Raw genomic sequence first — 72,089 nt, forward strand, 5'->3', positions numbered from 1 at the left:
AATATATACGACAAATGGGATGGCCTTAACAAACAAGAGTTTATTCTCTCACAGTTTGAAGGATTTAAGTCCAGGTTCAAAGGCTCTAGGGGCTGGGTGAAAGCCCCTCAAGCTTGGGGTCCAGCTCGGCCTCCTGCTCCTGGCCCACTGAAGCTAGAGGCATTTCTTCACTCAAACAGCTGCTGGCTGCTGAGGCCGACAAACCCAAGGTTGACAAGCAAAAAGGCACAGTCCCAATGTTACCAAACCACATGGCAGACCATTAATTTAAGTCCATTTAAGTCCCAAGATCAGCAGAGCATGGCAGGCTGCTGAACAATGACATGGCTACATGCAAGGTTCAAGCATGCCATAAGCTAGAGACTATCCCCAAGTCTTCTCCTTCTATACAGGAAGCAGACCACATCCCAAAAACAGATACTCAACTGTTTGTGGTCATCCCACCATGGAGTTGATTGCCTGTCTCATCATGGGGAATAACTACCACCAGCTGCCCAGCCACTCAACCAGGCTCAGCCAAGCTGACATACAAATTTAACTACCACCACAAGTAAAAAGGCACAGTCCCGATGTTACCAAACCACACACTCACTCACTCACTGCTATCGAGTCGGATCTGACTCATAGCAACCCCTCCTTGGTTTTCTGAGGTGGTATCACTATGGAAGTAGATTCTCCAACTTTCCTTCAGAGGAGTGGCTGGTGGGTTTGAATGCCTTAGGCACTATGCCACCAGAGCTTCCACCAGCAGGCCATTAATTCAAGTCCATTGAAAGTCCCAAGGTAGGCAGAGCATGGCAGGCTGCTGAACAATGACTTGGCTACATGCAGGGTTCAAGTGTGCCATAAGCTAGAGACCATTACCAAAGTGTTTTCTTATATATGGGAAGAAGACCACATACCCAAAGCAGCTACTCAGCTGCTCCAGTAGGTTCCACCATAGAGTTAATTACCAGTCTCACCATGGGGAATAACTACCTTCAGCTGCCCAGCCACTCAACCAGGCATAGCCAAGTTGACACATAAACTTAACTACCACAGTAGCCAAGCATGATAACATTTGCACCACTCAGAGACTCCAATGTCAATGTAACTCCATGGATTTCATTCCTGTAGGAATAATTAGGAAGTAAAATTATCAGCACTCTTTGGTATAACTTTGCTAATATCTTGTATAGCCTTAGATTAATAATTTTCTCTCTCTGAAACTCAATTTCCTTATCTCAAAAACTGCCTTGTTTGAAGCTGAATGATCAGGTATGTCTATGCAGGTGGTAATGTGCCCATTGCCATGTATATGGTTAGCAGACAATGTTTCTGCATGCATATTTATATGTGCTGTAAAAATGTCCAGGTCAGTAGAGCTGACAAGGGGCAAGATTGTGGTGGCTACTTGGCCACACCAGCTACCTGGAGTGGGTGAATAGTTGGACCTTTGGGCTCAGGACCATGGTCACAGGGAACATCAAGCTCAACTGGCATAACATACTTCTCAAAAATATTTTTCTACATCCTACTTCAGTGAGTAGTGGCTGGGATCTTAACAGCTTGCAAGCAGCCATCTAGATGCAATGATGGGTCTCTCTTCATCCAGAGCAAAGAGGAATGAAGGAAACCAAAGGTGCATGGAAAAAATTAGTCCCAGGGACTGGTAGACCATGTGGTCCTCAGCCTATATGACCATGACACCAGAAGTAGTAGATGGTGCCCAGCTACCACTGTTAACCACTCAGAAGGGGATCAGTGCAGGAGATCCTGGATACAGTGGGAGAATTATGTGGAACAAAACTCAAAATCATTAAAAAAAAAAAAAGACCAAATTTACTGGTCTGATAGAGCCTGGTGAGACCCCTGAGACTATGGCCCCTAATTACCCTTCAAGTCTGGAATTGAACGTACTCCTGTGGCTTCCAGCCAAACAATAGACAGGCATGTGGGGTGAACATTTACATCAGGTTGACATACTTCTTGGAGTGATTAATCATGGGAGAACAGAAGGACAATGTTTGCACAGGGAGACAGCTGGGGAGGGTGGCGGGAGTGTATGGAAGGGAAGGACACAGGGAAGAGGTTACCATGAGGAGGACGTGGGAAGAGAGCTGTTACATTGTGGGGAATTGCAGTCAATGTCATGAAACAAAATGTCTATGAACTACTACAGGAAAAATGAATTTCCTCTATTAACTTTCACCTATATGACAACTAAAAAGTCTTGTTCGGTGATGTAGGGGTAAGGAGAATTTTTTTAAAAAGATCATTATTAATATTTATCCTAGCTCTAAAAACTTTTTATTCTATCACTCATTTTCTCCTTTCTCCATTCCCATTCAATGTTCTAAGACATAGGTTGATAATTAGTGAAAATTGAAGGTAACAAAATCTCCTAGTTGTCAGCATGATTGACAACGGAGGATTCTCCAGCAAAATAACCAGATTTCACATTAAAGGCTACAAGAATTCAAAATAGAAAAACCTTTGATTAATTCATGATAAGAATGACTGATTCAGAAGAAGCCTGACAAAACTGCTAGAGAAATTAGAAATAGAAAATGTATTTTATAATTCCTATTCACTGTAAAGAAGTCATTAAGATGAAGGATATTTATCCCAATAAAGTTATGTTAAATATCATTGAGTTTCTGTTCAAAATAGTGATATATCTGATCAAATTATGCATGTTTCAGGTCATTAAATTGTTCCTTGTCAGTGCAGAAAAATTAGGTCACTATGTATTATACTGTCAATGAAGTTGATTAGACCATCTCATGACCTTGTGATTAGGCCAAATGATATTATTTTTCAACATCAGTATCCCAAATGAAGATATTGCAAATAATTACTTTGTAAGAGTAAAGAAGATTTGACAAGTGAGTGAAATAATAATGCTTATGAAAGGAAAAATAATAAATTTGCCTCTCAATAGTTCTTGTCTATAATGAAGATAGAGCAACTTTTTTCTGTATAATTTTTTTCCCTAGGGGATTTTGAAAACCTACTCTGTTTTGGAATTTCCCATGCAGTTGCTACATTCTTTTGTATAATTTTAGCCATGCTGGGAGATAAAAAGTGACAGTGATAAAGAATCACATGGAAAAGTAAAAAAGAGACTTCCTGAACTTATCTTTTCTAGTCAATTATCTTCTATTTAGGAGTACCTTCTTAGCAAGTTCAAATGGGTGGCTATCTATGATATTTTTAGTGATCCCAGAAAAGAAAAATGTATGACTTCTCTAAAGACCACTGTCAGAGTTGAATGACCCTCGCAGACCCAATGTTCTCCCTAAATGAGATAATGGATGTGAAAGAACATTGTAAAGTATAACCAATGTTGGGAATTATTATTGAGATGACCATTCCAAGGCTGACCCGGTCATTTATTCTGTTATTCAAATTGCTTCTAAGTGGCACGCTTCATTTTGTAGTTGTGAAGGGATTGATAGCACAGGGCAGGGACTCATGATCTTGAATATCCAAATCTTCTTGTTTGCCTTGGTCATCTTTCCCTTTAAGTTTCAGGGAACTGTATTACACAGGCCAAGATCAAACACATGCACACTCTTCATTGTTGTGGAATCTCAACCTTTCCCTCAAGTAAGCTACAGTTGGTTGCCTATGGACAGTTCTTTTTTGTAGCTTAAAAGCAGGAAAGGAGCACTGGTGGTACAGTGGTTAAAGCATTCAGCTGCTAACCAAAAGGTTGGTGATTTGAATCCACCAGCCACTCCGTGGGAGAAATATGAGGCAGTCTGCTTCTGTCTACTCTGTCCTGTAGGGTTGCTGTGAGTCACAATTGACTTCATGGCTGTAGGTAGGGTTTTGGTTTAGAAGCAGGAAGAGGACATGCAACCAAAGCATGCCAATTAGCCTCCTTCCCCATTTTATTAGGCCCTCAAGTGATGAGGAAAGAGAAGCCAAGGGAAATCACATAGCAAAGCAAGAGGAGATAAGGGATTTTCTCTAAGGTCTGGGGGTGGTCTAATCTAGTGGGCCTGTCCAAGACCTTGATACAGTAATGCGTCGTACTGTTGTAGCCACACAGGAGAGAGAGTGTCCCCAACACTGAACTTAGATATAGAAAGACCATAATATGAGTCCTATGGGTCCCCAATATCTTCATCTTGACTTCTTGTTGCTGGATGCCATCAAGTCAATTCCAATGCAGTGACCCCATGTGACGGAGTGGACTGGGTTTCTCAGGCTGTGTCTTTATGGAGGCAGATCGCCAGGGCTTTCTCCCTTGGAGCTGCTAATTGAGTTCAAACCATCAATCTTCTGATTAGTAGCCGAGCACTTAATAATTGCGTTACCAGAGCTCCTTCATCTTGATTTAGTCATACCTAAAAAACCCCAAACCTGTTGCCGTCAAGCTGATTCCAACTCTTTGTGATTCCATGTGTTACAGAGTAAAGCTGCTTCATAGGATTTTCCTGGCTGGAATCTTTATGGAAGCGGATTGGCAGGTTTTTCTTCTGTGATACCTCTGGGTGGGTTTGGACCTCCAACCTTTAGGTTCAGAGCAAAACTTTTGCACCACCCAGGAATCTCTGACTTAGTCATACCACTGCAGCATTTCCTTCTCCTCTTTGAAGGCATGAAGGTGGTGGTGGTGATGGGATGAGGGTGGGGTGGGGTAGGGGGAGATGGCTACATTCTTTTTTCTTTAAATCTATTCTCTGGGAAGAACACGCTCGGCATTTTTCAAACTGAAAGAACTGAAGAAAAAATTGAAGCCTCGAGTTGCAATATTGAGAGATTCTATGGCCAAAAAACATCAAGAGAAGATGGCAGGTATACACAGAGTCACTGTACCAAAAAGAACTGATCGATCTTCATCCATTTCAGGAAGTGGCATGTGATCTAGAACCAATGGTAATGAAGGAAGAAGTCAAAGCTGCAATGAAAGAACTGGCGAAGAACAAGGCTCCAGGAATTGATGGCATACCGATTGAGATATTTCAACCAACAGATGCCCCATTGGAGGCACTCACTCAGTTATGCCAAGAGATTTGGAAGACAGCTAGCTGGCCAACTGACTGGAAGAGATCCATATTTGTGCCCATTCCAAAGAAAGGTGATCCCACAGAATGTGGAAATTACAGAACAATATCATTAATACCACACGCAAGTAAGATCTTACTGAAGATAATTCAGAAACGTTTGCAGCAGTATATTGACAGAGAACTTCCAGAGGTTCAAGCCGGATTCGGAAGAGGACGTGGAACAAGGGATATCATAGCTGTTGTCAGATGGATCTTGGCTCAAGGCAAAGAATACCAGAAAGATGTTGATTTGTGTTTTATTGACTATGCAAAGGCATTTGATTGTGTGGATCATGACAAATTATGGATAACATTGAGAAGAATGGGAATTCCCGAGCACTTGATTGTACTCATGAGGAATCTGTACCTTGACCAGGAGGCTGTCCTTCAAACAGAACAAGGGGACACTACATGGTTTAAAATCAAGAAGGGAGTGCGTCAGGGTTGTATCCTTTCTCCACACTTATTCAATCTATATGCTGAGCAAATAATCCGAGAAGCTGGACTATATGAAGAAAAACGTGGTATCAGGATTGGAGGAAGAATCATTAACAACCTGAGATATGCAGACGATACAACTTTGCTTGCTGAAAGTGGGATGACTTAAGGCACCTACTGATGAAGGTTGAAGAATACAGTCTGCAGTATGGATTATGTCTCAATATAAAGAAAACAAAAATCCTCACAACTGGACCAATGAGCAGCATCACAATAAATGGAGAGAAGATTGAGGTTGTCAAAGAATTCACATTGCTTGGTTCTACAATTGATGCCAACGGAAGCAGCAGTCAGGACATTAGACGACGTGTAGCATTGGGAAAGTCAACTGCGAAGGAACTGTTTCAAGTGCTGAGGAGCAAGGATATCTCATTGAGGACTAAGGTGCACCTGACACAAGCCATGGTATTTCCAATCGCCTGGTATGCATGTGAGAGCTGGACAATGAATAAGGAAGACCGAAGAAGAGTTGATGCTTTTGAGTTGTGGTGCTGGTGGAGAATGCTGAAAGTACCATGGACTGCGAAAAGAACTAACAGATCTGTCCTGGAGGAAGTGCAGCCAGAATGCTCCTTGGAAGCAAGAATGGCCAGACTTCGTCTCACCTATTTTGGTCATGTTGTAAGAAGGGACCATTCCCTGGAGAAGGATGTCATGCTTGGTAGGGTGGAGGGTCAATGAAAGAGGGGGAGGCCTTCAACGAGATGGATTGACATGGTGGCTGCAATGATGGGTTCAAGTATATCAGGGATTGTGGGGCTGGCGCGGGATCGGGCAGTGTTTTGTTCTGCTGTGCATGGGGTCTCTATGAGTTGGAAATGACTCGACGGCACTTAACAACAACAACAACAACATTCTCTGGGAAATATCAATTATTGTTATTTTTCTTTAGTATAAAAAAATAGCTTTGTATCTGTAGGGTAATATAGGTGTTACCACTTTTGTAAAAAATATTTCTTATCTGTTCAAATTGTCCTAGAGTTAAATAAATAAATAGATAAATGAATAAATAAATAAATAAATGTGTTTGTGTATTCCAGAGAAGCAGTGACTAATTCAGAGATACTTGAGGACAACTTAACCGGTTACAAAGTCATATTAACATACCCTGCTTAGAAACTGTTAAATGATTTTCTCAAAATTGCATGTGATCATTCTTCATGTTTTTATTTGATAAAACTCTTATAAACTTTTGTGAACATACAGGAGAGGCAATGTGCATCATATTTATCAAAAACATGTTTCTCTTCTTTAGATTTGAAAGTAAGAAGGCCTAGGCTTCTTAATTAACTGTTGATGAAAAGTGTGACCCATACGTCTGTTTTCTTCCATTTGTAAACTGGGGCTAAGATTCATTGGACTGTTCATTTCCATATTACAGACTGGCATGGAGGACAAAAATGAAAGAGCAAATGTGGAAGTATTTATGAGCATTACTTGGCCATTTCACAAGGCCCTTTGAGATAAAAAAAAAAAAAAAAAATCTAAATTCACTGCCATCAAGTCAATTGTGGCTCATAGTGACCCCTCCTTGGGTTTTCAAGGTAGTATGTCTATAGAAATAGATTGCCCAGTCTTCCTTCCAAGGAGTGGCTGGTGGGTTTGAACCCCCGGCCTTCTGGTTAGCAGTCAGATACCTTAGGGACTATACCACCAGAGCTCCCTTGAGAAAGAAAATTCAATGGTGAAAAAGGCTGTCCATTCCACTTTGGACAGCTTTAATGTTTTCTTACATTCATCACCTATGCCTTTCTCTCTTAGTTCCTATCCCCTGTGTTATGGTACAAGATTCTTTCACATGACAGTTCTTTAAATATGTGCAGATAGCTATGCTTCGTGAGATCTTTAAAGTTCAAGTGTTTTAAGAAAGCCATAACCCACAAATCCTGGCATCAAAGTTGGGTCTTTACTTTGCAGTGAAGCAACTGGTCTCTTGTTTAATTTAAATACGTATATTGATTAACATTAACAAAAATACTTTAAACATGTAAAATCAATTAAATTAATAGTATAGGCTCTAAGAACATTAACTAATAAATTTTACAGTAAGCAATTAAATCTGATTAACAGAATGAGAAGACAAGTGCATTGGAATCAGAAAGATATAGATTTAATTCAAGGCTGTGTGGCCTTGGCGAGTTATTTACCTTCATAAGTCTTATTCTTTCACCCCAGAAATAGAAACAATAGAATCTAACTCTCAGGGACCGATAAGGATGTAAGAAAAGGACTTAACACAAATACGGTGAAACTGCTGTGGATAAAAGAATAAACATCAATATATATCAACATGGAGAAATGATCAAAAGCATAAATTGGAAGGAAAACAGTGGGAAACAGAATGAGAGGGATTACACAATAACATTTAGGTAAATACACTCATGTGGTATTCACATGAAACAATATCATCATTGTTCATGGCAGGTGGCTCAAAAGACTTGCACTAACAGTGTAAGTGCCCTTGGATGGTGGAAACTGGGAATTTTAGATGGGAAATGAAAAGGATTAAAAGAAAGAAGGTTGGACATGGATCAGCTATAGTGACTGCTCTCATTTTATGTACCTGAAATCCAAGACCAAGAGGAAAGAGTAAGGGAAAAAAAATAAAATAAAATAAACTTAGCAGAGCCTGACACACAGCAGAGACTTAATACAGGTGGCTATTTTTATTGCTAGGATTAAGTACTGCTCAGCAGGACTTTATTTGCCTCAATTTGACTAGTATGACTGAGTTTACCAGTAGATACAGGGATAGGAGTTGTGTCAGTAGAGTCAAAAGACCAGAAAGAAACTATGAGAAGTTGAGAAGGGAAACAATAAATGTTCATGATAGAAAATAATTGATACATAATAATAACAGCTATTATTTATTGACTGCTTACTATGGTGTAGGCAACATTCTGCCAACCTATATTTACTATTGAGTGCCTATTATATGTCGGTAGGAGCTTTGGTACTGTAGTGCCTAAGGCACTTGACTGCTAACCAGAAGGCTGGTGGTTCAAACCCACCAGCCACTCCTCGGAAGGAAGGCTGCACAATCTGCTTCTGTAGTGATACCACCTGGGAAACCCAAGGAGGGGTCGCTATGAGTCAGGTCTGACTCAACGGCACAAAACAACAACAACATTATATGTCAGATACTGTCTAGGCATTGGGAATACAGCAGGAAAGCAACACAAAAACAACAAACCCTACTCTTACAGAGCTTATAGTCTAGTGAGGGGCCACAGGCAATATTAAGTAAAATACACAGTATGTTAGATGATAAGTGCTATGAAGAAAACAACAACAAAGCAGGAAAAGGCGATACAAAGTGGTGGTGATTGCAATTTTAAATAAGGAGGTCGAGGAAGGCTTCACTGTGGGGCATTGACCCAGATCCTTTTTATGCTTTTAATCTTTTCAACATCCATGAAGAAGTTACTTTTATTAACCATGATTGCTGTTTTTCAGATGAACAGCCTGTAGCCTAGGGTCCTTTGGTGTCTAAGATCTGATAACAAAAAAATGAAAGTGGGTGGTATTTTTACTTTAAAGAACAGAAATTTGTTTTCTCACAGTTCTGGAGGGTAAGTCCCAATCAGTCTTGGCCATGTTGATTGGTACTGTGGGCCTCTGTCTGCTGGTTTCTGGCGTCTGTCAGCGATCCTTGGCATTCTTTTGTGAACAGGCAGGTCTTCACATGATGCCTGTCTGTGTGTGGCTGTGTCTATTCTGCTCATTTCATATGACACCACTTAGTAATTAGATTTAGGACCCATCCTACTCTGCTAGACTTCATTAACTTAACAAAAGAAAATCCCTATTTCCAAACAGGGCCATGTTTATAGGTCTAGGAGTTATACTTCTACTTTTCTTTTTGGAGGACAAAATTCTATCCCTTAAGGTAGCTGTCAAGTGACAGACAGGTAGGGTTTGGGCCACCTGGCTCTTGAGCTGTCTTATTACATCTAGATCATGTAGGGAGCTAGAAGGGGTCAGGAAAACAGGGAGAGAACAGGAGTGTAGTCTGAAAAATAATAGAATCAATATAATGATGGTATCCATTTTCGATTTTGAAAAAGTACTATAAACATCTTTTGTTTAGGAAAAAAAAAGAAAAGTTCAGAAGGTAAAACTGGGTAAAATCTAGCCTGGTAGGTGTATCCAGAAGTTACAAAGGATATATGTCAGTTTTTTTTTTTTTTTTTTTTTAGCCCCTCTGCCCCCTTAAAAAATCCGAATTTAGTTCAACCTTTCTAATTTATCGCTACAGGACCAGGAACCTCAAGAGTGTAAGCGACTTGCCTAAAGTTATTAAAGCTTGTTTGTTACAGAACCAGGATGGAAAACTAAGCTTGAAAAAAAACAGCCACTCCAACCATAACAGCTGGGCTGCGCAACCTGAGCTTCTATGCTTTAGGCTGCAGGGAAGGCTCTCACCAAGCTCTTTTGATTGTATGGCTTCTGTTTTAAAATGCAAAGAAGCCATGGTTAAGTCAAGTCTCAGATACGTGAAAATGAATGACTGAATCAGGGGAGACCCATTTGCAGAAGGGAAGAGGGGAATATGATAAAGAGAAGTGGGAGGAGGCACAAACGAAGAAACTGAGAGGAGGCATCTGCTAAGAATAGACAAGGTGAACTTCAATACGGCTATTTCCAACCCAAGAAGGATGAGAGGAGGGGCCATGGTAAGAGACTAAAAGGGTTCCTCCATCTCAAGTTTAATTATAGCCCTATAGGTAGGAGCTCTGGTAGCATAGTGCCTAAGGCACTTGACTACTAACCAGAAGGCTGGAGGTTCAAACCCACCAGCCACTCATCGGAAGGAAGGCTGGGTTATCCTACTTCTGTAGTGATACTGCCTCGGAAACCCAAGGAGGGGGCACATAACAACAACATAGGACAGGTATGAAAAGCGTTGTTTTTATATATGGGGAAACGGAAGCTCAAAAAGGCTAGTTACTCAAGGTCACAAGGCTGGCAGGAGGGTTTTTATTTATTCGTTCATTCCATCATTTCTTCCTTCCAATCTCCTTTTATTTGCACACGGTGAAATACTGAGGGCTTTTTTTTTTTTTTTAAACCTGTTTCTAAAATAGTTTTCAAGTATCCAATGATCCAGTGAGTATGTGGTCACCATGACAACACAGAGTCGAATTTCACAGCTCAGCCAGGCACCCTTCCTTTGTGGAATTTAGCACAATCGTAATTTTACATTTGTTTGTGTGATTATTTGCTTAACATCTGTCCTTCCACTAGACTGTAAGTTTCATAATGGCAAGGGCCAACCTGCTTTTGCTCACAGGTGTGTCCCCAGAGCCAAGCACAATGCCTGGCACTCAGGCTGTCCATAAATATTTGCTAAGTAAATGTTTTGTGACTCCCCTCAGCTCTCTTCTCAAAGTTCCGTGGACAGTAACCTTTAAGTCATAATTATGTTAATAGATACTGTATAACGAGTCGGGCCGGTATTTACAGGTAGCACACAGGTAAATGAATACACACATACACACACGTAAACGACGGCACAAACAGCCCCGGGCAAGCGCTCTTAGGAAGAAACGCACGCCGTCGGAGCAAGCCAACCCAGCGCGAGTAAACACCGCTGAGCTGGTTCGCCCGCCCGCGCAGCGTGGGAGGGAACCGAGGAGAGCTCGCTGCGGGAGTCCCCTGCCCACCCGCACTCCCCGCGGCGTCCCAGGGCCAGGAGGCGGTGACTGGTGGGCGGTGAGCTGAGTCGGTGATTGGCCCACAGCGGCCGGCGCGGGGCGGGGCTGGAGGCAGGAGGCGGGCGCTCCTCTAAGGGGGTGTGATCGGTGGTTGGTGCAGTAGTTTTAGTATAAACAAGGAACCCGGCTAGTTAGGCGAATTTTTTTTTTTTTTGCCTTCTTTCCGCGCGCTTTCGTTCACTGTCCTTTGATCGCATTCGTGGGCGCGCGGCAAACAACCGGGAGGCCGAGGACCCAGGTCCAGTTGCCGGTAGGTTGCTCCTTGGCTGGGCTATTCTTCCCTGAGGGGCCGGAGTCCGGCGGCAGGCGCGGGACATTGATGGGGGCTAGCGGCCGGGGAAGCGCGTTTTACTGCGGCTGAGCTGCGCTGGGAACGACCGGGCTCTCACGCTGTGCCTGGCTGCCGGGTGCGTCCGGAGGCGGCGGGAGAGCCCTGAGTGAGCTAGTGCTCGCGCTCTCGCTCTCGCTGGCGCATAGCGCCCTTCAAAAACTCAGGATCGGAGGAGCCCGACTGCCGCCAGCTCCTGGAGCTGCCACAGGGCTGTCCCGGCCCCAGCAGGTGCGGCGCCGACCCCGGACAGGAGCAGGCTTTGCCTTTGCCTTTGCCTTCCTTCCTTCTCCCAGATCCTGCTGCCAGGCTTCTGTTTGGCAATTTGGGTGCAATTTCTGAGGATTTGCCCGAGTTCTAATTGGGCCCCTCCTTCACTATTTATTTTTTTTTAAATCCCCCTGTGCACTGCTAGGTTATTGCCTTGTACTTCTTAGCTTGTGTGTGTGTGTGTGTGTGTGTGTGTGTTGGGGGATTCTTTATTTTTGGTGTCGGTGCCATATAATCTAAAGAAGAGCCAAAGAAACAGAAGTCATAGATTCACCACTGACGAGGTAATTAATGTTCATTCATCCCTCCGGTTGGTAAACACCGAGTCGCCCTGCTTTTGTCTGAGCTCAGGTGAGCCACCTCTGGTCACCTGGCCAGGAGATAATAACGTGAGCTGGTTGTACCTGGAAGCCCGCCAGCAGCCAACGTGACGGAGGCTGCTGTTTCTAGGGGAGGGTTAGGAGTGAATTCAGTGCTGTTCCAGAGAAAAGGGGAGAAACAGAGGCTCTGGGGCGTGCGCGTGGGGATGTTTGTGCGTGTTGTGTGTGTGTTTGTGTTTATGAGTATGGGCCAGTTGGGCATTGCCTCCCATCTTGGCCCAACCTTTCATGCTTAGTTAGACGAAAGCAATGCAGCTAAGTGCTCTAACAGTGCGGATGGTGGCACTTGTGTAGTAAATATTAGCACGAGGAGATGGTCTGGGGAGCGACTTACTCTTCTGAATATACATGTGAACAGCTTCACAGATGAATTCGGTGGATGTAGTGTGTTTAGATGGATATGTGCACAAGGTTTATGTGTGTGTGTTTGGGCCATATGTGTCTCCAAGGAACCCTTCCTCAGCAGCTCCATGTGACCATGGTCAGGAACTGCTGGTGTGTGTAGATCTATATTTAGCACCGGACAGTCTATAAGTTCCTAGTGGCTCCGGGTGGGTCTCTGAACTGGGTGCATAAAGCGGAAGAGTCCAGAGATAGGGATTTTGCACTCTTGGATGATGTCTGGTACAGTCAGACTCAGATGATGTGAGTAATTAGTCTTCCCTCCTGAGAACAGTAGCTAGAACATGACATGTGATGGCTGTATCTTAATTTAAGCTATAGTTGGACCATGGTGATGAGCTTATGCTAAAAAACTAGGAGGTTTACAGTGTGTATAATTGGTTTTGAGAGGAAAATTACTGGCCAAATGAGGTTTACAGCAAATGAGTAACTTTTCTTGAAAAACAAACAGACAAAACCCCATAAATCTTTGGCTGCTGAGGTTTTCATTACAGGAAGAAAAAAAGAAAAAGAATGACAGCTTATAAGATCCTTCAATTAATACATAATTTAATTTTCTTGGTGGAGAGGTAGTTGAGCAAGTAAGGACCCAGAACACTTTGGGCAGAAGTCAAGGTTCTCAGACAGTGCTGTATTATGCTTTTCTAATCAATGATACTAGCAAAGATGAGGATAGTCACTGACTAGCAAGTTTCTTGTTGGCATTCTTCCACCCCTAGTGGGTCAGTCCTTTGTTTTTTCAGAGGTGGCAACATTTCTGATTCCTAAGCGTACTGTACTTTCCAGTTTTCTAATGGAGTGTTAAATTCTTAGAATTTATTTCTCCTGTAATGCATTTTCATTCTTGCTGCATTTTTTGCGCTTCATTAGACATTTTATCTGATACCACCACACCTGGCACCCAAGGACCATGCTATCTTAGGGAGTAGAGAATCACCAGAAAGAATTTACATTTATTCTTCTTTTTTCCTCTAGCTTATCATTTAATCTAATATATTCCTAGGTACATATTACTAAATATTTCTCAATATTGTTTTTTTATTATAATAATACTTATTTGGGAGCTCTGGTAACATAATGGCTAAGGCACTTGACTGCTAACGAGAAGGCTGGTGGTTCAAACCCACCAGCTACTCCTCAGAAAGAAGATGGGGCAATCTACTTCCGTAGTGATACTGCCTCGGAAACCCGAGGAGGGATCGCTATGAGTAGGGTCCGACTTAATGGCACATAGCAATAACAAATACTTATTTATTATATTATTGCTAAACTTTCATTTTTACCGTGTAAAATAAACTGCTGACCAAACAAAACCAATTAAATCACATATGTTTGAGTAAGGAGAAAAATTTGAAGGAAAGATGCTGGGAAGTACCCACAGCAGATAAGGTGGTGCAGTATGGCATAGGAAGCCCATGGGCTCATTATGTCAATCTGGAAAGGCTTCCTGGGAGAACTGGGCTTTGGAGAAACATTTGAATGGCTTTGAAAAGGAAAAGGGGGGAAAGAAGATATTCTCCTTTGCTTGGGAGAAGAATCTAGAATCTCTGAAGCTGGGATTGATAATCTTGACTTTGATACCATAAATAATAAATAGAAAGCCATTGTAACATTTTGTGAGGTCTTAGAGAGGCTAATGGTACTGCTGAAAATGCTGCTTAAGATTTTATGGGATTTTTATTGTAAGTGTTGATCCCCACCCTCTTCAGTTTTCCAGCACTGTAGCTGCCCTTTGTTTGCTTTTCTAATTAAATCTAAAAAAAATTTATACCTGTGCAACTCTTGATTATCCTAAAATGATAGATGCTGTAGCCTAGTGCTGGGGGCAGAATAAGGAGGGTTGGGTTCCAGAGGGACATAAGCCTTAATAAGTCAACTTATCCTCTCTTTGCACCTGCAATATATGTAACATGGGCATGGGGTTGAATGAAATGATTCACAAGTCCGTTTTAGATCAATATTGTATGCTTATCTCATTTGCCCTGCCCTGTCCTGGGTGGGATAATGAAGGCTGAAGTATTTGTGCAGTTCCACTTTCTAGATGCATGGAAATGAAGAAAAGAGAATGAAGTTTCTTTTTATCGAAGAAACTTATGTAGAAGTTTTGTATTTTCTTGAACTTCTTTTGACTTTTGTTTTTCCCTAAAAAATATTTTAAAAAACAGTAATTAGCAAGATGACTGAGTCAAATTATTTTGTCCCTAATTCATTGTGACTATTTATATTAATTATCACCACCACTCATCTGTCAGTTTGTTTTAAATGACTTTCCAGGCCTAGTTAGAGTTACAGTGAATGAAGTTCATGTACTGAAATGTCGCTTTGTGTTTTAATACATTGCTAACAAAATTTTCCAAGACAAAAGATGACTAACTTTAACTATGTTTTTCTTTCAGGGAAACCAAAAAAATAGCAACTTTGATTCAGAATCTCCTTTTACCAATTTAGATATTAGTAAGGAATTTTTTAGAGTTAGCATCTTGGACCAACCAAAGCAAAGTGCAGCTTCACTTTTTGTATGGAAGCCTGTAGCTCAAATCAGGAAATAATGGGACCATTTCATTCTTGTTTTAGAGAGAAAGAATATCAGTAATTCCTCAAAATTACTCTGAGTTTTCTCCATGGCTATGAAATCTAGTAAGCATTTGGGGCTTAGTTCCAAAGAATGCACTTGGAGTAGCTCATTTTTGTTCACATGCCAAAGAAGTGAGTTGATTCACAGTTGTCTGTACTTTATTGTTTGCACATTCAATACTCTATGTGTTTTTTCAAGGGGAGTTTGCAGAGGTGAAGCATTTCCACAGTTTCTAGAGATACTTTTAGAAATCTCTGCTTTTAGGACTTCCTCTGGAGAAGGAAGGACATGAGAAGATAATGTAGACATTTTCAGGTTTAGAATAAGCCAGGTTTAAAGTAGTGTCAGACACTTGACTTTTACCTTTATGGATGTAAATTCAGGTACTCCCAATGAGAATGCAGGTACTCCTTGTATTCTGAGATCTAGCAGTGCCAAAAGAAGGCTAAAAGTACTTGTGATGCCAACTGGAGTAAAATGAAATATGTAAACCCTTTCTAATTCAGATCTCTGGAACCTGACGTGAAAAAAAGGAAGAATCGTGTCTTTGAACATGCATATCTCCAAAGTGCAAAGTTCTTTTGGAATCTAGGAAAACTGGGAACCAGTAATTCCAGGATATTAAATCAAACCTCTCCCCACAAAACAAATACGCTTTCAAAGTTCAACTGTGATAAGGAGGCCTTCATCTAGTTTCTCTCTCTGTTTTTGATTGGGTACATACATGTACAGTATTTCACTGGAAGCTAAAATGTAGTGATTAGCATAAAGGTATTACATTTATTGAGTATTTCACTGAAGCACTGTGATGAAATAAGAATTGGAAAAAAGAAAACAATTTTTTTTTCTCTCTGCCTCTTGCCTTTTTTCTCTCATTTTCTTGAATTTAAAGGAAGTGCTGACTTGACGTTCTGGTGGAGATTTACAAAGCACCTATACCAGACATTGTGTGATGGCTTTTGGCTTAGTTCCCATACCCTTCTTTTCCTTAACCTGTTTTCCAATTAGAAATGTCACCTGAAACTACCTTATCCTGGTGCACCTGCTTCATCATAAATAACACTGTGCAAAAGCAGTCGCTAATTCAAACATAGTCTGCTGTTTAGAAAAAGGCAGCTTTTCATCTAGTGCTTTGGTTGGTTTGAAACCATTAGGCATGCCTTTCAAATCCACTCATCCCTTAAATCACCCGAGCTTGCTTCCTTGCGGCTGGATCAATGTCAGACTGAACTTTTGCAGAGTCCTTGGAAGAACATGATATATCTTTGTGACTAAATTAGCTGCCTATCAAAGATATCTTGTCTGTCAACCAACTTTCTAGCTTACCAAATTAATTTTAAAAAAGAGCATTCATCTTGTATACCTGGGTTGAGCATGCCTTTACTTCCCATTGGCCACTTTTCCAGTAAAATCTGTAATCTGTGTGCTACTTTTGGTGGCTCTAACCTTTTAGACTGGCTCATTTGAAAACAAAAGCCCAAATCTGATGCCCATTGCCTCTATATTTTCTTTCCACTCTGAAGTTTTGCCTTGTTTGAGGAGGAGAGGGGTATCTTAATATTCTACCCAAACCAGAAGAATTATTCCCTTATATGAAACTCTATTGGATTGTGCCTGAGAATGCAGGTATTCCGTGAATGACCAACCTTGGCTATGTTTCAGAGCAGCTTGACTCTGCTTTGATGTAGAATAGATTGATAAGAGCAGGAGCCTGTACAGTGATATACATTGTCTTCCTAAACTGGGGTCTGTGACACCCCCAGGGTCAAGGTTGTTGGGGAAGGTTTGTGGTTTCTAAAAAGTTAAAAACTCCTTGCCTGAGGGAACATATTCTGAGTTGTGACAAACTCATTTACAAATGAAACATTGTAAACTAGAATTGCACTTACTCTCTGTCCTATGTTACACTTACTGGTAGTGATTTAAGTAGATCAGCAGCTTTTAAGGAAGCTCAGAAATGTCTTTCTTAGTTTGTTCAAAGGAAGTAACAGCTTCGAAGGTTAACTTTGCAGTAATTTAGTGCCAATGTTTAACTTGCTGCTGTATCACATATTCTAATTTTGGGAGAGGGTCAGTTTTTCCTGAATAGCACTTTTGGGCAGGTATATTGGGCTGGGCAAACTTTGTGCTACAGAAAGATGATTGACAGTGGAAAGGTTGGTTTTGGAGAGTAGTTAGAGAGTAGTCAGTTGTGAGCTTGCAGGATTTTGGAGACACAAAACAAAACAAAAACCAATTGCCATCTAGTGGATCTCACTCATGTGTTACGTGTGACCCCGTGTGTTACAGAGTAGAACTGCAACATACGGTTTTCTTGGCTGAATCTTTCCAGAAGCAGGTCTTTATGCCTTTCTTCCACAGGACCTCAGGATAGGTTTGTACTGCCAACCTTTATGTTAGCAGTCTCATGCAAAATGTTTGTGCCACTTCGAGACCCTTTGCAGGACTCTGAAGACAGAAAATATTAGTTGTGGGAGCTAGAGCAGAAAGTAAGAAGGCATAATGCAGATAAGAAGCATCAGAACTACATTGAGATAAAAAATAAAACAAAGCTATGGGCCAGAGCAGCATCATACTTAGTTCTTCTTCCCCTAGGGAAATCACAAGTAAATAATTCCTAGTGTTTAATAGTATCAAGGGATAAAGACTTCTCTGGGTTCTGATGTCTGGTGATTTGAATATTGGATTTTGTGTTCTTAAACAAGACTCAAACTCATATTTAATCTCCAGAATTCTCCCTTCTTAATTTTAGAACTGTAGCAGGTAGAACTGAGCATCAAATCTGAGAAATACCGAACCAACGGTAGCTCGTGGTGATCTGAGTAACGAGAGGGAATGAGCTATTATGATTATCTCCTAAGAGATTCAAGAACGTGCTTCACAAGCAGTACATTCTATATCATTCACAATACTGGCCTTTCCCCTTGTTTATCAAGTACATCTATTACACAAGGCCACTGAGACTTCCACAAACAGCTAGACTAGTCACTTGTTAGCGATTGTCCAGCAATGGATGATGAATATTATGACCCATGACTTTCTTTTGGTCATTTATCTCACTGAAATTTTTCACTGGAAATTGATCAAATATATATAAACAAATAATACTGTATTTCATTGATTCTCAGCTGCCATCAATCCTAAGATGCTTTTGTATTTCATATATTGAAAAAAAAAGACTGTCAATTAAACAGCAATATATTTTCTTATCACATTGTTTAGATGTGTCCAAATTTCAAAGATACTAAAATATTTTTAAAGTATATATTAAAATCTCTTTCTATATAGGACTATGCTTTGATTGCAAAGGTCAGTAGCTTAAATACTACTGTTCATAGTATTTCGTTTTAATAAGAGTAACTTATGATGTCAAAAAGTCTTTCAAGCCAGGATTTATGTAGAACATGTAAAACATATAAATTATTCTACTAGCCTGCAATTTGGGACAGAGTGACAGGCCTTTCATTTTATTATTAAATATTAGAAGTTCAAAGAAGGCCATTCTCAGTGTAACTTGATGTGCTGTAAATTTTGAACCTGGTATCTGTAGACCCAGATTTGAGACCCTGCCTCAAATGTCTGTCCCTTATCAGATGTGTAAACCCAACTGACTTATTACAGTTTTCCAGAACTTCAGTTTCTTAGGCAGTCCACAAAGGAAGAGGATACTTGCCAAACTGAGTGGATGAAGAATACAAAACAGTATTTATAGGCAGTAAAAGGTTACACCAATGGGAACTGTTAGAGTTCTCAGAGCCTTACATACCCTGGAACTAAGGATTTCTGGGGGAATTCACTGAAGTGAAGGACTGTGGAATGTGGTGACATTTTCCAGGACACGTGATTCCATAGAAACAGAATGTGCAACTGAGGGTGGGAGAAGGGCTTAAGAAATTGGAAAAAAATGCCATCATGAGTATACAGCAAGGTAGAAAAATGTGACCATTGTATATAAATAAGGGCTGGAGTCGCTTGGAGTGGTTTGAATCTCAGCAGTTGGTTGTTAACATGTGCACTTTCACCAGTTGCTATCAAGGTGGCACATGGGAAAAACAAAATCAGCACTTTGGTTAATTAGAAAGCAGAAAATGGTCTGTGGCATACTCTCTTCTTACAGTTGATTTCTTTTTAATATAATATATAAATATAATAAACTATAACCTCAATTAAATTAACTCAGTTCGAATTCCAAGCTATTTTTAGTATTTCTTTCTGGTTCGTGGTAAGAGGGGCTTATCTAAATATGGATAAATTTGTAGCTCCTCAAAGAAATCCTGTGAGAAATACATCCCCAAAGAATAATACAAAACTTATTGCCATTGTCCCAATAATAATGCTCCAAGAAGAAATTTATTATAAATAATATGAGTAGTTGGTTATAAATAGAATCTAGGAAGGGGTGAGTAAAATTGGAAATAATTTTTCAGATGGAAGACATACTGTGGGGGCAGGGAGGATAAGTGGCTTTCGGATGTTTTCACAGCTGTTAACTGCCAGTGCTAGATTTTGATTAAATCTGAATCCTTGTCCACTTTACAGGAGTAAAGAATTAAGAAGTCAAATACTTGGTGGCTTTTGGTGCTGAATCCTTGAAAGGGAACTCTGAATTACCCATGTCCACTTTGAGGGTTAGTACCTACTGTTCCTGGGGGCAATGGTGATTCAGTGGTAGAATTCTCATCTTCTATGTGGGAAACCCAAGGTCTATTTCCAGCCAGCGAACCTCATGCACTGGCAGCCAGCATGTGTCTGTCAGTGGAGAATTGAGTGTTGTGACACTAGATAGATTTTAGCAGAGCCTCTAGATTAAGACTAGGAAGAAAGGCCTGGTACTTTACTTTTGCAAAACAACCAGAGAAAACCCTACGGATCACAATAGTCCAGTCTTTAACTGCACACGAGGATGGTGCAGGATGCGGCAGCATTTTGTTCTGTTGTGCATGGGGTCCCTATGAGCTGGGTGTGATGCAACTCAATGACAGTTAACAGCAGCAGCTCACTGTTAATAAGTCTAAACACTGTAGCCACATCTTGTGTGATCTTAGCCTGGTCACTTCCCTTCACCCCCCTTGGATCTCAGTTTGTATATTTGTGAAAAGATGAGATTGGACCAGATTGCAGATGGCATGTGAACTATGACTTCTTCCATGCTAGCCTTGCAGTTTTTGCTGCTCACATAGATTAGCAAAAACTGATAGTGACCCTATAGGATGTAGATTATGGAGCTATGGCCTCCAAATCCATCTCACTCATCCGCAGGCCTCTAACTATATCTAACTGATTGCAGCTGGAAACTAGAATGAACTCTGTTGGCCGTTCTGGACCAGATGATTTCCAGGGTCCTTTTTTCTTTCTTAAGATTGTCTAGAATTCCCAAACCTAGACCGGTCTTCTCCCCAAGGCACTTTATTTAGAGGATTTCAGTAGCAACCAGTGAGTGAAGAAATTGAGGAAAATATATGATTCCTGGCAGGACAAAAGACTCCAGGAGTGCGATGGAGTGAATCCTACTCACCCTGTATGTGACAAATATTTTATGCTTACAACCATCTTCAAAAAGAAAGCAAACTTTGCCTTTGAGTCAATTCTGATGCATGGTGACCCCATGTGTTGCAAAGTAAAACTGACTCCCTGGAGTTTTCTTGGCCGTAATCCTCACAGAAGCAGATTGCCAGGGCTTTCTTCCACAGTGCCAACCTTTTCTCAGCTTAGTGCAAACCGTCTGTACCATTCAGAGGCCTATAATCATCCTCTTAAGCTCTTTATAAAAAGGAGCAGCCACATCCAGACAGGAGGGGCTCCCTGGAGGATCTCAGAAGTGACTCTTCTCATCTCAGGCCTTGCCTTCCCAGTATGAGGACATTTTGAGTTTTTCAGGGCAAAGACAGACAGACTTTTTTTTTTTAATTCCTCACTAGGGACAACTCATTTGCAAAGGATTATATTGCACATGAATTGCACTGATAGAAAATTGGCAGTTTGAAGAGGAAAGAAATGCACTTTGTCCTTTGTCTTGTAAACTGTCTAACGTTAAGTTATTTATTTAATCACACGTTCTTTGTGTTAGGTCTTACCAAATAGGGGGGTGTTTTGGACATTTGTGTTAATGTTTACATTCCATAGCTCTTGATTCTGTGGCTGTTAACAACTGTGTCTAGCCTAAGCAAGAGGCACAGCAAAGATGACCCTGACAGTGACGAATTTCCTAGCATAGTGTTTCTCAGCAGTAACCTTCTTCCCAGTTGTGGCTATTATTTCATGGATCCTTTTTAATTCTCCTTGAGCACTGGTTTGTGGATTGTATGAAGTATGAAGAGCTAAAGCTTTTTTTTATTTCTCTCTATTTTTCTTGCTGCTGCTTTGCGTAAATGATGATATCTCCCGCCACATCTGCCACATAATCAATGTTTTTCAACACTCCAACACTGGTTGCCTCCCACAGAGACACGTGCACATGTTGTAGTCTCTATCCACACTCCCACCCCCACCCCCTTTTTGCTGTAGCTGGAACAGATGCCCTTGGAGTGGTGGATGTGACTTCTCAGACCCGGCTTCACACCCCTCCCCCATTCTGATGCAAATATCTTTTGGCATCTCGAAAAGAAGGATTAGCCCAGGTTGTGTCCTCCTGCAGCCTCCACACGCCCTGTCCCGTCAGTCCGGGGGACTGAGATTTGCCTCCTGCATTGTTGGCCTTCTGAATCTTGTGGTGGCAGCTTCTGAAAGCCTCCTTTGTCCAAACATGCTGCCAGAAACCGGGAGCCTGTTCTTAAGGCCGGGTGCTCTGTCCCCAGGAATCCAAGTAATAACTTAATAGCCTCTGGCCTCCACTTAACAGGGCCTCCCTCTGACAGGGCTTTGTAAGTAGTGCAGCACACAGATGGAGAATGGCAACTTATCTTGGGACTGTCACAGTACTCCTTGTTTCCCAAATCAGGTGCCTTCTCTGCCAGCATGTCTACTGAGAACCGAGGCTTTACAGAGGCTCCATACCTCCTCAAAAGAATTGGACACAAAGGGACAAAAATCAACAGTGTCTGATCTTGCATTGAAAGCTGGAAAGTCAGGATTACGCATTAAATCTCTTTATAACTACCAAACCCAAAACCAAATTCACTGCCATTGAGTCAATTCCAACTGATAGTAACCCTATAGGACAGAGTAGAGCTGCTTCATAGGGTTTCCAAGGCTGTAAATCTTTACAGAAGCAGACTGCCTTATCTTTCTCCTGCAGAGAGGCTTGTGGATTTAAACCTCTGACCTTTTAGTTAGCAGCTGAATGCTTTAACCACTGTGCCACCAGAGCTCCTTTGATACCTACATATTCATATAACCCCCCCTCCACACACACACACACACACACACAGACAATGTACTTTAGGCCTCTTACAATTTTGTCCTTTCAACTTCAGCTTTGGTTGTTGCTTAGCCTGCCCAATGCTAGTTGAATATTTCTTAACCATTTGGCATTGAATGGATTCTAATTCATGTAAACCCTACATGTGTGTCAGAGGAGAATTGTGCTCCATAGGATTTTCAATGGCTGATTTTTTGGAAGTAGATCTCCAGTCTTCTTCTGAAGTGCCTCTGGTTGGACTCAAACCTCTAACCTTTTGTTTATTAGCAGCTAAGACTATTGCACCACTTGGATGGATATTTCTTCAATATATATTTTTTCCCAAACAAAATTGAAGACTTACACATTTCTTACCTTTATTAACATATTTGACTCAAAGGGATAATACAATTCCAAGCTCTGCACCACCCCCTTCCCAATCAAATGATAACTAAACATGGCAACCAGAGACTTGAATGTAAGTTCAGATTGGATCCTTTCATCTAAACACTTTATGATAATTGATTTAAAACATTGGCATTCAAAAGCATGTATACATGTGTTACCCAAAGAGCAACTTGGTCCTTGTTAGGTTCTGATATTGTGTCAGAACATAAATTATTTTTTAAATGATTAGGATTTAGTTCCTATTAAAAGCTCCTTTTTCTTTTTGTACTGCATATTGCTGACGCTGCATTTTTCTTTTCCTTTTTTACACCTTTTAGGAAAGCATGCCTCAGACTCCTCCCTTTTCAGCAATGTTTGACAGCAGTGGTTACAATCGAAACCTCTATCAGTCTACGGAGGACAGCTGTGAAGGGTTGTATTACCATGACAACAACCTCCTCTCTGGATCTCTGGAAGCACTCATCCAGCACTTAGTACCAAATGTGGATTACTATCCAGATGTAGGTATTCATGTTCCTCTAAAACACATCCTTGGCACTGAGCAGAAGTTACAATACAGTAGGCAGGGACCATAGATACTACAGAATTACATCTGGGTTGCTAAGAATTGTTCTAAAAATAAATTGCACATGGATTATGCTGAAGGTGTTGTCTCCTTATTGATAGTGAGTTGCTTTGCAATCAAATTGAGCCTGAGCTCGGAAGGAAGGTTGGGCATTCCTACTTCCGTAGTGATACTGCCTCAGAAACCCAAGGAGGGGTCGCTATGAGTCGGGGCCGACTCGATGGCAAACAACAACAACAACAACATGGACCAGATTTTAGTGTTGACTACATAACTGTTGCTTTTCAGGATCTGCATTGAAAGCAGTCAGATAGCACCTAAATGAAGTATTTTTATGTTTGGATTGGTTCTTAAGAAAAAAAAAAAAAAGATGACAGAGAACATTTGATGCTCCTAAAATACTGAATTTTTAATCTCTTGAGACCACCATTATGCTGAAAAAAGTGAAGTTAACCCAGGGGAAGTAGTAGAAGAGAGAATAAGAGTTATACTCAGCATGCAATTCTTTCTAGCTTGATTATCAGGTGACACATGCTCGTGTGTCGCACCTTGATAACTTACGTTTATACAGATAGGACTTTGTACAAAAATGTGTAAAAAGGTCTTGGAACATCTTTATACATTTTCTCAAACTTTAATTTGGACATGGGCCTACTCTTAGCATCAGCACTCAAACATTTTCTGTCTCTGGGGTAAATTACATTTTTTTTTCTCTTCCTTGTGCCACAGCTGTCCTTTTGGAGTTGAGTTTAGGAATATGATGAGATTTAGTCAGTAGCTGGTTGTTGATAAATGAAAATATTCAGACACTATATTTGTATGTTTTCATCAATATAATCATGACCTTGGTGTACAAAGGATAGTTTGTGCTTGCCACAGTAATTCACCATAATGTTTCTGACTGAGTTATCTCTCTTTTGTGTGATTTGTTAAATAGCATTTCAAATGTGTTGCTACATGGGGCAAACTTGTAATCAAAAGTAAAAGGAATGCCTTGTTCAGCTCTGTAAGTGTTTATGAGCTACTTGGCGCCTAAGGAAAAATAAATAAATAAAACTCCATGGAATTTCTCTTTTCATTGGGAGTCTGAAGCTATTATAACAAATAAGCCCTACTTCATTACTGCCTTCTTGAGAGACAATGTGGTTAAAGAAAAGTATATAGTGTTGTATTATGCTTTATCAAATTGCTGAGCCTTGGAGCAAGCAAATAGATTATTTGAAAGCCCGCCTTTGAATGTTCTAACACAAACACTCCAGTGTGTCACACTGGACACACTGGATAATTCTTTTCTCTTTCTCCTTTGGGAGGCGAGGGGGTTTCCATTGAGTTACCATAATATTTGGACACAGAAGACAATCCTGTATGGGTGGTATATTTAAGTTAGATTTATCTCTCTGGGCTAAATGCCATTCTACTTTACTAGAGTTGAGTTATGTGTCCTGGTATCCTGGCTCCCTGAGAATGGACATGAAAATGTGCTCTGAATAATATGAGGAGGTAAACTTATCCTGTACCTCTGTTATTTTTAGTTTTGTTTAAAGAAAAAGATAAGCCAGAAGGTGAAGGAGAAATCCATCTTACGCTGCTTTTTGCTATTAGTGCACATCACTTTTGAAGCTACAGCCTATTATTAACTTTAATCAAGAGAATGTAATGACATAAGCTGTGTAATATATAGGAGAGAGGTGTTAGTTTCAGAAACAGTGTAAACATGATGACTCTTTTCTCTTGCCACAGAGAACGTACATATTTACCTTCCTACTCAGTTCTCGGTTATTTATGCATCCATATGAGCTAATGGCGAAAGTTTGCCACCTGTGTGTTGAACACCAGAGACTAAGTGATCCTACCAGTGATAAGGTAATGCTTTTTTGAACATTACAATTTTTTCTATTAGGTTTATTAACTTTATAGCTTAATGTTTGTGAAGTTGGTTCCATTAAACAACCCTAGTATATCTCTCCCCCAGCCTCAGGAACATGGGTGGTACAGGTTGTTTGAATGGCTAACTTAAAGGTTGGCAGTTCGGACCCACTCAGTGACTCTGGGGAAGAAAAGTCTGGCAAACTCCTTCCAAAAAGCTTATAGCCAAGAAAACCCTATGGTGCAATTGTACTCTATAACCAGTTGTCATAGGTCAGGCTGATTCTACGGCAACTATCTGTGCATAGGGAGTTGGGAATATTATAAAGAACATGGTATAAATCTAATTCCATGGAGAGACTCCTTGACCCTGCCTTAAGTTGGTGGCACTTGGCATTGCCATACAAGGTAGGGGGAGGCTGCAGCTTCTTCTTGAACCCTAACGACTTTGCACTAGAAATTTACCAGTGATATTATTGAAAATTGTTTCCTTGATGTAGTTCATGCAGCAGATAGAACTGAATTATATTTGCTTTTTCTCCCTAGAACCAGATAAGAAAAATTGCACCTAAAATCCTTCAGCTCCTGACAGAATGGACAGAAACATTTCCTTATGATTTTCGGGATGAAAGAATGATGAGAAACTTAAAAGATCTGGCTCACCGAATAGCCAGTGGCGAGGAGGTTGGTAACCTGAGTTTAGCACAGTGCTTGGATTCCCAGGCATAGCCTTGGTGGGAAATGGTGCTGCACTGTGTGTCAGCATCTCTGTCACTACTTACTTTCTGATTAGTCTGGATAAATCCTCTGCATAATGTATTGATCTATTGGATATGTTAAATGGGGTGATTATATCATTGTACTTCAAAGGGCTATGATCTCAAGTTATATGTGGTTAATTTGAGGTATGTTCATGTCAATTCAGACACAGCATTCATGCTACAAGGACTTACACTTTTCTTCCTTAAAAAGATCTGGACACAGCTATTTAAATAACACATGCCTTAGGCACTATACCACCAGAGCTCCCATAAAGTAAAAAATGTTAATGTATTAATAGATCATATGTTACATATTAATAAATTAGAAATAGATTCTCTAGACCAAGGAAAGGAGAAAACAAATGTACTAATCTTGAGAGCAAATATGGCTACTGTGATTAGAGTTTGAACTCTAGGTAAAAGGAAGCTGTGGTTGGCTACATAAGTCTCACTATCAGAAAAGACAAAGTATATTAATTCCTCAGGGCAATGAATTAAATGAAATTTTAATTCTTATAAGGAGCTCTGGTAGCATAATGCCTAAGGTGCTTGACTGCTAACCAGAAGGCTGGCGGTTCAAACCCACCAGCCACTCCTCGGAAGGAAGGTTGGGCAATCCTACTTCCGTAGTGATACTGCCTCGGAAACCCAAGGAGGGGTCGCTATGAGTCAGGGCCGACTCGACGGCAAACAACAACAACAACAAATAAGAAATAAACTTTATTATAAGGGATATTGTACACAGGCTGTAGAATAAGATCATGGGGAGTGCTCTTTATAGTGTTTACAAGAAATGTCCTTTGACACAAGCCAAGGCCATAAGACAAATATATAAGTTAGCAAAGGTGATTCTTTTAGGGAGGAGAAAAGAAAGAAATGATGCAAACCTTCTAGAGCCTTTTGGATGTTGAATCCAGGCTAGCACCCAGAATATATAGAGATGAAAAACAAGTCTCTTAGATAATCTGCCATAAATATCACTTCCCTCAACTGAGCCTTTGATAAGAACTAACTAGCTGTGACAAATTCAAGGTTATCCCCTTTGAAGCAGGCCTGGAAGGCTGGTATTCTGTGTTGAGGCTTGTTGGGCAAGGATGTCTTTGTAGTTTCTGTGTTGCTGCTGAGCTTCTGTGAGCAGGTTGCTTAGGCACAGATACAGTGTTTTCACAGAAAAAAAATAGATGAAGCATTTGGCGGTTGCAGTGATGGCTTGTTTCTTTAGTCTTAAAAATCCATTTTCCCAGTATGAATAATTTTCCTTTAGAACTCATTGTGCTCCCAAGATCATGTAACAAGGCACCATACCATTCTGTCCACTTCTTAAAAATGTATTTTAATATGATTTTCCCCAACTTAAAAAAAGAAAGAAAAGGAAAGGAAAAAAAACCCTAAAATGATATAAAAATTAGTGCTTGAAAAATTTACAGTTGACTTCCCTGCCTTATGCTGTAGCTCATGAAATAGAATTAACCCTCTTACTGCTCTTATATGACATTTTATTAAATCCTGGTGCTCAAGAGAGCTGTCATTTCTGCAAGGCTGAATGAGTGGTTTCCTGGGTTATTTTGTAAGTTAGGACTGTTATAATCATTTGCTTGCTTACCTGATAAAGATTCCAGCCAGGCATAATTGGGTAGGTTTCTCACAAAGGCAAAAGTTAAGTATCGCAGTACAGATTAGTAGTAAATTCGTATTAGAGGAGTTAGCTTTTGGTTTGCTTGGCTGGGTTGATGCTGGCGCATTGGCCTTGGTTTTGGACAAGATGATACTCAAAAGATCTCTCACTCACCTGTCATTTTGTCATACTGTGGTGGCTTGCATGTTGCTATAATGCTGGAAGCTGTGCTATTGGTATTTAAAGTACCAACAGGATCACCTATGGTGGACAGGTTTCAGAGGAACTTCCAAATTAAGACAGATTAGGAAGATGGACCTGGTGAGGTATTTCTAAGAATTTTGGCCAGTGAAAACTTTATGAATAGCAGCAGAACATTGTCTCATGCCAGAAGAGGAGCCTCACAGGTTAGAAGGTACTCAAAATATGACTGGGGAAGAGTTGCCTCCTCAAAGTAGAATTGACCTTAATAATGTGGTTGGAGTAAAGCTTTCTGAACCTTCATTAGCTTATGTGGCATGATTCAAAATGAGAAAAAAGAGCTACAAACATCCACTAATAATTGGAATTTGGAATGTATAAAGTGTGAATCAAAGAAAATTGAAAGGTGTCAAAAATGAAATGGAACACATAAAGATTGACATGCTAGGCATTATTGAGCTGAAATGGACTGGTGTTGGCCATTTTGAATCAATCATATAGTATACTATGCCAGGAATGACAAATTGAAGAAGAATGACATCACATTCAACATCAAAAAGAACATTCCAAGATCTGTCCTGAAGTATAGTGCTGTCAATGATAGGATAATATCCACATGACTATAAGGAAGACCAGTTAAGATGACTAGTATTCAAATTTGTGCACCAATCACTAATACCAAAGATGAAGAAACTGATGACATATACCCACTTCTGCAATCTGAAATTGACAGAAGCATTGATAATTACTGATGATTGGAATATGAAAGTTGGAATAAAGTAGTTGGAAAATATGGCATTGGTAATAGAAACAACACCAGAGATTGTGTAACAGAATTTTACAACACCAAAGACTTATTCATTGCAAATACCATTTTGCAAACCCATAAACGGTGAGTATTCATGTGGATCTTCCTGGATGGAATACACAGGAATCAAATAGACTACAACAATGGAAAGATACTCTAGAGAACTATAATATCATTAGTCAGTGGCTGACAGTGGAACAGATCATCAATTGCTCATATTCAACTTCAAGCTGAAGCTGGAGAAAATTAAAATAAGTCCATGAGATCCAAAGTACAATCTTGAGTATATCCCACTTGAATTTAGAGACCAGCTCAAAAACAGATGTGATGCATTGAACACTAATGGCCAAAGACCAGACAAGTTGTAGGATGACATCAGGACATCACATATGAGAAAAGCCAAAGATCATTACAAAGATGGGAAATAAAAGTCCCAAATGGGTGTCAAAAGAGACTCTGAAACTTGCTCTTAAACAGAGAGTAGGTAAAGCAAATGTGAGAAATGATGAAGTAAAATCACTGAACAAAGTGTGCCTTGAGAAGACAAAGTATTGTAGTGAAATGTGCAAAAACCTGAAGTTAGAAAATCAAAAGGGAAGAATACACTTGACATTTGTCAAGCTGAAAGAACTGAAGAAAAATTCAATCCATAAGTTGCAATTTTGAAGGATTCTGTGGGAAGAATATTGAATAATGTTGTTGTTGTTGTTGTTATGTGCCATCGAGTCGGCCCCGACTCATAGCGACCCCTCCTTGGGTTTCCGAGGCAGTATCACTACGGAAGTAGGATTGCCCAACCTTCCTTCCGAGGAGTGGCTGGTGGGTTTGAACCGCCAGCCTTCTGGTTAGCAGTCAAGTGCTTTAGCCACTATGCTACCAGAGCTCCTTATGTAGGAAGCATCAAAAGAAGATGGAATGAATTTCCAGAGTCACTGTACCAAAAATAACTGGTCAACTTTCACCTATCTCAGGAGGTTGCATATGATCAAGAACATGTGGTATTGACTGAATGCAGTTTGAGATATTTCAACAAACAGATACAATGCTGGAAGTATTCACTCAATTGTGCCACGAAGTTTGGATGCCAGTTTGAGGATTAAGTGCAGCTGACCCAAACCATGGTATTTTCAGTTACCTCCTATGCATACAGAAGCTGCACAGTGAATAAGGAAGACTGAAGAAGAATTGATGTCTTTGAATTATTGTGTTGGCAGAGAATACTGAAATACCATGGAGTGCCAGAAGAATGAATAAATTGTCTTGGAAATACAGCCAGAATATTCCTTAGAAGTGTGGATGATGTGCTTTCCTCTGTTGTATTTTGGTCATGTTATCAGTAGGGACCAGTCCTTGGAGAAGCATATCACACTTGGTAAAGTAGAGGGTCAGTGAAGAAAGAGGAAGACCCTCAATAAGATGGATTGACACAATGGCTGAAACATTGGGCTCAAACATAGCAATGATGAGGATGGGGCATGACCAGGAAGCATTTTATGAAGTTGTACACTGGGTCTCTATAAGTTGGAACAACTCAGTGGGACCTAACAGCACCAACTCAAAAGATCGTTGGTGTCTTGAGGGTTTTTCCTTGTGTGAAGGCTGAGACCTTGAGTCAGACAGCCAATGCGTTGTCTCAGTCATATTGAGGTACCTGACTTTGTATGTCATATGTCATTCAGCTTACCTTCTTTTGATTGCCTTAATTTTTTTCCCCCTTAAGATAAAAAGTAAGAGTTTTAAAAATGTCAAATGGATGTCTCTGAATCCTCTTGTTATGAGAGTAGAAGAGGGAGATAATTTCTATCTGTGTTGGTCAGAAGGATCTTGGCTGTTTTTATAGGATCAAGCCATTCAGGGGTGAAACTGAGTAAAGGCCCAGCAGCATTCTATCCCTGTCTCCTGATCAGCACATCTATGTCAATAACAGGGAGCTCTGGTAGCGTAGTGCCTAAGGCACTTGACTTCTAACCAGAAGGCTGGTGGTTCAAACCCACCAGCCACTCCTCGGAAGGAAGATGGGGCAATCTACTTCCATAGTGATACTGCCTCGGAAACCCAAGGAGGGGTCGTTATGAGTCAGGTCCAACTCGACGGCACATAACAACATCAGCACATCTATGTCAATAACAGGGAGCTCTGGTAGCGTAGTGCCTAAGGCACTTGACTTCTAACCAGAAGGCTGGTGGTTCAAACCCACCAGCCACTCCTCGGAAGGAAGATGGGGCAATCTACTTCCATAGTGATACTGCCTCGGAAACCCAAGGAGGGGTCGTTATGAGTCAGGTCCAACTCGACGGCACATAACAACAACAACAACATGTCAATAACATATTCTTGATACGTTAGATAGACAAGATATTGAGAATTCCAAGTGGTTTTGAGGATAAAAAGAGAAAGTAAAATATAAACCAAATCAAACTGAAGACTTGATTAAATTAGGGGTTGAGTGTAGAGGTTACATGCTTACTCAGATCGGGTTTCACAGTGAGATGTTATTTTCTTCAGCAATTTCATTTAGCATTCAGAAACAGAGTCCATCCTTAGCAGCTAGCTGAGCCATGTGTGCTCTGGCAAGTTCCCTAAATTCCTTACTCCTTGATTTCCTCATTTCTATAAATCATAGAGGTAACTATTTGTGTTAATGTTCCTTTCACATTTAAAACTGTGTGATAAATGCTTTTCTTCACTTTTTTGCTTGGCAGTCTACTTCTCTGTGATGTGCTGAAGTGCCTCTGCTCTGAGAGGCCTTTCCTTACCACCTCAACTATGTCATGGTCTCTCGTTACTGGCTTTCAGCAGTAGTGCCCTGTTTCTTTCACAGTGCTCTGCAATTAGTAATTATTTGCTTGCTTACTGTTTGTTTCCCTCATTCAACTCCATACTGTGCTTTCCTTGCTCATCATAGAGTCCCTAACTTGTAGCTCAGTGCTTGGCATTTAATAGACACACAGCAGTTTTTGAATGGATGGATGAATGAATGAAGAAACCAATGAATCATTTGTTGGAATAGGAAAAGAGTATTTCCTTCTCCTAAGAGTGTAGGTTTGAGGTGTGACTTGTTGCTTCTTGCCTGGGACTTTTGGAATTTGTTTTTTGTCAGTCAGTGAATCCAGGTGTGCTCTATATATACTTTAGTCAGTTTCTTCTGAATTTACTAGAGTAGTTCCACATAATTTGGCTTAATATGTTTCCCTCTTGGGGATTTGCCCAAAATGAAGTGGTTTATTAGGACTTACCTGCAAGAAATATAAATGAAACTAATGATTGAATTACATGACAAATGAGGATAATGGGTAGAATGCAATTTTCTCTTCTTTACAAGGCTGGTCTTTATAACAAGAACTTCTATCTTTATTTGCCAGGTAGTTATTGTCACTGGCATTTGAAGGTACAAAAAAGAATAAGTACATATTTAGTAATTCATGACTTAGTGAAGAAGTATATTTAACAACATGAAACTTGGTTTCTCCAATGGAATCAAATATCAGTAAGAGACTTGAAGTCACACACATGTATTTTCTCTCTCTCTCTCTCTCTTTCTCATACAGACGCACATGAGCATGCACAGAGTAGTTGTTACAGGAATAGCTTTCCCTTATCTCCTATTTAGGAGCTCTGGTAGCATAGTGCCTAAGGCATTTGACTGCTAACCAGAAGGCTTGTGGTTCAAACCCACCAGCCACTCCTCAGAAGGCAGGTTGGGCAATCTATTTCCATAGAGATACCACCTTGGAAATCCAAGGAGGGGTCGCTATTAGTCAGATCCAACTCGACCGCAGTGAGTTTGTCTGGTGGCATAGTGCCTAAGGCACTTGACTGCTAACCAGAAGGTTGGTGGTTCAAACACACCAGGCACTCCTCAGAAGGAAGGTTGGGCAATCTACTTCTGTAGAGATAATGCCTTGGAAACCCAAGGAGAGGTCACTGTGGGTCAGAGATGACTCGATGGCACATAACAATAACAACAACAATTAGGTAAGTGTTCCCCTGACATTTTGCTGCTGTTTTTTGCTCACTAGCAACCTCTTTGGAGTTGAGTCCTTGAATATAATATTCCCTCTCCCTCCTTCCTATAGAAAGCTTTTGTAAAGTGCAAAAGAGAAGGAGTTCCTGAGTGGTACAGATGATTAAGCTCTTGACTGCTAGCCAAAAGGTTGGCAGTTGGAACCCTCCCAGATGTACCTCAGAAGAAAGACCTGGAGATCTGCTTCTGAAAGGTCACAGCCTTTAAAACCTTATGGAGCAGTTTTACTCTGCGCACATGAGGTCTCTATGAGTTGGAATTGACTTGACAATATCAAGGAAGTATAGAATAAAAAATCTTTTACCACATATGCTTGATGTTCTAGAGAGTACTAGTTCTCACACTTCACTGCGTGTTAGAATCACCTGGGGAGTATTTGCATCCTGATACCTAGGCTGCACTCCAGACCAATTAAATCAGAATAGAGGGAGGCAGGCTGCTGCTTGTCCCCGATTAGCTGTTTTTGGTGATCATTGCTTCTCAGGTAGTACCCTCAGGTGGTGACCAGCAGAGAAGTGGGAATTTCTGACAAAAGTATTTTCCTTGGGGATCCTGTGAAGGGGGAGAGTACATGATTTAGGTATGATAACGTGCTTGGAAGGTAACCGATGGGGTTTTTAAATATTGTAGCTTTTTTTGTACCTGTCTGTAGCTTTTTTGAATGAGAAGAACTATCTTAAATGTGTTAAAAAATCCATTGTGATGGGAAAGTCTAAAAATGGTTTAGCCAAAGTGGTACGAGTATGTCTAGTTCTTTTATAGTGTGCAAAAATTCATGGAATACTTTGAGTCAATTTATTTCCATCTGAGTATTTATAGAAGCTTATACATGAGGTATTTACCCAGATAAAGTTTTAAGTAGTTTGTGTATTAAGCATCATCAAGTTAGATGATCTGAGACTAAATGATATGATTACTTCACTCTGGACAAGAGAGTGGCCTGAGCAGTTGGATTGTTTTCTGACTGCTTATGCTCCTGTAGTACTAACACCCACAGGCTTTATTACCCATTACACAAACTTGCTACTACTCTGCATCATGGGAATTTTATTGCCAGTGGCCTTGATTTTTTCCATTCATTCTCATTGTTTTGAAAAAAATGAAAAAATAGTTCACACAAAGCAAAGGGTACTCAAAACTTCCACCAGTCCTCCTTCTTTTCTCAAGAGGAACAGTATTTGTTACTTTTGGTGTGTATCCTTCCAGAGCTGCTTCTCGATATATATGTATTTATGCACATACTCTTACACCCATGAAGTAATAGATATAGGTTGTTTGTGTATGTGTTTACCTATTATTCTTCATTGTCTCTCCTCCCCCTCATTATAATGTGCCCAAAACTTTCCAATGTCAGAGCAAATGTCTGTTCCCTCTTTGAACTATGGCACAGTATTCTGGTATATGGTTGGGTTGTTGTTATATGATTGAACCATGTTTTGATTTATTTCCCAACCTTTTTAGAAACTCTTGTGTTAGAAACAAGTAAAATTCTTATACAGAAAATTCAGACATTTTCTTAGAAAGATTTTTGATAGAAGATAATTTCCTTATCTATGTCAAATAATGTTTAGTAAAGTTGCAGGATAGTGATAGAAGTGGTTGATTTTGTAAATAGCTTACTTCAACTTTATAAAATGTACTTTCTACTCTGGATGGTACGTGTAAGCAAGTGTTTAATATGAGCACTGGGAAATAATTGTGATAGTTGTGTGGTTTTTAGAACTAGTATCTAACTCATATATGCATTTACTGGGGATAAGGGCTGAAGAAAATACTTTATGTTCATAGATTTTTAAAGTTACTCAAAGTTATAAAAGTAGATGGGTGGGGAAATAGGGCTGAGAGATTTTAAATAACCCTAAATTTGGCTTTGAACAGCTAGAAATTTCAAAAAGACATTTTCCTTGAGTAGCAAGCATATTGCCAAATAGGTAGCATCTTCTAAACTGACTACCTTAACACTCTGCAGAAGATAGGATTTTGAAAGTTCAACTTTTTAAAACACTTTGGGATTTCATTAGTGATTTTACAGTGATCTATGAATTTAGAGAGAAAACAAAATGTCATCCAGTTGTTGTTATTTTCCATCGAGTCGGCCCCGACTCATAGCGACCCCTCCTTGGGTTTCCGAGGCAGTATCACTACAGAAGTAGGATTGTCCAACCTTCCTTCCCAGGAGTGGTTGGTGGGTTTGAACCGCCAGCCTTCTGGTTATCAGTCAAGTGCCTTTAGCCACTATGCTACCAGAGCTCCCTGTCATCCAGTTGTTGTTGTTGTTATGTGCCATCGAGTCGGCCCCGACTCATAGCAACCCCTCCTTGGGTTTCCGAGGCAGTATCACTACGGAAGTAGGATTGCCCAACCTTCCTTCCGAGGAATGGCTGGTGGGTTTGAACCGCCAGCCTTCTGGTTAGCAGCCAAGTGCCTTAGCCACTATGCTACAGAGCTCCCAGGGAAATATATATATGTATGTATTTTATATTTATGTACTTCTTACACTTGGTAAGATACCACTTAATTTTCAGATGACTAACCTCAGAAAATGAGCACAAACATAATAACCCTTTCTACATTCACTGACCACCACCTGTCTTGTCAGTTTGTTATTCTTTGGTGGCTTACATCTAATCCCAATCCCATCAGTGGAAGCTATGCCACCAGCATTTTAAATATCAGTAGGGTCACCCATGATGGACAAGTTTCAACAGTTTTTAGACTAAGACAGACTAGAAAGAAAGACCTACTTCCAAAAAGGAGCCAATGAAAACCTTATGAATCACAACAGAATATTGGCCAATGTAGTGCTGGAAGATGGGCCCTTTGGTTGAAAAATAATTAAAATACACAATGGCTGAAACAGTGGATTTGAGCACACCAAGGAACATGATGTTGCAGGACCAGGCACCATGTTTTGTTCTGTTTTACATGGGGTTGCCAAATGTCAGCCAACTTGACAGCAAACAAGAACAAATTCACTGGGTCTGTTTTCCTTTGGAACTGTTCACCTAAGTCTGCATTGTCACTTATTCAGCCTGAATCATCAGCTTATTTGCCTTTGTCTGATAACACCCTTTACCTAGAAGGAAATTTGTTTTCTCTCAATTTCTGGCTAGTAAAGGAACAATAACTCTATAACCTATATCATAACTGTAACCTGTGAGTTGATTGATTGTGAAGCCATTTCTTTGACTTAGAAGTGTTTTCAAAGGCATTTATCTATAGTACATACAATGGTTTTAAACTCATTTATCTTAAATATTGTGGCGATAGTCAATAAAGTAGCAAACAAGGTGACAGCCAGTAATAGCATTACTCGAACAACTGTCATGTGGAAGAGTTTGACCAGGAATATTAGCATTGACTTACGAACTCAGAAGAAATGGACATGCGCCAAGGTCAGATACCAAAATGAATATCTGTTGTTTCCTCATGGCAGTGCATGATAGATGTGTAAGTCAGGCAGGTGCTTGGGCAGTAGGTAGGAAGTAAAGATGTATTTCAGTCAGGTAGCTATTCATGTCCTTACACGGATGGGATTGGGAATTAGAGGAATAGGGAATTCAAGAAGGTGGCCCTAAAAACATCATGAACTGGATGCTCTGTTTTGGTATTTGTGCATTTTAACCCACTAAAAGTAAACTGATTTTATTTATCAGTCCAGAGAAAATTTTGTTATATATATCGTGCTCATATTGGATTTGCTCATGTTGTTGTTGTTGTTGTTGTTACGTGCCGGCGAATTGGACCCAACTCATAGTGACCCACCTTGGGTTTCTGAGGCAGTATCACTTCAGAAGTAGATTGCCCAACCTTCCTTCTGGGATTTTCTCATAGCTAATCTGAAACATCATTGTAATGTTTTCATGGCCAAACCTGAATTGTACAAACTCTTTTAAACTGTTAATGTTAGGCTGAATCCTACTATAACTCATCTGAACCAAAGTGGTTCTCTACATCAAGGTAAAATAGTTTGGGGCAATATTTCATTCTGTTTTGCTTGCAGAATTTGAGTCTTCTTAGTGGTGAAAACTGACATGGAAAGCTAGACTATAATCTTTTGCTTATGTCTTGGCAGACATACCGTAAGAATGTCCAACAGATGATCCAGTGTCTGATCCGCAAGCTTGCTACTCTCAGCCAGTATGAGGAAGTCTTGGCAAAAATCAGTGCCACATCCACAGATCGACTCACTGTTCTCAAGACCAAGCCACAGTCCATACAACGGGACATCATTACTGTGTGCAGTGACCCTTACACTTTGGCCCAACAGCTGACTCACATAGAACTGGTAAGGCCATTATTATTCTGGGCCTTTACAACAAAGATTTGGTTTGCTTTGACAACGAGATAGTGTAGTCATCAACAGTAATATCACAGGGAAAGATTAGAATGTTCCAAATGGTAAATAATCTACAAAATAGTTGGAACATGGTTTTTAGATATTTGAGTATAATGCTTCTGATGCTCTGAGGATTTAAAACAAATATTAATTAAGCAAGACTACAGAAAATATCTGAAGAGCAAAATTTATTGACCTTCCTCATTTTCCCCTTCCAATAATACTATTCCCTAAACCATTTGCCATCAAGTCTATTTCCACTCATGGCAACCCCATGTCAAAGCAGAACTGTACTCCATAGGGTTTCCAGTGGCTGATATTTTTGAAGTAGATAACCAGGCCTTTCTTCTGAAGTGCCTCTGAGTGGACTTGAACCTCAAAAACTTTGGTTAGCAGCTGACCATGTTTGGACCACTCAGGGCCTCCTGTCATTCCCTAACTCACTCAATATTTCAGTATCTTGTGGCACATTGACCAAAGCAGAAATTGCCCCTGTTCAGATCTTTCTTGAAGGTGAAGAAAGTATTTAGGGTGAAGGGCTTATTTATAAACTACATAAAAAATAGGGGTGTCAGAAGTTAATAGAGGAAGTTATCCATTTCTTCTAATTCACGTGAATGTTACTGACCTGGGTTTGTATTTCAGGAGAGGCTAAATTACATTGGGCCAGAAGAATTTGTTCAAGCATTTGTACAGAAGGGTCCTTTGGACAATGACAAGGTAAAGACCCATCGGTCTACCTGGAGGGCAGCCCTGGAACCATAAATGGATTTCCTTGACCTGTGATAGTGTGCACAAGAGACAAAAGTGGAAGCTATTCTGTTTTAGGTTTTAAAATCAAGAGTTTTTTTTTAAAAAAAAAACATGTCTGATTCATAACACTTTTTCTTGAGTAAATTTCCCAAGTAGCTTTACAATATTCTTACCCCTTTGCCAACTTTTAGCCCCTGCTTCCTCCTTGTTGGGAAATTTAATAAGCCCTTTACAGCAAGTAGATGCAGGCATTTGCGGTGATGAAGACAGGAGATAATAACATAATGGTTTTAGCAGATTAAGTCAGAAAGAAAATACAAAAGAGTGCTTTGCTCATGATTCAACAATAGCAGGGGCAGTAAGACAGGAAGCACATCCAGCTTCCTGAGTCTAGCTTGCTGAGCAAGGGTCTTCACTATTTTGTCTCTTGCTTTAAGGTGAATCCCTTATGACAGCTTTGTTGCCTGGGTGAAGCCCACACATAAAGAAAATAATAGCGGCCACAACTATAATATCAATGTACATACATAAATATATATATATATTTTTTTTTTCCCAGTGACTTCTAGAGGCATTCTGAATTGTTAGGCAAAGACCATGTAACCCACTGATGAAAGTCCCCTGCTGTGAGGAGGGATAACAGCTGTTTTCCGGCCTTAGAACAGTTTCCCGAAGTACGGGAAGTGAAGAATACCTTTTGCAATAGAAGACTACTGGAGTTTTTTTTTTTTGGAAGGAAGGAAGGAAAGAGGGTGTAATTAACCTGTCCAAGCCTGGCCTTGAACTCTAAGATGAGGTTAAGCCCTTTTGCTTTTGAACAATGTGTCACTCACCCTCCTAAAGTCCATCATGGAATACACATTCATTTAACTACCTTGGAAGATAAGTGATTTTCTATGACATGATGCTACTAAAGTTTGTCCTAAGACTTAATTTCAGGAGAAAATTTTCTAGTTCCTTACACACTTAGTCTTCCTTGCTGTGTCTGTAGTAATTGGTATCCTTATTCCTTTAATCAGTGAAGATTGTTTTTAAAAGGTGATAAAATTATCTTTTAGCGTAAGAATCCTTGAATTGTGTTTTGAGGCCAGAGCAATTTCACCCAGTGTAAGTTAGCTTCCTGAGAGGAAAGAGCACCTTTACAGTTGTATCATAGTGCATTTCTAGACCTTGGAGGTTTCAATGGACTGTACTAAGATATTCTGCTGCTTCTGTGAGAAGAGTTAAGAAAGGCTCTTTCACTTATCTTCTCTTCTTTACTTTTTGGGGGGAGAGGAGTCCTAGGAAGATTTTCTAGTCCACCAACTAAACTGAAAATAATGGTCTATATCTGACAGAATGAGAACCTGATATATTCTTTTCTCTCTAATTCATCTGCTCACTTTGCTTTATCTATAGACTTGCTACAGTGACCGGAAGAAAACACGAAACTTAGAAGCTTACGTAGAATGGTTTAACCGCCTCAGCTATTTGGTTGCTACAGAAATCTGCATGGTGAGAAAATGAATTTTCTCCTGCCTTCTATCTCACAGTAGCATTTTTTTTTTCCATACTTATTTTATAACTGTTGGGCCTACATGTTGGATAATAGACCTCTATTGTCTTTTTCTGCCCAGCCTGTGAAGAAGAAGCACCGAGCAAGAATGATTGAGTATTTCATTGACGTAGCTCGGGAGTGTTTTAACATCGGCAATTTTAACTCTTTGATGGCAATAATTTGTGAGTATTTCTGGAGGATGCATGCCCTTTATCTTTAGAGATTGTATGAATTATATCCATTGTCAATTTGCAAAGTACTATAGTTTTGTTAATGAAACTGGTTTTTAATCCTTAATTATTTCAGAACATAGAAATAGCTAAAGTAGTCAAAATGGTACAAGTATATCTCATCTTTTTTCTTAGGATGCAAGAATTCATAGAATATTTTCAGTCTACTTATTTTCATCTGAATATAAAATCTTGTAAATGAATCATAAGTCTAGTTTTATAAAGTGTTCGAGTAGTTTGTATATTAGGCATCTTAGAGAGAGATGATCTGAGACTAAGTGATAGGATTGCATTACTATGGACAAGACAGTGGCTTGATAGACTGGACCGTTTTCTGACTGTCTGTGCCCCTGTGGTACTTATCACCCACAGGCTTTATTGGCCTTTATACAACCTTGTTCCTTCTCTCCATCTGAGAATTTTAATGCCAGTGATCATGTTTATTTCCATTCATTTTACAAATATTGAGTGCAGGTGACACCATGTCTTGGTTTCCAGCTTGTCCTAATTATTAATAATGACTCTTTCATTTAAAAAGTATCCTAATTTGTGTGATCAATTATATGATCATCCTGAATATTGCAGGTGCTCAGTGAATATTTGAATAAAGTCAGGGTCAACTTGAAGCCTGAGAAGCCACCAAATTTAATTCAAAAATATTGCTCCTGATAAATCTCCTCTCTCATCAATTCTTTTTTCCATATCATTTCTCATTTATTTCCCTCAAAAATACTGGCTAATTACAGCTCAATTTATCTGGCTCATTCCTTGAAAATCATTAACAGGAAGGTCCTCTAAATCAGGGGCCTGAAAGGCCCATGATCTAGGTAATATAATCTTACTTAATATACTCCTTAGACTATTAAGAACATGTCAAGACTAGCCACAGCTTGGAGAAAACATTGTAATGTCTCTAGCTGACAAAGGATTCATGTCTAGAAATATATGAAGAACACTACAAATCAGTACCACCACCCGTCTGTCAGTTTGTCTTCCTACAGTGGCTTGCATATATCATCTATTCTTGTAAAAATAAGCTGACGCTCTAGGAGGTAAGACATTTTCCCAAGGTCATCCACTTAACAAGTAATAGAGATGGTAGCTCACATGGATCTGACTCCAGAACCCACACGCATTCCAATTATCCTACATTGTCTCTCCTGAACGATGCTTTATGTACCGTCCAAAAACCCACTGCCAACAAGTCAGTTCCGACTCACAGTGACATTATAGGACAGAGTAGAACTGCCCCTAGTGGAAACTGTGTCACTGATATTTCAATACCGGCAGGATCACCCATGGTGGTTAGGTTTGGCAGTTTCTAGACTTAAAGGTGGTGAGGATTGACTGGGAGAGTGTACAAGGGAGCTTTCTAGAGTGATTAAATAGTTCTATATCTTGATTAGGAGCTCTGGTAGCATAGTCCCTAAGGGACTTGACTGCTAACCAGAAGGCTGGCAGTTCAAACCCACCAGCTACTCCTTGGAAGGAAGGTTGGGCAATCTACTTCCATAGTGATACTGCCTCGGAAATCCAAGGAGGGGTTGCTATGAGTTGGATCTGAATCGATGGCAGTTGTTGCATATATCTTGATTAGAGTGGTTTATAAATTTGCCAAAATTCCTCAGATTGTATACTTAATATCCATGAATTGCCCCAAATGTATATTTTACCTCAATTAAATAAAAAAAGAATCTTCTTACACTAGGAGCAGTTCTACTCTGTCCTATAAATAACATCGCTGTGAGTCAGAACTGACTTGTTGGCAGTGGGTTTTTGGATGGTACTTAAAGCATCATTCAGGAGAGACAATGTAGGATACTGGAATGAGTGTAGGTTCTGGAGTCAGATCCTTGTGAGCTACCATCTTTACTACTTGTTAAGTGGATGACCTTGGGAAAATGTCTTACCTCCTGGAGCGTCAGCTTATTTTTATAGGAATAGATGATATATATGGAAATGTTAGGGTCTAGGTCAAACTGTATCTTTTAAACCATATCCCACCCACACCTATTTTTAATGGCCCGTGATCTAAGAATGTTTTTATATATTTAAATAATCTTAAAAAATCAAAAACAGAACATTTCATGACACATAAACATAATATAAAATTCAAATTTCAGTGTCCATAAATGAAGGTTTATTGGGACACAGCCATGTTATCTGTTTACATAGTGTCCATGGCTGCTCTTGTGATACAGTGGAAACACAAGTGTGCATGTGTAGTTGTGACACAGACCGTATGGCCAACAAAGCCTAAAATGTATACGTCTTTCCATTTAAAGACAGTTTTCTGACCTCTGGTCAAAGTAAATGGGAATAGTTATGTTATTTGCATGCTCAAGGGTAATTTGCAAGAAAAATTTTCAAAATTAGAGTGTATAACTTACTTTTAATTTGTAGACATGCTATTTATACTTGACAGTGAGCACTTTTTAAGAGTATAAATTAGAGTGGCTATTCTGTTTCTCTATTTCAACTTTCTTTTTTCCTCCTCATCCATTTTATATGGGAAGCTGGCATGAATATGAGCCCAGTCTCTCGACTAAAGAAAACTTGGGCCAAAGTGAAGACTGCAAAGTTTGACGTTCTTGAAGTATGTAACACTGACATTTTCCTGTTAAGTAACATTTTACACTAGAATGTGGAGTTCCCATGTGTGATCTTGCCCCTTGATCAGTTAGGAGTACAGAAGCAAAAAGCTCATCTCTTCTTGCAGACCTGGGGTAAGAAAAGGAAGATTAGAATTGGAGAGGGAAATAACTCAGGTTACAGACTAGTCATTTTATAAAGAGGTTTCCATTTTAAGGTGAATCAGCAGGAGAAACCATGACCTGTTGGTCACATCACATTGCATGCCAGGATAGAATCTGAGTGCTGAACAGTTGAGAATTTTACTTTATTAGGTACTACTGGCTTTTGTCTGTACTGTCTCTAAGGGAGAAGTTCCCCATTCCCCAGAGAAATGCTCACTCACTATCCTCTCAACAAACTGCCAACTGGGGGCAATGGCCTTCCACTGTATTTCTGAGTGTAATAAGAATTGGGCAAAAGGTGTTTGTGTTTGAATCATACTCAACTCTGTACCATATTTTTTCTCAAATAATGCCCCATGTAAATAATAGGCCCATACATATAACACTTGGCAAAGTATGTTAAGAAAATAGTAGTGGGGGCGGTACACAGTGTTGTGCAGGGGAGGAAAAAGAAAAGAAGCATGCATTATTTGTATAAAAATTCAGTATTACCTTGATGTTCTTGTATTTTCAATCTGCTATCTTTGGAGATAAGAAAAGTCTCTTTCCTAAGTTTTCTCCCAAATTAAGAATTATTATTATATGGTTTATATGATGCTTTATTCATAGTCTCATAATTTCATTTTTCTCTTACAAGATAATATGCTTTAATTATTTGTGAATGATTTGTTACTGAGTACAAAGAACAAGGGTACTACAGTGTTGTTTCACCATGCATGGTTGACCACAACTGGCCCGGTGACCTTTAAATGAAACTAGTAAATTTTTCTAAAGCTGGTGTTTGACTATTAGTTATCAGTTTTAGGCCTAATCTCAACAATTAGCCTGGAAGGAATTTCGTGTGGGTTTAACAATATTGAAATTGACATCAGCTTGTATAAATAAACCAAAGCTCAGGAAAGAAAACCTTTGGGTGCTTATGTGTTTCATGTGTATATATGTATGAGAAAGATAAATCATATTCCTAATGTGTTCTCTAACTTATTTTAAAATATTTATGCATAGTTAAAAGTGTGACCATGTAAACTTCCTGCATATTATAAACTTCTCTCTTTTGTCTACAGCATCAGATGGACCCTTCAAGCAATTTCTACAATTACCGAACAGCTCTTCGTGGGGCAGCACAAAGGTCTTTAACTGCTCATAGTAGTAGAGAGAAGGTAGGTCCTTAAAGCAGTGATGTTTATGGTACAGTGGGCATATTTTGTTCTTCAGAAAACAGCAGTGTGGACTACTACATAAGCTATTTTTCCTGTTTAGATCTAAGGAAGTTGGTATAGTGTAGAAATTTCACCACTTGCACATAGGCATGGAGTGATAAAGATATTAAAGAAACATCATAAGGCAGCCTTCAGGAGATGGGACAAAATTATAATCAAGATGCAATATTTGCATATTATAACAGCTAAGAGATAGTCTTTAATATCTTTTCCTTTTCTCTTGGAAAGGGAAAGGTGACTGGGTGTAGAACTTTGAAAATGTATGCTACCATGTTATTATTGCATTACTTAAATGATTATTTTGCAGTGCATCTGACTTGTGTTTCAAGCAATAATTAAGTTATGTTAGGATGACTAATAGCATTAGAGAGTAATTGACTGCATGGAAAATAGACATTTAAGCTCTGTACAAGGTAACTGACTTGATGTAACCTTTTCTCTTAAAAGAATTAACTTACCTCCCATGGTTAAGTCATTTATTTTCAGAAAGTGGGTTTAGTTGCTATAGCATTAAGCCTGCTGTTACTAATTGGATATGTGGGTAGCATTAAAAGTACAGGGATGATGTCTGAGAAATTAGTGATGCTTACTCTCTTTACCCTACCTTTAAACAATTTAATATTATCCTGGATCTATCATCCTCTTGGTTCTGAGGGTGCCTTCTTGGCACTTTTCACTGTCATAGTTCCTTAATGGAGGAAGGATAATAGGTTGTTTCAACATTTGAAGGATATGTTTTTATGAGAAATTAATACCTGGTTATGGTAAATGGGCTAATGAAGGTTGCCTGGTGGGCACTATTGTATTTAGGTTTTGTTCCTGTTTAATTTATACTGTGTCTTCAACAGACAAAAAAGAGGGTAAAAATCATTACAGGGCATCTCAATCATACCCACTACCCCTCCTAAAAAATTCAATCTTAATTATCTGTAATAAAGATCTAAAATAAAAAGAAACCCCACCTTTTAAACATGTTAAGCTGGTTCTTAAGAAAATATGAAAAGCCATTACTGATAATGTTTGAGAGATATTGTAAATAATTAAAAAAAATAAAATAAAGAAACTTACCACAGGGTCAGAGAGGGAGTGAAGCAAAAAGAACCATCTTGCTATATAGCCCAGCAGAGTTTACCAGCTTTTAAATTTTACTTGCCAAATCTCAGTACTCTTGTGACTAGATTGAGAAAATCTGAGGATATTTTTACGCTTCAGAACAGCAGCACACACATGAGGAAATCCCAGCCTGCTAAGTGTGAGGGTGCTTTGGAGGCTATACACGTCATATGGTTCACCTCGCTGTGTTGGGTGCAGGGATCTCTCTCCATGGCCTCCTGTGAGTGATTGGTGGGCTCTACTTAAGCAGAAGGCCATAGAATCAGAGTTGTAGTTAAGGAACCTTAATGAATGACTTTGGCCCAAGGAATTCTGAACTCCAGTCTTCCCAAAAAGGCTAACTGAGTTTTATTCTTGTGGGAGTCTAATATCCTTTGCCAGAAAAAGTCCAAAGTACTTACCCATTACATCATTTAATAAAGCCTGTCGCCTTCAGTTATTGTTCTAAATACTTCCTTGTGAGTACATATGAATTGTATTCTGTGGTTCTTAAACCAAGTAAATCATCACCATTAAAAAACAAAACAAAACAAAAAAACCTATGTTGTTTATTTTTCACAATCAGTCCTAAAGACCGAAAATGAAAACATTTCTGGACAAAATCTATCTTTTATTTAAGAAAATCGGGGTTCTTTTTCTTTTTTGAAGTGAGGGGACACTCTATCCTGAAGTGATTTTCTATTTTAAATCTTCTTGGCAACATAACTAGAGCAGCAGAATCTTTGATATTCTTTCAAATCCCAAGTTTATGTGTCAAAGCAGCATATCCCTAGGTCCCATATTATACAACAAATCAAGCCTGTCTTCCACACAGGAACCCTTAAAATATCTTTAAATGCCTTTTTTATTTCTCTATGGGTGCTTGTGTCTTCCAGTTTTTCAATCATCCCTCATATGATTACATGGCTTTAAATCCTTTTGTCATTATGAGTATATTCCTAAGAACTCATCCCTGCCCAATAGCTTTTATCTCTATATGTGGAACTAATAATACCTTTGAGGTTTAGTTGCTGGGTCTTTGAGTTAAGAATATCTTGAAAAGGAACTGGAAAACATTAATACTTGAAAAGTTCTCCCACTAAAGATATCTTCTAAGACCTTCTCTCTTAGATGCTGATCTCGTGGTACAGTAGTTAAGTGCTTGGCTATTAACTGAAGGTTGGCAGTTTGACCCACCAGCTGCTCTGTGGGTGAAAGATGAGGCAGTCTGCTTCCATAAATATTGCAGCCTTGGAAACCCTATAGGGAAGTTCTATTCCGTCCTATAAGGTCCCTATGGTCCCTTTCTACTATAACCTGTACTTTTCACCTTAGCTCATGGAAATCCAAAGTCCTTAAAATCTGATTTTTGCTGTGTTAAATTTGTTTAGTGGCTATAGCTCTGAAGTAGCTTACCCACAAGTAAATGAGAAGTTGAAGAAACCTCTGAAGGAGATTTCTTGGATCTGGGCATAAGGCATAGAGCAGCACAATACCCTAAGTATGATTAATTATACGTCTTTTCCCCTGAAGGAGTGATTCAGACAGCATCTTCTAGGTACCCATGAATGCAAACATCACATAATATATAACCTCTACCACCCAGAGCTTACAATCCAGTAGAGGTTCATGACATAACCTTGTGAAAAATTACAGTATCAATATGAGATAGCAAATGATCAGTACCCAGCAATCTCACAGATCAGCATACAGAATAGAACACAGAAATAAAACTCTTGCTTAAAAGCTGTTATAATATGTAAATATTGCATTTTGATTATAATTTTGTCCCATCTTCTGAAGGTTGCCTTATGATGTTTCTTTAATATCTTTTCAGTGCATCAATAATATATATGTTCCCTTGTATGGAGCCAGTTTTGGAAGGTGCTTATTTGAGATCAAATCTGTATTACTTAATTTAATTCTCATCACAATTCATTGAGGCAGTTGCAACTGTTCCCATTTTAAGGTCAGGAAACTAGACTTTCTGAGTATGTTAGGCTTTTAGCAGCGGTCTGCAGATATTTTCTGTAAAGGGCCAGATAGTAAATATTTTAGGCTGTGTGGGCCATAGTCTCTATTGCAGCTACTCACCTGATGTTGTATCTCAGGCAGATATAAGCAATATGTAAATGAATGTGTAGCTGTGTTCTGTTGTTGTTATTGTTATGTGCCCTCGAGTCAGACCCGACTCATAGCGACCCCTCCTTGGGTTTCCAAGGCAGTATCACTACAGAAGTAGATTGCCCTGTCTTCCTTCCGAGGAGTGGCTGGTGGATTTGAACTGCCAGCCTTCTGGTTAGCAGTCAAGTGCCTTAGGCACTATGCTACCAGAGCTCCCAGCTGTGTTCTAATACAGCTCAATGAGTAATAAAGCCCTATTTGAATTTCATACAGTTTTCATGTATCATGAAATATTATTGGTTTGATTTTTTTCTAGCCACATAAATGTGTAAAGAACCATTCTCATCTCACAGACTCTACAAAAACAGGCAGTAGACTCAAGTTGGCCTGGGGCTCACTTGTCAAGTCCTGGCTATATCACCAGTAAATTGTGGAGCTATATTTTACTTTTTCTAAATAATTTATTTAATTTTTGTTGTTGAAATATGCACAGCAAAATATATACCAATAAACAGTTTCTACATGTACAATTCAATGACATTGATTACATTCTTCAAGTTGTCCAGCCATTCTCACCTTTCTTTTCTGAATTTTCCATCCCCCTTTAACATAACCTCACTGCCCTCTAAGCTTCCTATCTACCCTTTCGAATTGCTATTGTCAATTGGATCCCACATAGTTCTTTAAAAGAACACAATGGCAGAGCCATATTTTAAACAGATATCTGACAAATTCCACCACCCAGTACTTTCCACTTACAAATGGTCTTTCAAAGAGGAGAGGTGTCTTTTATCATTTTTACTAAGGCTGTTTAGTTCTACATTAATAGAGAAATATTCAATAACATTTGAAGAAGTTAAAAAGTAATAAATAATAAATAAGATCTTTGCCATTTAAGCGTTAGAGACTTCCATAGACAGCAGCGAATGAGTTAAAATGTATTCAAGTAGGCTGTCAAAACTGAAGTTCTCTTTGGTTATTTTCAGAGATCAGGGAAACAAAAATATCCGGAACTTTTTGTTTCAAATGACTGTAAAGGAAAATCTGAATTTCCTTCTAAAAGTGAATAGATATTTAATATTTTAGTGTCTGAGCCAAAAATACTTTTTCAGACCACCCATTCATTTAGTATAGACATACCGCACGAGCCATAAGCTTAGGAAAAGTTAAAATCTGATGTTGGAGAAAGAAGACAGACCCCCAATCTGTGTTTGATGCATTTGCATTGTGCCAAATTTAGAATCATTAAAAATATGTTGGCATTTGAGAGGAAGTAGAAGTTACTATGTCTGAGCTTAGTTCTTTGTTCATTATGGGCTTAGAAGGATTTAGGGTAATTTCTTAGAGCTTATTATTTTAGGTTATTTAATTAACTATCACCTCATCAAACCAAAGATTTGAGGCAGGAAACTATTACTGGAAAAGGATCATTGTTTTTTAAACAACTGTTCATTTTAATTTACACATTTATCTTCATCCATCACTCAAGGGCACATCTTACAACATATTGTGCAAGGTTCCTCTTACGTGATTTCCCACAATAACATGTGCTGACTTGTTAGATTTACTCAGTATGAAGTTTGCTACAACTATTGCCTAAAACCCCCAAGCTCTCCCTGTATGCTGAGAAATGTCCTCAAGGATGAAATAAAATTATCACCTAAGAAAAAAAGTTCATCTGAAGTGTAAAAATCTAAATAATATAGTATTATTGATTCCAGCAAGTAGATAAGGTCATCTTAAAATCTGAAAACCTGCATTTGATAAAACCTACTGCCATCGAGTTGGTTCTGACTCACAGAGACCCCCCATTGGGTTTCTGAGGGGGTAAATCTTTATGGAAGTGGATTGCCCAGTCTTGCTTCCTCTGTAGTTGGTAGATATTCTATTAATTATTTTGCTGTAAACAAGGGGTTGGTAAACAGAAAATGAGTTCTTTTAGATATTTTTCCTTTTATTATAGGTAGAACTTACAGAGCTTATTAAATACTATTGCATTGTGAAAAATAGGAAAAACATTGACTCATCCTCCACCCCCAGACTTGGTATGTTTTAGTTACTAATAATATTTGCATATTCAACTTGAAGTTAAAGACAATTAAAACAAGTCCAAGGAGCCAAAGTATGATCTTGAATGTATCCCTCCTGAATTTAGAGATCATCTAAAGAATAGATTTGATGCATTGAACACCAACGACCGAAAACCAGATGAATTATGGGAAGATATCAAGAACATTATCCATGAAGAAAGCAAGAGATCACTAAAAAGACAAGAAAAGAAGAGAAGACCAAAGTGGATGACAGAAGAGACTCTGAACCTTGCCCTTGAGAAGAGAATAGCTAAAGCAAATGGAAGAAATGAAAAGGTAAAAGAGCTGAACAGAAGATTCAAAGAGCAGCTTGAGTAGACAAAGCCAATTACTATAATGAAATGTGCAAAGACCTGGAGTCTGAAAACCAAAAGGGAAGAACACGCTCGGCATTTCTCAAACTGAAAGAACTGAAGAAAAAATTGAAGCCTCGGGTTGCAATATTGAGAGATTCTATGGGCAAAATATTGAATGATGCAGGAAACATCAAGAGAAGATGGCAGGAATACACAGAGTCACTGTACCAAAAAGAACTGATCGATCTTCATCCATTTCAGGAAGTGGCATATGATCTAGAACCAATGGTAATGAAGGAAGAAGTCAAAGCTGCAATGAAAGAACTGGCAAAGAACAAGGCTCCGGGAATTGATGGCATACCGATTGAGATATTTCAACAAACAGATGCCCCATTGGAGGCACTCACTCAGTTATGCCAAGAGATTTGGAAGACAGCTACCTGGCCAACTGACTGGAAGAGATCCATATTTGTGCCCATTCCAAAGAAAGGTGATCCCACAGAATGTGGAAATTATAGAACAATATCATTAATACCGTACATAAGTAAGATCTTACTGAAGATAATTCAGAAACGTTTGCAGCAGTATATTGACAGAGAACTTCCAGAGGTTCAAGCCGGATTCCGAAGAGGACGTGGAACAAGGGATATCATAGCTGTTGTCAGATGGATCTTGGCTCAAGGCAGGGAATACCAGAAAGATGTTTACTTGTGTTTTATTGACTATGCAAAGGCATTTGATTGTGTGGATCATGAGAAATTATGGACAACATTGAGAAGAATGGGAATCCCCGAGCACTTGATTGTACTCATGAGGAATCTGTACCTTGATCAGGAGGCTGTCGTTCAAACAGAACAAGGGGACACTACATGGTTTAAAATCAAGAAGGGAGTGCGTCAGGGTTGTATCCTTTCTCCACACTTATTCAATCTATATGCTGAGCAAATAATCCGAGCAGCTGGACTGTATGAAGAAAAACATGGTATCAGGATTGGAGGAAGAATCATTAACAACCTGAGATATGCAGATGATACAACTTTGCTTGCTGAAAGTGAGGATGACTTAAGGCACCTACTGATGAAGGTTGAAGAATACAGTCTGCAGTATGGATTACATCTCAATATAAAGAAAACAAAAATCCTCACAACTGGACCAATGAGCAGCATCACAATGAATGGAGAGAAGATTGAGGTTGTCAAGGAATTCACATTGCTTGGTTCTACAATCGATGCCAACGGAAGCAGCAGTCAGGACATTAGATGGTGTGTAGCATTGGGAAAGTCAACTGCGAAGGAACTGTTTCAAGTGCTGAGGAGCAAGGATATCTCCTTGAGGACTAAGGTGCGCCTGACACAAGCCATGATATTTCCAATCACCTTGTATGCATGTGAGAGCTGGACAATGAATAAGGAAGACCGAAGAAGAGTTGATGCTTTTGAGTTGTGGTGCTGGCGAAGAATGCTGAAAGTACCATGGACTGCTAAAAGAACTAACAGATCTGTCCTGGAGGAAGTGCAGCCAGAATGCTCCTTGGAAGCAAGAATGGCCAGACTTCCTCTCACCTATTTTGGTCATGTTGTAAGGAGGGACCATTCCCTGGAGAAGGATGTCATGCTTGGTAGGGTGGAGGGTCGACGAAAGAGGGGGAGGCCTTCAACGAGATGGATTGATACGGTGGCTGCAATGATGAGCTCAAGTATAGCAGGGATTGTGGGGCTGGCGCAGGATAGGGCAGTGTTTTGTTCTGCTGCGCATGGGGTCGCAATGAGTCGGAAACGACTCGACGGCACTTAACAACAACAACAACAATATTTGCATCTTAAGCAAAATTACTAAAAAGGGAGGGAACTGCTGACACATGAGGTAAATAAAATACCAAATCTTAATTCATTGAGGTCTTTTGTGAAATATGGAATTGGTGTTGTTTTTTCAATCTTCTATGGTTTAACAAGTAGCTCAATGTTTATTTGCCTAAACAAACCAGAATCTCTTTGGTTTTCTCTAGATTGTGATACCGTTCTTCAGTCTTCTAATCAAAGACATTTATTTCCTCAATGAGGGCTGTGCCAACCGCCTTCCAAACGGCCATGTCAATTTTGAGGTAAGTGTGGTGGAGTAGGATACAGAAGAGAGAGCAGAGGGAGAGCAGCTTCTCTAGCATCACATCCATTGCCAGGCACCCAGAGGTCACCCTGATTTTGAAACTACGGAACCAACTTTTCTCTTTTCCCTGCAATGCTCGTGAGGGTGGCGCAGGACCAGGCAGTGTTCGTTCTGTTATACATAGGGTTGCTGTGAGTCAGAACCAACTCAATGGCACTTAAAACAACAACTAATTTGTAGGAGTTCCTGGGTGGCGCAAACAGTTAAGTGCTCAACTACTAGACAAAAGGTTGGCAGTTTGAACCCACTAAGAAGTGCCTCAGAAGACGGGCCTGGTGTTGTGCTTCCTAAAAGTCTCCGCCTTGAAAACCCTGTGAAGCAGTTCTGTTCTGCTGATGTGAGGTTGCCATGAGTCAGAATCAACTCAATGAAAACGAACAACAACAACTGATTTTTAAGAAATGGATGATATTGAGTGGAATAGATTACCTACATTATTACTGTTGTTCTTGTTATTGGGAGGAACTGACTAAATTTTTATCTACACCTAGCAAAAGCAGTCTATATAAAATTAAATTATATAACTCAGAAGATTAGAAACCAGAGTGAAACATAATAAGTGAAACTGTCTCAATTTTTGATGGCGGCCCTTAAATTTCCTCTTTTTTTCTATCTTTTAAAAATTCTTCTCCAGAAATTTTGGGAACTGGCCAAGCAAGTAAGTGAATTCATGACATGGAAACAAGTAGAGTGTCCGTTTGAGAGGGACCGGAAGATCTTGCAGTACCTGCTCACAGTACCAGTCTTCAGTGAAGATGGTGAGTGGCCCTTTATTTGGAGCTGCCATATACACTATAGTTAGGAAATTGTTGTGTAAGTTCTTGATGTAGTATGAGGTCTGACCTTTGACCTCCTCCATCTTAGAGTTTTCTATTACACAGAAAATCTTACGATTTATTCCCAAAGTATTTGAATCTAGTACCCACTTAAAATTCACCTAAGTGGATTATGCTATTATTCATGTAAGTACTGTGTTTCTGTGTTTAAAGGTTCTTTATATTATTAGATCTTCAGAACTTTGGGTACAAATGAAAGGTTATTGAAGGATTCCCCCTTCCCCCCAGTTTGGGCTTGCTTCAGTGGAGATAAAGGTGCTTTATGGTAATTTTGGGGAAAAAAAACAAAAGCCTCCAAACAACAGTCTGTTGCTGCTTCATACTGTTTGAAGAAAGTCTTGACCTGTTAAAATATTGGTGAATTTCAGACAGGAAAGAAATATGTTGCAAAAACGGCCAGGAGGCCACATGTTCTGACCTCCTCTAATCCCACAAGAGGAAGACAGGATTACCAGCAGTAACCCAAGGCCTATTACTGCAAGGCCAGACATGCTGCCTCCCTCCAGCCCTTTCACCAACCGTTCCTCCCAAAGCACCCACCACCTCTCTCCTGGGTTCGATAATTCACTGCAGTGGCCACACAGAACTCACAGATTATGAGGTTTATTAGGGAAGCACCAGGCTACAATTCGAGTTCAGAAAAAATGCTCAACCCTCTCTCCCAGCCCACCGTCCCTCAGCCAACAGTCTCTCACAGTCTCTTTCCCAGCAGTGCTGGTCCCTCGGTGTCTCACACAGCAATGCGTGTCTCTTGCGTCTCTTTCCCAGCAACGTGTGTCTCTTTCAGGGGCGCGTGTCTCTTTCGGCAGCACGTCTTCCTCCACCAGCAGTCAGAGAGTTCTGCCTCTAGGAGGCCTCCTTTTGAGCCCGGCAGGGTGGTCAAACTAGCCAATTATAGCATCAGAACTCTAAGCACCCGAGAGAGAGTGGGTACCTCCCAGAACATTGTTTTGTGCCACTCCCAGCAGAAATACTCCAGGTGGACACCTTCAGTAATCAGGAGCTCCTCAGTTGCTCATGGCAAATCCCACCTTGGAGTTTACAAAGACTTATGGGTAGAAAAGCCACACAAAGTAATTTACTATATTGCATATATACAGAAAAAAATTCACCTGAAGAAAGTTAGGGTTTATAAAAGATTGTGGATTCACTCCAGTGATTTGTTATATCCTAAGATTATAGGAATCAATAGCACCTATTAACCAACAATTTCCCCATAGGAGATTGATAGAGATCAAAATGCATGAAGTATGTTTTAAATTGTCATTGAAAGACTAAGCACACTAGGTTTTAAATGTGAATATCTGTTAATATGTTTTAATTACTATATCATTTGCATATAACACACCCACATAAATAACACTCATGTATATATAATGCACATAGGAAACTAATGTTCAAGGGGGTTGCACAGTAGCTAACTGTATAATGTGTGTGCTATTTGCATAAAAATATGTGGTTGGGAAACTGGCAATTTATGCATATATTAATTTTACGACAATGCAAATGTTTGCCACAACTCCTGTTTGCTGAACAGAACAGAAAATGAAGAACTCATTGCAGTTCCCAATCTGGGACCCCATTTACTTTTGATCACTAAATGATACCCATTCCAGAGAGGATTTGATAATTTTTTACCCCTATAAACAGGATAAACCAACTCAATGGTACCCAAGCACAACAAATAGGATTATTGACAAGCTTTTTAATCTTTCCGTATAGATTCCTTCTGATATAAAATGAAAGAAAAAAATTTTAGAAGGATAGAAAATTGGCCTAGAAATCCTGGCTTTTTACTCTGAGGACAGTTTTTAAAAACCAAGGATACCAGGAAGAATCAGCTCCTAGACACCTCTTTGTAAAGAGCATAAATCTGGGTATATAGCAGCATCACGAGGCTTGCATTTGTAAGCCTTTTTGCCTCATAAATTGTCTCTTAGCTAATTAAAGTTCTCTTTTGGCCTGGAGGCCATTGGAATTTTGTTGTGTGGCAGAGGCAAAGTACTGTCTTGTGTTCTTAATGACCCTATGAATCTTTTCAGTCATCATGTGATGTAGAAGGGTGTGTTTTACTATAGGGTTTCGCTCAAGTTGAACAAAAGGATAGATGGTGTAGATAATATATTGGGAGAAGGCTTCAGTGTTAATGGACTGTTACTTTTGGTTGATTATAGCTCTCTACTTGGCTTCCTATGAGAGTGAAGGACCTGAAAATCATGTAGAGAAAGACAGATGGAAGTCTTTAAGGTAGGTCTCATTGTTTCTCAAATCCAAAGGAGATGTTGGCCTCACTTGAGGAAAACCACATGCTTTCTATGGGAGGTCCCGGCCTACCTAGTGTAAGTCTTCTTCGCCTTGTGTATAGACTGAATTCTTGGGGCTTAGAATTCTCATTGCCACCATTCATTTGTGCTGACTTTATTTATTTTTACCGGTAGATATACAGTGACTCTAGGTTCTCTCTTCTCTCTCCCATTTATTTTATGGAATGGGAACAGAAATAACCTTTACAGTGAAAAGTACCATCTAAATTTCCTTATCTAAGTAATCAGAAGTTTGAATCATATTTCTGAATAATTCCTTAACTATAAACTTTTATTTGACCTGAGTTAATAGAGACTTAAGTACCACCTAGTTCTGTAAAGTTACATATGTCACTTTCACTTACCTCTGGGACCTTAGTCCCCTCTTTCATTTGAGAGAGCTGAGACTTTAAACCCAGGCTACAGTCTGATTCATAGTGGTTTGACTGTTTGCTGAACACTTGTATTTCCACCCCAGGGACAGATTTTAACAAGACCTACGTTTTAACAAGTACACATAAGAGTCACTTATTAAAATGTAGATTCTGATTCAGTATATATGGGGTAGAAAGGCAAATTCTCAGTGGCGTTTTGAACCAGAAGGAACCAGTTTGAAGCCCTGTTTTAAACCTAATACTGAGTATTGAAAAATTATTTTCTATTAGAATATTTAAACAAAAATTTATACATGGTATATTTGTACTTAAATCATTTGAAACACAGTAATGGGCAAGAAAAGCAGGCCAGGATATAGTACAATATAATTAAAGTTGTTTTCTTTGTGTTTCCATAAAGAAACTCTGAGAATATGTACCTTTTTACACCAGAGTTGACAAGCAAACTTCCCCTTCTTCATTTTGTGACCACAGAGTCATTTGGGAGCTTTTATTATACGGCATATTGGGCTAAGCTTCATAAAACAGGATATTCAGAATAAGCTTAGTTTTGTCTCATTTGTTTGTTTCAAAGGAAAACTTAGAGCTTTTGTGTACCACTCTTTGAGGAGGGATGAGCTACAGAGTTATTGGAATTATTAGAATAAATCATGATGATAGGTAAAGGAGATGCTTTTTTGTATTCCCAGACACAAACATAAAAAAGGTCTAGCCAATGGTCCAGAATTGTGAGGATATAACAGGCCTGTAGGGCTGCCCAATTCTGTTTTTATGAAAATTTGTGCCTGCCAGTGCACATTTAAATTAATATTCTGTATTATTTTGCATTTGTATTAAACGGTATTTACTGAACTCTTTGGTACCATCCATGTATCAGGAACCTAGAATATACATCTTATTGGATAAAAGATTTAGAAATCTTTCAGTTATCTTTTTTAGATGTATTTTACTTTCCATATTTCTCTTCTTTTTAATTCCCCCTTTCTATTTTTTAAAAACATTAAGTTTGATATGATCTCTAAGTACAGCTTAGTTATTGTTACTTTTTTAAAAGTTTTTCTTTAAAAATTGGTAAATAAATTGGCTATGGATAAATGATACTTAATACTTGGGTTATCTGTGGAACACAAACACATTAAAATAGTCTAAACCTACGTAATAGTCCAAACCTACCTAATAGTCTACAAAAATAGTCTGTTTGTAGTTGTTATTCCTTTATGCCATATACCTATCGATTATTGGTTAAGTTAGCAGAGTTTGTACTGATTTGTTAGTAAGAAGTAAAAACTGAATTGTTTAGTCTCTTCCCATATCTGTATGTACTGGACACACAATGTACACCACCACTTAACATTTGATTGCTTAAAATGTGACAAAATAGTGGAGATTTTAGAAATACGAGGTGAAAAGTGTATGTACGGCCTTAAATTCAGACATAAATCCACCTACAATTGCACAGATATATAAAATTACCCAGTAATAACTCCTCTAATAAGAATTCATTAAAGGACCAGCAGTGACATAAGTAAAATGTATGGTATATAAGAAAATATGTATATAAACACAATGGTTATGTATCATTTGGTGTAAAAGACTAATTTCCATATTACACTTTTCCTTCAAGGGGCCTTGGGCTCCACAGTCTCCCTTCATGTTTGTGTTTAAGCCATGCACATTACTTTTCCTATACCTTGTCCCTTTTCAAGACCCAGCTCCAGTACCTTACCTCCTGACCCAGTTTTCCAGAAAAAGTCCCTCTCCTCTCCTTTTTTTTTTCCTTCTGTTTGTTTTGACATTTTATTTTTGGTGAAAATATACAGAGGAAAACATGTACCCAACCAATAATATCTCCACGTATAGTTCAGTGACATTGGTTACATTCTTCACTTTGTGTCAACAATTTCAGTATACGAAGTTCCCAGGGTACAAACAATATCCATTCCTAACTGTGTCTTTAAGAATTTGTAGGTAAGTCAGAACAGGTGCATATGGCAAGTTAGCCTTAATTTAGTACAAGAAGGAGCTCTGGGGCATAGTGGTTAAAGCATTCAGCTGCTAACCAAAAGGTTGTTGGTTCAAGCCCACATTCTGGTTCGCAGGAGCTAAATGAGGCAGTTTGCTTCCATAAAGATTTATAGCCTTTGAAACCCTGTGGAGCAGTTTTGCTTTGTCCTATATAATCTCTGTGAGTCAGAAACGACTCAGTAGCAGTGGGTTTTGGTTTTGGTAAGTGCAAGAAGGAGCTTTGGTGGCATAGTGGTTAAAGCATTTTGCTGCTAAGGTCTGTGGTTCAAACCCACCAGCTGTTCCATGGGAGAAAGATGAGGCAGTTTGCTTCCATAAAGATTTACAGCCTTTGAAACTCTATGGGGCAGTTACAGTCTTCCTAAAGGGTTGCTATGAGTCAGAATTGACTTGGTAGTGGTGGGTTTGGTTTTTGGTTAGTGCAAGAAAAGGCTTGAAACCTTTTCATTTATTTAAAATCTGCATGTGCAGCAAGTGAAGGTGATTGTAATGAAAAATTTGTTGCTTAGTAGGGGCTGGCTTAATCATTTCAAAGCTAGGGCAAATTTACATAACATTAAAAAGCAAATAGGAGTTTTCCAGTTTGAGTGTTCATAAGTTGGATGTTCATAACCTGGGGACTGCTGTATTTATACTCAAACTGTTTCATTGCCATTAACTTAGACTCATTGCCACCCCCCCACCCCCAAAACCCCAAACTTCTCATCTATGCTTTAGATTTACTGTTGTCAGTTTGGTCTTATATGTACACTCTCTTAAAAGAGCATGGTACTCAAGGCACACGTTTTTTACTATTTGAGCTAAACTGTTTAGTTTAAAGATGACTTCTGGAGATAATTTTGGTTGCAGGTTTAAAGATTATCTCAGGGCAATAAATTTGGGATTCTTCCAATTTCAGGGGATCCAGTGAGTCTGGAATCTTTAGGAGTTTGAAATACTATTCCACATTTTCTTCCTTTCTATCAGGATCTATCTACTGTGCCCGTGATAAAAAGTTTGCTTATGGTAACTGGGTACTAGCCAGTTCTGATTTCATGACAGAGAAGGCAGTAGTTCATGGGTACAATTAGTGCCGTAGTCCAGTTGAGAGTTCCCTTCTTGTACCAAGAAAGCACTCTTTTGTAGTGCCTACAGTTCTTTGCCTGTTAATATGTAAGCCCTTTAAAGACAAGAAAGCCAGGGTCTCTCCTTCATAGCACTTAACATGACATCTTACACACCATTGCTTTTAAATCCATGCTGTTATGGTGCTCTTGAATGATGCTGGGTTACTTCAGGTGTTGGCCAAACATAGTGACCATGAGAGGATAAAGAAAGAAAATAGGCTATTAAAATTTGCAAAGCACATACATCAAGTGTTTGCTAAACTAATTATTCTAGAATGATAGTACCTACCTGAGAACTTGTACGTTATGCCTCGAAAGCAGTAAGATGCTTTTACATAGATGCTTTTTCCTGCGCCTTAGATCCATTCATTGCTGTCACGTAGGCTTAGTAGTGGCAGTGACAAAGAAAACTCTGAGGGCAGACACCTTTCTCATCACCTACTACATCAGTATATCCAATAGTCATGGAACGTGTTATTGAGGACGCTCAGATCTATCTACTAAGTGAGCCAGTCTGTAAGAGTAACACATACCTAACAGTGTTTTAAAATCATTAATGATTGTTTGGTTTGCTGTTTTAATATAAAGCCATGTAAGCCCTATAAACAACCCTTTTACCATGTCCACTAATAAATATTTGTTTCAAGTGACTAGCAATTTTCCCACAAAAGCAGAAGGTCTTCACAGCTGAATTCTTTTTCCTATTTTTTTAAATATGTGAAATCAAGCTTAAAACACAAGTGAAGTGAAGCTAATGTTAGGCACGCTATTTTAATCCTGGCTCATTCTCTAGCATTCTTTCTTATGTTGTCTTCTTTATTACTCAGGTCGAGCCTCTTAGGCAGAGTTTAACGTATGGGATGCTGATTGCTGCTGCTGCTGCTTCTGCTGCTGCTGTTGCTACTGCAACTGCATCATCATGCAGATCACTGAGGAGCTGGTCTTTATTTTCTGGCATCAAGTACCATGAAAAATCTTGAGGACCCCACCATCAGAGTGCTTTGGTCAGCAAAGAAAGCAGGCTCACTCCAGAGCAGATGGGGAACTGATTTCCCACAGTTTGACAGATTGACTCAGATTTTGTGAGACTGAACTGTTCACTGAGGATGTTTGAGAAAGAATCCTCTGAAGATCCCAGCTCTGCACATGATTCATCTCCTGGAATTTCCATGTGAATCACAGCTCTGCACCTGGATGGAGCTTTCTTTTGTGTGTGTGTGTGTGTGTGTTTTTTAATTTGGTTGAACATTTGCTGCTAATGGGACTTGCCCAGCATAGTGCTGGCTGTTAGGAAGCCCACATTTCTTTGTTAACTTAAATGAAAAAGGGAGAGGAGGGAGGGGAAAAAAAACCTTCCATAGAGATCCCCAAACTCAGCTCTATCAGTATTGCTGGCGAGGGTAGCACTGGTTGAATGCTGACTGGGGAATTTGTTTCCCTTTAGAGTGTGCTGTGTTGTGAATTCCTCTCCTCCCTCTTCCTAAAGATTTTGAGTTGGCTGCTGGTTAGCAAACTCATTTTTACCCATATAAGTTATTTAATATAATAATGAAGCTCAACACTGTGGTAGGAAAATAGCCACTAGGAAGAAAGAAAAAGAAAAAAAAAGCAGAGTTTGTCATTGGACTGCTAACATTCTAGAAGGATTTGTTTTTTGTTTTATTTGTCCTTCTGAGCTGTTTACAACTGACCATGTATTCTACAGATGTATTTTTCAGTAGTTTTTTTTGTTATGTAGTTTTCCATGACACCTATTTTTCTTTCCACTTGTAAATTTAAATTATCTGACATTAAGGGTCTTGAAAAACCCCACAACATGATTACAATTTCAATTTTTTAACAGATTGTTAATTTTTCATTACCTCTTGGAGCCTGTTGATAACCAAACATGTGAAAAGAATATATGGGAACTTGAACTCCCTCCATTACAGCCGTGAGCAAGACAAATGAAAAACATCTTGCTGTTCACTCTGTCACTGATCTGATTGTGAAACAGTTCACCTTGTTAAACATCTAAATAAGTCTGTAGTTGCTCTGCAAACTTAGCCATTATATTTAATTACTCTAGGAGAAACTGTAGAGTAGTAATCTGTGCTAATGGAAAAACAAAAAATAGAACAAAAAAAAAAATCAAAAAATACCATGTTAAAAACAGAGATGTATTTAAACATGTCATGACTTGGTTTAAAACAACAACAACAACAGAGCATGTATGTATGCTGCATGTCATCTCAGCAGACCTAAAATTTGTCTCCAAATTGTCCCTTTACAACCATCAATATATTTTACACTCTGCGGCCAGGAGTTGTGATGTCTTTCTTTTCGTTTATGGATGGAATTGTGGGGTAGAGTGAGGAGGTCTCTAGTCAACTCTTTGAAAGTGACTGTGGTTAAAACATGTCCCTGAAGAAGTAGACTTTAGGAGTGTGTGTGTATTTGTTTGTTTAAAATGAATGATAAAAAGCATTTAGTAAATATTAGTTGCTAAGCAGTTTCTAAATGTTTGACATGGATTAACTCATCAGTATCCCCATTTTTTATGTATTCAAACAAACAAAAAAACCAAACTCACTGCTGTCAAGTTGGATCCAACTCATAGCAACTCTCCCCACTTGGGTTTCTAAGGTGGTATCACTTCGTATGCCTAAGGCACTTGACTGCTAACCAGAAGGCTGGCAGTTCAAACCCACCAGCCACTCCTCAGGAGGAAGATGGGGCAATCTACTTTGTGATACTGCCTTGGAAACCAAAGGAGGGGTCGCTATGAGTCAGGTCCAACTCGACGGCACATAACAAGAACAACATCACTACAGAAGTAGATTGTCCAATCTTCCTTCCAAGGAGTAGCTGGTGGCTTTGAACCGCCAGCCTTACTGGTTAGCAGTTAATGTCTTAGGCACCATGTCACCAGATTTGTCCAAAATGACATAGTTAGTGAGAGGCATGATAATGTATGCTGGGCCTTCTAATTCTAGAGCCCAGCGTTTACATCACACCCCATCTGCTTCTCAAACATCAGTATGCTTACAAATATCTGGGGATCTTTTTTACATACAGGTTTTTTTGATTCACTGGGTCTGGGGTGGCGCCCAGGTGGGGCTGATGACCCTGGTCCTTAGACTCCACTTAGAGTAACAAGACACAATTCTGCCCCTTTCCCCCTTGCATTGGTTTTTCTTGACCTTAGTGTCCCTTTACTCAGTGTTGTAATAACAGCAATGTTTATCCCTCAACCACCTGCATCAGGGTCTGGAAAACTGGGCTGCTGGCCAAACCCGGGCTGATGCATTTTGTATGGCCTGTGAGCTAACAATGGTGCAAAAAAAATACAAAGAAGAAGAATATTCCATGACACATGAACATCATATGAAATTTAAATTTCAGCATCCATAAAGTTTTATTGGATACTCATTTGTTTTTGTCTTATTGGTTTCTGCTATAACAGAAAATGGAATAGTTGCAATGGTAACTGTGTGGCCCACAAAACCACAAATTACTATCTGTCCCTTTACAGAGAGCTTGGCTAATCCCTGATCTGAGTGGTTATTTTGAGCATTACAATGAGTTTTGCAAAAATTCTGTAAGATCTCTGTTGTGGCAGTAGATTATCTAAATATGGTTTCTGAAAAAAATGTCCTAAACTGGTATTTGGCCTAAAACTGTGATTTTATGGCTATTTAAGCAATTTTCATTGGAAGAGTTACTACTCTCATACATAGACTCTAGTTTTAATGTTTAGGTTAGCCAAAGGCTTAACCCTTTTATTAACTTACCTGTAGAATCATTTCATATTCTCCCTTTGATGCCATGTGTATTTGGACTCCCCAGTGAGCTTAGATTAGAGGTGCATTTATATGGCTGGGATGGAAGGTTTGGTAAACACAAGTGTAAATACCACTAGGCAATGTCAGTGAGTAGAATGATTCAAGATGTGTTTTTGTCTAGGCATGCCACGCATTCCAAAACAGCTAGCTTCTAGCTGGGGCCTAGAAGTGCCTCAGAACAAGCTGGGTCTGTGTAGGTAAAAAGAAAGTGTGAATTTAACTACTTGAAATATGTTACCTCCTCTTTTGGAGAACATTCCCCCAGGGGTGGCCTGTCTTTCATCTAACAAAGACAACATAATTGGAAACTGGTAGCCTCATCTTTGTCTTTGAAGGTTTTCAGCTTTATTGTTCATTGCCATTGAGTTGGCACCCCCATAATACTGTCCATTTCTGTTCCACCTTCATGATGACTGCTATGCTCAAACCCACTGTTGCAGCCACTGTGTATTTTCAGTGTTCCAACCTGGGGAGCTGATGTTCCAACACTATCTATATTGGATAATATTCTGCTGTGATCTGTGGGGTTTTTCACCGGCTAATTTTCAGAAATGAATTGCCAGGCCTTTTCGTCGTAGTCCGTGTTAGTCTGAAAGCTCAGCTGAAACCTGTTCAATCTGGGTGATTCTGCTGGCATTTGCAATACTATTGGTACAGCATCCAGCATCACAGCAACACAGAGCCTTTACATTTCCACTTCACCTGGCTCGGACACCTCTGCTCATTTTCTTGCAGCATACTTTTTCTATGCTTTCTCTAGCTGGTACCCACACCTTCCTCCATTTGGAATCTCAAGGAAACACAGTCTGTGACTGGAAGGTGAATTGCTAACCTATGTAAGAATGCTGTAAGGCAAATTATCTTCATCACCTACTTTCCGCTTGGGTGCTATTGTATTTACCCTGTGATATATCTCCACAAAAGACAGTGCCTGCTTCATTTCCAAAGTTGTCTTACTATTCTGATAGAGAATGCAGGACAGGAATAGAAAAGAGAGTGAGGCTAATTTTAGTTGGGACTAAGGGCTCAAAGGAATTTCTGAGTTAGTTTCCTAGAAAAATAGTGGTTTATCACTCGGAGGCTACTCACTAAACATAAAACTTTCAAGTATTCTGATAATGATTCTATTACCTTTACCCTTAAGAAATTTTAAGAGAAACAGCTTTGGACAGGCATGATTTAACAGAAAATGGGGCACTTCTTAAATATGTCAAGCCAATTTTTTTTTTCCCTGGGCTTGAATTATCAGTTAATTGCCTCAATTCTTTGCTTCATGTAATCAAGAACCCTTGACTCCACTCAATGCTAATAAAGAAGTTTGAGGTTTATGTATCCAAACCTAAACCCTACAGAGTAAGGACTTATCACTTAAAAATAGCAAACAAAACTGGTTCCATGCAAACAGACCATTGCCTTAATTTTGTACTTAATCAACTCCTCTTCATCAACTCTTGCTTAATAGAGTTATTTTCCCAGATAGCCAACTCACCATTTAGTGCTGCTAAAAATAATAAAAAATCAATGAAACTTGAACACAAATAAGTTTTTTCTGAGCAGTTATTCTATATGCATATGTTGTTGTTGTTGTTATGTGCCGTCGAGTCGGCCCCGACTCATAGCGACCCCTCCTTGGGTTTCCGAGGCAGTATCACTACGGAAGTAGGATTGCCCAACCTTCCTTCCAAGGAGTGGCTGGTGAGTTTGAACCGCCAGCCTTCTGGTTAGCAGGCAAGTGTCTTAGCCACTATGCTACCAGAGCTCCCAAGGGAGACCATTTTGATTCCAGAAAAAAAGCGAATAACTTGAAAAAGCTGGGTACAATGAGGCTTATAAAGAGGAGCTCAAACTAAAACCAAGCTCACTATCATTGAGTCAATTCCAAGTCATAGTGGCTCCCATTGGGTTTCCAAGGCTATAAATCTTTACAGAAGCAGACTATCTCATTTTTCTTCCACAGAGTAGCTGGTGGGCTTGAACCACCAACCTTTTGGTTAGCAGTCAAATGCCTTAACATCTATACCACAGAGCTCCTTTTACATAAGAGATTAACTATTGGCTAATCTTAACAAGATTGACTGAACCCAGCCCTGTGTTAGGAGCTCTGGTAACAAAGTGCCTAAGGCACTTGACTGCTAGCCAGAAGGCTGGCGGTTCAAACCCACCAGCCACTCCTTGGAAGAAAGGTTGGGCAATCTACTTCTGTAGTGATACTGCCTCAGAAACCCAAGGAGGGGTTGCTATGAGTCCAAGGAGGGATTACTATGAGTCAGTTCTGACTTGATGGCACATAACAACAACTTTTTCCTGAGATCAACTGCTATCAGGTCACAAGATGGTCTCTGTCCCTCTACCCAGTCATATCTTTTGAAATTCAAATTCAACAAGCATACCCTGGAACAAGAAATAAAGGATTTGTAATCTGGGTGACAGAAAAATCTCTGACAGGATTAATTTGGGTCAGGAATTTCCTAAGAGTGAATATTTGGCTTTGTTAGTAAAAAATCCCCAAAATCAAAGGAAAAAAAAAAAAAGATCTGCTATTAAGCTTCTTTGACAGTGCTACCAGCCTTGAGTAGGCTTAAATTCCACAATCTGAAACCCTGCTTCTCTAACATTCTTTCTACTATGAGATTAAACATCTAAAGCTGTGTGATCACATACTGGACAGTGTAAGTCTTAGAATATTGTTAACTATTAAAATCCTCAAGTTCAAATGTGCACATAATCCAACATTTTATTTTTCCTATGTAATAGCTTGCAGATCATAATGTAGGAAATAAAAGAGGAAAAGAAAACTGATATTTCCTAAAATAAAGAAAGAAAATTATGTGCTCCTTGTGGGTGCCAAACTAGTGAGTTCTTTTTTCATGAAACGAAGTTGCTTTTTCTTTCCCTCTTTCCACCTACGCTGCTGGAGAAAATGAGCGTTAGCATGCAATCATTTTGCTCTGGATGAATCATGTAGGAAAGTAAATTTAGCATAATGTGTTGTCAGCTTGCTTGAGATATGGCAGTTGGAGGAATGTAGGCATTACTAAATTTTGTGCAATGAGACTATGAATCCTCATACATGCAGGTGAGCTGTGATGGACATGTAATGTTTGCTTAATAAATACATGTCGAGTACATAAGCAAGCCAATTATCAATCTAGTTATCACTGGGGATTCACAGGATTTTGCTTTATTCCTTTAAATAATTCTCAAATGTAGGCCAAGTCATTTGTATTTTGGAAATGATTATAAAATTAAGTGAATCTTATTCATTTTCCTTGGTTGCACTATTCCCATGGAGATAAGTAAATGAAATCCAAGTCACCAAGGATGTTTTAAAAATTATTATTTATTTGATGGTTAGCAATCTCCCATGTTTATTAATTAATACTAATAATCATGTAAAGAACTCTACCACCATTAACAATACTATAAAATCTATCATTTAAAAAAAAAAAAAGCAAACAAAACTTGGGACCAACATTACTTAAGGTCATTGGAGAAGTTTCAAATATAGAACTAAGTGCTAAATCTTACCCTGCCAAGATATCAGGGACTTTGGGAAAATTGTCCCAACCTTCTGAACCTCAATGTTCTCATCTGTAAGTAATGAGCCTGGAACTCGTTCATGTACAAAGGCTCTTTCCGGCCTATCAGTGTGTGGTTTTGGAAAGCACTTCCTCAACTTGCTGGATTGTTGTTCTTGAGTTGATTCTGATTCATAGCAACCTTATGCACAAAAGAAGCAAACACTGCCTGTCCTGAACCATCCTCACAATCATTGGTATAATAACTTAGGAAATAAAAGAGGAAAAAGATGATAATGGGTTGTTTTAGCCCATTGTTGCAGCCACTGTGTCAATCCATCTCCTTGAAGGTCTTCCTCTTTTTCCTGATCCTCTGCTTTACAAAATATGATGGCCTTCTCCAGGACTGGTCCCTTCCGAGAACATGCTCAAACATGTACTTGAGACAAAGCTTTGCCATCCTTGCTTCTAAGGAACATTCTGGCTGTACTTCTTCCAAGACAGATGTGTTCATTCTTCTGGCAGTCCATGGTATATTCAACATTCTTCACCAACACCATAATGAGAAGCCATCAGTTCTTCTGTGATCTTCCTTATTCATTGTCCAGCTTTTGCATGCATGTGAGGTAATTAAAAATACCATGGCTTGGGGACAGGCCTATCTTAATCCTCAAAATGACATCTTTGCTTTTGAACACTTTACTTTTGCAGCTGATTGCCAGTGCAATATGTCATTTGATTTCTTGACTGCTGCTTCCTTGGGTGTTGATTGTGGACTCAACTAAATGAAATCCTTGATAATTTCAATATTTTCTCTGTTGATCATGATGTTGCTTATTGGTCCATTTGTAAGGGTTTTTATTTATGTTGAGGTAAAATCTGTACTGAAGCTACAGACTTTGACCTTCATCAGTAAATGCTTCAAGTCATTTTCACTTTTAACGAGCAAGATTGTGTCATCTGCATATCATTGGTTGTGAATGAATCTTCCTCTAATCCTGATGCCACATTCTTCTTCACATAGTCTATCTTCTCAGATTATTTGCTCTGCATACAGATTGAATAAGTGTGGTAAAAGCATAAAACCCTGACACACACCTTTCTAGATATTACACTACCCAATATCCCCTTGTTATTTTCGAAGGGTTGTGGAATAACTGTCTCTGGGTCTACGTATTTATTGGATTAACAAGTGAATGTAGCATTCTATACTCCAGCATCTCTACCCATCTCTCCCTTCTGCCTGGCTCTTTTGTGTTTTAATTGTGTTTGAAGAGGGAAGAAATTAGAGGCTAATTGCTACTTGAGAGCAGAAAAAGGTTGATCAATGCTCAACTCACCTCTCCAGCTGTGAGCCATCATTCTTTAAAGTAATGAATGATTTGTTACCCAGCTCAGAAATCCGAAAATGTCCCATGTGCAAGATCAGTTGTTGATTGATTTCAATGGTTTTAGATTAAGAACGCATCTTTCCTAAAGACTACAAATATAGTTTTGATATGCAGAATACATCTTTGTTGTTAATTGTGCTTCTTTACATAGATAAAATCATATATAAAGTGACTGTTCACACCTAATCGTTAACAAATGAGTTACTATTTGCCTTAGAAGACAGAGAGTCAGATCAGAATCCACCTTCATTTCTTGGTTTGGAGGAGTGACCAACTCTGAAGGCTGTCCAGGCAATAAATAGTAAGCTGCTGAGTTGGACAAGCATATTAGGGAAAGTTCTATGATGATGAAAACTAAAAAGGCCATATAGCAGTCTTGTGAGGACAGGTTCCTTCTTTCTTTGGGCTATAAATAAATGCTCCATAAATCCTAATCCAGAGAAGATCAAAGACAAAGAAGAAAAACCCAAACAAGAATTCCTAAGACTGAGAAAAAAGTAGAGAGCTATGTAAATAAGAGAGTAAATCGCTTTTGGCATGTGGGAGAGGGCTTTTTCCACTCATGCTTAAGAAAACGTGTGACATTAGCAGTGTCTGAACATCTGAAATGTGAAAACTCATTTAAAATCTAGTAAGAAAACAATGAAGCTAGGAAATACATTCTCATGGGAAATTGCAAGTTATTTGCAATTAAAATGGATACTAGGTAAATGAATAGAACTTGATAACTAAGAGAATTATTTTCAATTACTCTAACTTATTGCACTGATTTCATAAAATAGAATTTATAAATTCAAAAATTATATAAATAAAAATTAACAAGGCCTTTGGGAAAGGCAAAGGAGACCTGGCCCAGAGTCCTTACCCTCTCAGCCAGTTTTAATTTTGAAGAGAAAGAAGAATAACTCAAGGGTTCCTTTGCCCCTAAAGGTTCTATAATTGTAAAATGTATTCATTCCTTCAGGACTTTCTTGGCTTACAGACAAATCCATCTCTGCTGTTACAATCCAGTACATAGTGAAATAAATGTGATTTCTTAATTCTGCCATTAAATTGCATAAGCAGGTGAGGGTGGAGGCCAATTAACAAACTAGTCTGACTATAGAACCCTATATGTTCAGAGCCCTGGTGGCATAGTGGTTAAGACTCAGCTGCTAACTGAAAGGTCAGCGATTCAAACCCATTACCAGTTCTGTGAGAGAAAGATGTGGCAGTCTATCTCCATAAAGATTCGGATCTGACTCATAGCAACCCCTCCTTGGGTTTCCAAGGCAGTATCATTGTGCAAGTGGATTGCCCAATCTTCCTTCCAAGGAGTGGCTGGTGGGTTTGAACCACCAGCCTTCTGGTTAGCAGTCAAATGTCTTAGGCACTATGCCACCAGAGCTCCTCCACAAAGATTACAGCTTTGGAAATCCTCTGGGGTAGTTCTACTCTGTCCTGTAGGATCACTATGACAATGGGTTTGGTGTTGTCTTGGTATATTCAGAGTTCAGAGTATGGTGCAAATTGTTCTTTGGTTTTCCACTGGAGTTGGTTCTTAGCCCATTGTCTGTTGATCTTCGATAAGCCTAAAGGGAGTCCTTACTCTCTTCTCACCCAGGGCCAGACCTGGTGTGAACCACACTGGTGGTTCAGTGGTAGATTCTCACCTTCCTTGAAGGAGACCTAGATCCATTCCCAGCCAGTTCACCTCATGCACAGCCACCACTCATCTGTTAATGGAAGCCTGTGTGTTGTTATGATACTGAACAGGTTACAATGAAGCTTCTAACCTAAAATGGCATAGGAAGTAGGCAATCTACTTCTGAAAATCATCCAGTGAAAACTCTATGGATCACAACAGTCCAATCTGCAATCCATTGTGGGATGGTGCAGGCCTGGGTAGTGTTTTGTTCTGTAATGCGAAAGTTAATGTTATATTAACACATGTAATGTGTTCTGTAATGGAGTTGAAATGATTGGGGGTGGGCAACCCCATAGCAGCTAACAACAACAATAACAACAACAGTGTGACAGGAGTCAGTCTTTCCTTGGTGCCCTGTTCCTGGCTAGTCAGTTAGGGAGGTTAGAGAACTTTCACACTGTGAATGCAAACTTGACATTTAATGAATGTCTGCCTGGCGAATTCCTACTGCACTTGAGTAAGGGACAGGCAGCTGTGTATTGGTGTCATATTTTACCCTGCACACAGGTACCTGGTAGAGTTGGATGACTGGGGACTGAAACCCAACAAGTCCTTCAGTCATCAAACAGTACTGAGCCTGCACCCAGGCACCATTGCCTAGAGGAAGGGGTGCCTTATTGTAATTCATCCTCTTTGAGAAGGCACCTTTCCTTAATTGGCACAAGTCTCTTTATATGGCGCTGTTGTTGGGTACCAACAAATCGATTCCCACTTATGGCAGTCCTATGTGGGTAGAGTAGAACTGCTGCATAGGGTCTTCAAGGCTATATTCTTTCAGAAGCAGGTCACCTGACTTTTCTTCTAAGCTCTGGTAGCATAGCGCCAAAGGCATTTGCTAATCAGAAGGCTGGCAGTTCAAACCCACCAGCCACCCCTCGGAAGGAAGACTGGGTAATCTACTTCTGTAGAGATAACACCTCAGAAACCCAAGGAGGAATCTGACTGGATGGCAGTGAGTTTGGTTTTTGGTTTGGGTGGGTTCTCACCTCCAAACTTTCCACTATTAGTGAAGGAAGAGCTTAGTCATTTGTACTACCTGGGGACTCCTTTTGTTCAGAGGAAGATTGAGAGACAGTCAGGAGCTTGATGGAGAGAAACCTTTGGCTCTATGGTAATGAATTGCACTTCATCCTAAAAGTTAGTATGGAACTCTTGGAGGATTTTCAGCTGAGAGACAGTGCCAGAGGGGCTGTCATCTTTGAAGTGCATTTTACCAAGACAGCACTGGTTGCTCAGTAGATTATGGATGATGGTGGTTGGGGTGGGTGGGTGGGGGATGTCATTAGATAATGTAAGGGAACTGGATGGGAGATTCCTGCCTTAGTCCAGGTAATAACAGACATGAAGCAAGGCAGAGAGGATGGAAAAGAAGAGACAGATTTGCAAAATGTTAAGGAGGTAGAGAGAAAAGTCTTGGGTGAGGTGGTGTCACTAATGTTGGTGTCACCCAATGTGGTAACTCATGGTGTCACTCCTACCTGTAGCCCTCCTCCCATACCAGACCATATAGAATCCTTACTAATGTTTTAATCAGATAATAATATGTGATAATTATAAGTTTCTCAAATATAATATTTCTCAGACCATATGAATACTAACAACAAAAGTATTTTGTAAAATCTTTCTACATTGAATTACAATATTATTAGTAACTGAGCAGAAGCCTTATTTGATTTTTCTCCTACTTTTCCTTTAATTACTACTTCATTCTCAAAAAAATTATTGCTATAACTTCACAGATACTACTTATCATTATACTGTAGCTAAAAAAAACAGAAAATTTGGCAAAATCAGCAACTATAAAAACATCAGCAGCAATAAAAACAACAGCGTGTGCTGTTGTAGTGTGTGCAGAAAAAACCATATGACTCAAAGAATCTCTGTAATGACAGCTCTGACTGGGGTACATTAGAAGGTTCAAAAAATATTAGAATAGAGTTTAAACTTGAATGTCTATTGATACATGTAAGCTGGGTTTGTGAAAAATGTTTTTGTTGTTATAACTAACTACAATGATATTTTTATAAAAAATAATAAATTTCTGCTGAAACACTGCATAAAAATTTTATAGACAGTCATTTTGGTGTTACCCTCTTTATGTTATGCAGTGTGGTGCCCACTCCCTGTACTTTCCTAGTGAAGCCACTGGGATGAAGGTAAGAGAATGTGTGGGTGCCCTTCAGGACAGAGAGGAATTGAGACTGGGGAGCTACAATTGTCTCTTTTATTATTAAATTATTTATTAGCTGAAGTCAATCTGTAATTAAATCTCTTTAATAAAGATGAGGTTTAAGAAAAGATTAAGTAATACTTCCTACACTTTACGTGGAACTCTTTAATTATCATCATTCCCTTTTATTATCAAACATCCTTTTAAGGTTCCATATTTCATTTATTTATTGCCTTCATGTGTATCATATCTTAATCAATGCAAAGTGAATAGAGAATTTGAACTGCTTACATAAATCAATAGCTATAATTAAGTACATAACATGGAAATTGATGTGGTCCAGTCCTGAGTTCCAAACCACCATAACATGGAATGTATGAGCTGAATGGTAGAATTGGAAAGAGCTCTAGGGAATATAATACATTCCCCCATTTTACAGATGCTTACACTATGGTTAAAATAATTTATGTGACCATGAGCAAGTGATTTAGCAAATCAGGGCCAGGGCTAGAAGTTAAGATTTAATATCTTGACATGTAGTCGATTCTTTTTTCTCATACCAATTGCTGTGGAGTCAATGCCAACTCTTGGAGACCTCATGTGATTCAAAATAGAATTGTGCTCCACGGACTCTAACTGACAAACTTTTGGTTAGCAGCCAATCGTGTTAACCATTTGTACCACTTAGAGACTCTTTCTCCTCATTAAAAAAAAAAAAAAAAAAGATCTCTTGAATTGATTACAAATCATAAAACCTAACCTACTGTTGCCTCGGAAACCCAAGGAGGGGTCGCTCTGAGTCGGGGCCGACTCGACGGCAAATAACAACAACAACAACAACAACCTACTGTCAGGGAGTTGATTGCAACTCACAGTGACTGTATAGAAAAAAGTAGTAACTGTCCCATAGGGTTTCCAAGTCTATAATCCTTGTGAAGCATAATACCATGGAGCAGCTAGAAGGTCTGAATCACTGACCTTTTGGTTAGCAGCTTGGCACTTAATCATTGTGCCACCAGAGCTCTTACACCAACTCATGTTGTTGATGTTGTTATGTACCATCGAGTCGGACCCGACCCATAGCGACCCCTCCTTGGGTTTCCGAGGCAACTCATACCACTGGTTAAATGTTGGATTTCCATTTGAGGTGAATTTGTCTGATGCTTCTACTGTTTTTGAATTAAAAAAAAAAAAAAAAAAATCACTGCTGTTGAGTCGAATCTGACTTGTATTGACGCCTCCTTGAGTTTCCAAGGCAGTATCTCTGCAGAAGTAGTTTGCCCAGTCTTCCTTCCGAGATGTTAAAAGTCAAATTATCTTAGGCCTTCCATTTTGCTGCAGGTCAAGAGAAAACATATAATAAAAATAAATCTCAAGACTTCCAGCAGGAGAGCAGAATAGGCAGGCAAGCTACCCAGACCCTCTACAAGAAAGAAATGAG

The 72,089-nt window shown here is 39.3% G+C and overlaps 1 protein-coding gene across 1 annotated transcript; it reads left to right on the top strand.

The window, feature by feature from the left end:
• The first annotated feature begins 19,822 nt into the window (after nucleotides 1-19,822).
• Nucleotides 19,823-58,910, top strand: RASGEF1B (RasGEF domain family member 1B). The gene is made up of 14 exons (XM_042781787.1): nucleotides 19,823-19,837; nucleotides 23,271-23,453; nucleotides 25,259-25,381; nucleotides 25,931-26,068; nucleotides 36,869-37,081; nucleotides 37,778-37,852; nucleotides 39,284-39,379; nucleotides 39,502-39,604; nucleotides 42,169-42,248; nucleotides 43,473-43,568; nucleotides 51,236-51,331; nucleotides 52,028-52,151; nucleotides 54,404-54,476; nucleotides 58,886-58,910. The coding sequence occupies exons 1-14, from the start codon at nucleotides 19,823-19,825 to the stop codon at nucleotides 58,908-58,910; spliced, it is 1,440 nt and encodes a 479-aa protein (XP_042637721.1).
• The last annotated feature ends 13,179 nt before the right edge of the window (nucleotides 58,911-72,089 follow it).

Source organism: Orycteropus afer, unplaced genomic scaffold (genome assembly GCF_000298275.1).
Source record: "Orycteropus afer afer isolate SDZICR_OR568_19922 unplaced genomic scaffold, OryAfe1.0 scaffold00172, whole genome shotgun sequence".
NCBI classification, from domain to species: Eukaryota; Metazoa; Chordata; class Mammalia; order Tubulidentata; family Orycteropodidae; genus Orycteropus; species Orycteropus afer.

Bases quoted from the DNA above. Each gene is read 5' to 3' on its own strand.
- RASGEF1B (XM_042781787.1), top strand. The intron at 23,454-25,258 runs GTAGGTATTCAT...CTCTTGCCACAG, and splicing joins ATGTGGATTACTATCCAGAT to AGAACGTACATATTTACCTT. The intron at 54,477-58,885 runs GTAGGTCTCATT...TTTATTACTCAG, and splicing joins GACAGATGGAAGTCTTTAAG to GTCGAGCCTCTTAGGCAGAG.